Here is a 72,089-nt window from a genome sequence, read left to right as displayed (position 1 = left end):
AGTTAATTTTCCTGGGTATCACTTACCCGCATCTCCTAAGTGGGTAAATAACTTTTCCACCTAGGGGGAAAATTGTCAATACTTGAATGGGACAAAAATGCCCTTTTTGATAATGGATTTTTATGGCTAAAATGGTTATTGCCTTATTTACATGAGAAATAAAAGAACATGGATAAATGCCCTTACCTGAGTAAGTATTTCCTAGAAAAAACTTACCTAGGTAACTACATTTACCCGAATAAGTAACTTACCAAAAAACAAACAGAGCCTATAATGAACCGCTTGTGCAAAATTAAATAAAATGAAGAGAAATGATAGATCAATATATCTCCTCTCATCTACCTACTCCTTGGATAGTTCATAGGTCATAGGTCATAGGTCATAGGTGTGAGCGTGACCATTACGTATTTGTTTGTAACATAACTCAAACTGGAAAACCACTCCAGAATAAATGAAGAGTCCATACTAAAAGGTTGTGATATGAGTATTGAACACAACCATACTTTGAACGATGCATGTAATTGGACCTGACAAAAATTGCATTAAAAAAAAAAAAAACAGATTGGAATCTCCTATCTAGTGACCCAAAATAGAGCAAGGTTTGGCTGAACACGATGACTGTTTAGCAGGCTGTGGAACCGATGGTAAGATTTAGGCATTGAACCTCATCATTCCAGTCTGCTGAACAGTATTCGGGTCAGATCGGGTCACAGGATTCTGAAAGAATATTAAAATTTTAGTAGCCTGGTCATTGTTTTGTTAATCTGGAAATCCACCCCAATGCCCCATTGGGTGGGGTGTAATCACTGATCAGTACAAATGCCCAAATTACTATTGGAAATTGGAAATAGGAGAAGAAAAAGCATGACAAACGGAAATTAGCAACTTTGTACAGTAACTCTGGGCATGTTCAATCACAGAAGCGATGTCGATTGGTAATTGCAAAGCAGTAACAGTATGTTAAAAACTCTAAAAGCAAGACGATAAAGGGCCCTGCAAGAGAACTCAAGAATCATAACAAAATGTGCTGTTATGACTTTCTTCTGAATTCTATCATTATATTCATCAATTAATAGAAGCACCATGGTCAAAAAAAAAAAAATGGACTATCTGTTGTTTTAAGAGCATATACTAGCAATCTTCTTCTCAAACCCATCTTCATCTTCATCATCCTCGTCATCATCTACAAAGTCATTCTCTTCTTCATTTAACTGATTATGGTTCCCTTCATGTTCAATGTTATAATCCCTCAAACTGCTGCTAGAATAGTCATCACTCGTCAGATGAGCCCTCCTTTTGTCCTTCAGAATTTCACTCAGAGATTTAGGGCCCTGGAAGTCTACTGATGTCATCTTGCTTGGTTGCCCTGAGATTCCAAAGGCATCCTCAGTTCCCCTTGCTTTTCTCTTCTCTTCTTTGATCTGTGCAAGTGTCTTTGGTCCTGTGAATGTAGCAGAATCCTGAGTACATCTCTTTGATTCCCTCGAGATCTCTGAAGGAAGGAAGTTTGATCTAGGATGCCTTCTTTCCTTCTCATGCTGCCTGGACCTGTTAGTAGACCTAGACTGTGATTGCCTAAACCAGCCTCGTCGGTGGCTGTCCCTAGGCCCAATCTCATTCTCATTGCGCAAACCAATCATATCCTTGCCCACTTCTGATGCTAATCTCCCTTGCATCAAGCTATTCATACCATGCCTTTCAGGCCGTTCCCGTCTGCGATCATTCAGACGAGATGAGTTACGCCTTCTTGGGTTATAAGACACTTGGCGTCTGTCCATTCTCCTGTGTTTTGTCAGGTGTTCCCGTAGATCCAAACTATGCTGCCCATCCATACCCACTTCCCTAGGCAAGATCTTCCTTTTGCGGAAAAACATAGGGTCCAACATTCTCTCCTTAGAGAGATCAGAAACTCTTCGAGCATGATAGGAGGTATAATCATCCTCTAAACGATCATAGGAGTCATATATCCCCTGTTCATACAGGATTCCAGTTTCTTGATATTCACTAGGATCATACCCAGATGGATCTTCATAATCATACTGGAGTAAGTGATTATGGAGCCCCCTCGCTTCACTATCATGGGCCATTAAATACTCTGGTTCATCCTCATAGCCCATATTTTCCGATCCATCATCCACGAGTACATCAAATCCTGGGGATGATTCCCACCATTCTTCTGGTTCAATGCGATCATCTACATGCTCTTCTGAACTCTGGTCCTGCCCTAGAAGGGATCTGCTTTCAACCAGATCTTCTGCTGGAGGTGGGGAATCTGATTTAGCTGCTGCCTCATCACACTCAGGCATCGATGTCTCTGGGGAGGAGCTTGGATCCAAACTAACATTAGGAGCTGATTGTTGGAGATCCTCTTTAGGCTGAAACTGCTTAGAGACCGATTGTTGGTTAACCTGTTTAGGCGTAAACTGCTTAGGGCCTGACAGTTGGAGAACCTGTTTGGGCTGAAATTCTTTAGGGGCTGATTGTTGATCTTCTTTAGGCAGAAACTGTACATTTGCCATCGACTTTGAGGTGGTTCCTGATGGGACAGGAGGTGCTTCAATTGGTGCTTGCAATATGTCACTTCCTGTTACTGTCTTATTTTCCAAGGGATGGGCATCACTCACTACAGAAGCTGTCTTTGAGGATTTCCAAGCAGGTAACATACCATTTCGACCATGTAGGAAAGAACACCTTTCACCTTTATTGCAAAATCCATTGAAGTAAAAATAACAGGGCACATTGTTCTTGCTCAATGGTGCAGATGATTGATGTGGCAAAGTTAAACTCTCTGATGGAGCTTCAGTATGCACATCCAAAGGCTGTGAAAGTAGCAATATTTGGATCAATAAAAAATTTAAGATAACAATTAGCTAAAATGTCAAAACAAAAGAATATAGCCCCTACTCATGCAGACAATTTAGAAGCATTTAAAACAAATGGAATCAATGCATCCAGATAGACAAGGAGACTTTGGACTCAAGAAAACCGTTAGTCATAAGTGGTTCTGAGTGTACACATGCTGAAAGGGTTGGTAAGTGAAAGAAAGTGATGGATAAACTAAAATCATAATGATGCAAATTAGAAAAAGAGAAATATCTGAATTGATGGAAAGGCATTTGAAACATGACCCAAAAAAATACGCACGAATCACCTCAAGAAGCAACCTCGAGGCACAATGCATGCAATGATGCAATCAGTGAGCCTTAAATATCCAAATATCACCTCTTCCAAAACAGGGTAAAACATCATACAAGGTCCTGAGGCATAGATTGGACAATGAAGCCCAGAAGTAATGCGACATTTCCTTTTATTTTACATTTTGATCCACTTTAATGGCAAGATGATCCTTCAAAGAGAGGCACATCCTATATTTGTTCAAGAAAACCAATTTGGAACTATGAAAGATAAGCATGAAGTGAAAGAGGCAGAAACCTATGGAGCTGTACAAGAGCTGCACTGATTTGGACTATTTGCGAAGAATGGAATGTAATGTCAAACACCAACCATGAGATGCTGTTTCCACAACATTCTGACACTCCTAGAATCATCTTTGATTAATATATCACAAAGCAAGTTCCTTAGAAATCTCGATGCTTTCAAGGATCATGGTGAACACTGTGACTCTATTGGAATTGATGATACTATGAGGCCTGGCTGGTCATTCATAATATGCCCTCGTCATCTCTCCAAAACACAATGCCAAGTAGCCAATGGAGAAGTTATCAAAATTGAGGAGTCACACCCTCAAAGAAGCCCCAAAGCTCTGGGTGTAGAGTCAACAACTCATCCCTAATTATTTCAGATGCCCAATTGATGAATCCTAATTGGGATTTCTCTTTTGTCTCTTTTTTCTTAAGACAATAAATGTAATTGTGCTAGTATATCAAAAAGTGCATCTGTGTACATACCACCAGGCAGCAACCCTTGTACAAAGATAAACTACAGATAAGGATTCAAAAAGAGCCCACAAAGGTAACATACTATATATATCATTCACATACAAAAATATTTATTGAAAAATGAGAGGAAGATGGGAATTTCCTAAATTCCTTCTTGATTGATAGCTAGGAAAATGGCATGCCATTGAGTATTTCTACTCAAAAAGAGATCGCTAATATATTTTTTTTTGGAGAGAGAGAGAGAGATTGTTAATATAATTTCATTAACAATAGCAAGCAAGGACCCCAATGCCTATCCAACATGGATACTTAATCCATTTAGAAAAAGTCCATGCAACACTGCTGGGAAGGTCCAAGGACTGTGGAAAAGAACCCAGTTGTGTTACCACAAGATTTTTTTAAGGTAAATATTGTATTACTGAAAAAAATAGGGGAAATTCCCACTAAATACAAAGATTTTTTTTTTACAAGTCCCACTAAATACAAAGTCAAACCCCTCCAAGATGAGAGGGCAGCAAAAGTATACAGTATAAGACTATCTCAGTATGTGTAGTATATACAGTCATATAGTGTGACCAACAGAATCATTTCCCAAAAAATTTGGTTCCACTGATCACAAAAGCTCTGAAATGAGAAGCCAAAAAAGTCTTTCTTGAGGCAAACTTGTTGGACCAAATGCCTCTCTACTCTTCGGGTCATCCGTTCAATTCCTGGGAAGAGAAATATCCCTTGAAATATGGCTATTCTTTTCTCCTCACAGCACCCAACAGATTGCTAACGGAGCGTAACTCCTGATTACAGCTCCTCTTCTGCTGAAACCTAGCTTCTGGCGATGCTGAAAAAAGGCTGCTAACATCCCAAAGGGATCCCAGGATTTCCCAAACAGCTTGATGAAGTGAATCCATGTGAAGTGTGAGAAAGGGCAATGAATTAGGAGATGTTCAACCGACTTTCAATCATTCTCACACAAAGATCAATGATTCACCATACACACTCTAGAAACAAGGTTGTCCAATCATCAATGTTTGCATCTTGTTCAGAATAGCTGACCGGGTTAAGATCAATGTTTGTATCTTTGGAATGAAAAGATGATAAATCATCTCACCATTTTTTTTTACACAACAATACCCCAAAAAAAAGTTGTGAAGAAATTCTGTCAAGACATATGTTAACAAGATACAGCATGGATATGGACATGGTTTGAGATATGGAATTTACATTAAATTTGAAATATCCACAATATGGCACCCTTGTACAGGTATTCAGGTATCATGGCCTACCAATCAGATGATAGCCTTCAAGAAAGATAATGTACCCATTTTTTTATTGGTAACATTGAGCTTGTATTAACTGTGTTAGAAATAGGATTATGGTAAAATAAGAAAGTGCCAAGCACAAACTGGTGATCCCCTCTAGAATTGGTATTGCTAATTAAGTTACGAATTTCCCATTGATTAACCACCCCACAAAAAAGTTGGCTTCTGCTCACTCTTGTCTTGATGACTTATCAGCCAAGGCATTGGCTAATCTCTATGCCCAAATAAAAGTTGTCCCTCGTCTCCCCAGATATTCTTTTTGCTTCCCGTATTTGAATCTGCACATCCATGGCTCCTTATGATTATAAAGTGACCCAAAAATAAACTTTAGAATCTAAAGTAGAGGGGAAAATGAAAAGACTTCAAGACATTAGAAAGAGAGGTCATTTCATAAAAGTCTATGTTCCCAATATGTTTAAAAAAAAAAGAGTAAAAGCTTCAAGGATATAGAAGTAATTAAGGGAAGGGATCACAAAATCAGAAACCAAATCAACCTTTAACTGTGGAAACCTGAAAAGAAGAGGAAAGAAATGGGTATTTTCTTTCCCTCTTTCTTCTTTATTTTTTTTCAGGAGGCAAGTATGGACCATAAGTTCTCCAGAATTTAACACAACCACCGGAACAAGCATAGATAACAAAGACAACAAGGCATAACGATAAAAGATAAAATAAAATAAAATAAAATAAAATAAAACAAACACACACACACAAACACAAAGAGAGCAAGGCATGTAGAAATTAGACAAATGAGACACCAGTTCATCTCGTTGGAGATAACAGAGACGCCGAAGCATAATATCAGAGGATGGAGGCATAACTTCTCTTGGGTAACTATAAATTTCCTTTTTTGTTAATTCATATATAATCTCTACAATAAGAAAACTCACCAAACAGTTTGTATGATGCCAAGATATGAACACGGATATAGAAAGCAGGGATGTGACTCCATTTTGGCATATCCTGGACATAGATATATCCCATTTTATATGCTTCTATCATGCCTCTGTATCTAGTTTTTTGAAGCCATAAATCATTTGTCAATATGTATATATTGCCAAATTTGAGTAAACTAATAACATATACAGATTTTTCATAGTATGATTTGTTAAAATGCATATATAACAGAAGTGTTAATACTATAAAGTATACTCCAAAATTGTCCACATAGTATCCAGTGGCATATCAGGTACATATCTTACACCAGTACACTAGGCATGTGCAGGCAAAGTTAACTCATTAAAATAAGAAGTTATACAACAAGATGTTGTAGGCAGAAGCAACATGCCCAAAAACTATCCCAATAATTACAAAAACAGTCCAAAACATGGATTGCCTCTGAATTCCTTGTTTAGCTAAACCATCGGCCAAACTGTTTGCAGATCTCCTAATCCGCTTAATTTGGATAGGCATGTCTTTAGATATCTGTTTGCCTGAACTCCTTCCCCCTTTGTCAGCCAACCCACAACTGAATGGTTTTCTTTTAAGCTGAACACCTGCTTTCAAGTCTCTTTGGTTTAGCATTTCAGCACTAACTAAAACAATAAAAATGGTTATGTAATTGGTTTCAAGAAAACAAGGGATAACTACAAAAATTTGGGCTTATGGGTAAACTGTTTCTAACCCAATCTGGAGTATCAAACATGTGTTAGCAAGCACTTTATCTTGTTATATTTCATATAATCAATCTGTATATTTGTGAAGATACCTTATAAAATAACACCATTAAATTACATGCTTCAATCAGTAAAGGAAATATTTAGATAATCTTTGCAATATCCTTATGCTTGAATAGGACCCACTAAACAACTTTGGCTCATATTTGGCAGCATAAATAGGTATTTCTCAAAACAAAATTTAGTTCACAAAACATTGACCAGCTTATAATAGTATTTTATATTATAAATGTATAACTATATAAGTCAGTGTTCCTTCCAAAATCCTCACACCTACAATTTCTAAATCTTAACCATCAATCCTTCGATCAACATCAAGCTAAACCTTTCTACCTTGAACCAAATCATCATCATTTTAAGCCTTGTCCCAACTATATGGGGTCAACCACACGAATCCTTTTACTCCGTTCCGTTTTGTTCAGTGTCACATACATCATTTAATTATAGACACTAAAATCATATGTTATTACTTCCACGGTTCTACCCAAGCCTTTTTCGTTCTGTCCCTGCTCTTCTAGCCCCTTCAACTTGTAAGAGAAACTCAAACCAAATCAGGTTCATTAAATTCACAAAATTAGTATAGTCAAAGACTCAAATCATTGCCTAGGTGACCGGCTAGGAATTTTTTTCCCTTTTAAGTAAATAATATTTTAAATACCATCTTTTTTTACTCTAATAACTTAAATATGAAGTCCTTTTCGGTCTGCCCCTAGCTCTTCTAGCCCCTTCAGCTTGTAAGAGCAATTTGAACCAAATCGGGTTGATTAAGTTCATTAAATTAGTATTGTCAAAGACTCAAAGCATTGCTTAGGTAACCAGCTAGGATTTTTTTTTTCCATTCAAGTAAATAATATTTTAAATACCATCTTTTTTACTCTAATATAATAATTTATTCTCCTCACAAATTGATCAGAAAGCAAGAACTTAGCCTTCAAAATAAATAGCATATTAACTGCTATTGTTTTAATAGTTTTCTATTTCTCACCCCTTTAGATTCTGAAGCTCCACTCTTTTGCTTCACCTTGTAAGGCGGATAACCATGAGTTAGTGCATTTTCAAAGAATAGTAAAAAAGAGAGACTTATGAAACCCCACACATGAATTGCAAATTGGGATTAATTAAGGATCTCTCCAAATTTCAAATGTTGAGCATGCATGTGTTACTTTGACCCAGCCATCCAAGGAGGAGAAAGGTAAAGTAATTTTTATTGCTAAACAAATACAGACCAATACAGTACAACAAGCACCAGCCACAGGAGAAACATCCCTCAGCACCCCCCCCCCCAATGATAGAAAAACACTAAATTTCTCACAAGCCTTTTGAGTTAAGCAGCAGATAAATGTTCTGGTGCTTAAACTCTTTTACAACAAAGATCCGCAACCCAAGTTTACCCACTGAAATAGAAAAACACTAAATTTCTCACAAGCCTTTTGAGTTGAGCAGCAGATAAATGTTCTGGTGCTTAAACTCTTTTACAACAAAGATCCGCAACCCAAGTTTACCCACTGAAATTCTTATAACTCATTGATATCACTACTCTGGTCACTAAACAGCCTTCTTTCAGACCAGATAATTCCAATCACATCTGCAGGAACAGACTTCCTGATGCACTTCTCTCTCTTACTCAGCACCAGAAAGACCCAGTTCAACAGAAGATCCTTTAAGGACCCCAGCATTACCCAACTTAAGTCAGCAACCCTGAAGAAATGCCTCCATAACACTGTGGCCACCAGGCAGTGAAAATGCAACCTCAACCTCCTGCCCACATGGGCAACAGTCCAGATTCTGGATCTGCAAACCCCTCTCAGTAGGTTCTCCTTGGAGAGGCATTTCCCAAGAACAGCAGCCCAAAGCAAGCTTGAGCGAGAATTAGAATTCCAGATCAATTTACTCAGGAAAGACAGTTGTCTTGTCTTGTCCCTCTCAGATTGCTTGCAAAAGATTTAACTAAGAATTGCCCATCACTGTTCCATCTCCTTCTCCATCGATCAGTCTGGTTACTCTAATCACCTGATCCCTCAGCAGCTGCAGCAACCCCAAATCTTGGAAATTCCTTTTGAACTTGGGGGTCCAGACCACATTTCCCCCCATAAATGCATAGCACTCTGCAACTGAAGTGTCTCTATTCAACCCTTCCATAAGCTTTCCCTTTCAGTAGCTAACCTCCAAATCCACTTACCAAGGAGGGCTTTATTGAAATCTTTAATCCTTTTAGCTCCTAGCCCACCCTGTTCAGGTGATGAGCAGATTTGACTCCAGTTGACAACATGACTTTTCTACTCATCCTCGTATGCTTTCCAAAATAAATCTGCCAAGCCATTTGCAGATCTTTTGACCCAAAAAAATGTGGATTCAACCTCTCTAGCAATGCAGCCAATCTCCCTAAGATCTTGTCTGTGAGTCCAAACTCCTTGATTTCCTCTTTGCAGTCCAAAAACACCTCAAACTATATATTCGCTTACCTTGCCATGCAAAAATGCCTAGCTGATACCTGGCCACCTTAACTACACTAGTAAATATGACTCCCACAAGTAATAACCATCAATAAAAGCTATATCTCGGGATAAAGGATCCAATAACAAGTCTGGGACCTCATAACTCTCCATCTGTCCTACATAGGGCCATCAGGATCACTATTCACTGGGTTGCACCTACAAGATTGACTGGACAAATTATTAACTCAAAATCTTATCTAAATTATTTTCTTTTGAAGCAAACATTTGGATGGTGGTCAAAAGTTCTATTAAATTCTTTGAAAGATCTGAAACTGATGCATTAATCAGATGATCCATAGACATCTGATTACTCTGGTTTCTGACATAGGTCCTCTCTTAGATGGGCTGATCCATAGTCCCTGATTTTCTCAAAAAACACCCACGCAGCAACTTGTAGTCCTTGCCCATAGGCCTCAGCTAATTGCATAACCATCAAGCCACATGTCAATTTGCCAGCACAAGGTATTCATGCAATGGGACTCCCACTCAAGTCACAGAAAATACAAAAGCGCGTCAACTAAATAATTAAACCAAGCAAGGTGTAATGGAACTCCTACACAAGTCATAGAAAAAGTCCGGCTTCAAGCAAGCAAAGTAGGGGCCCTGAATGAAAATAAAGCAGAAACTATAGATTGAATAAAATGAAGAACTCACTGGATGTCGGAAAGCACAGGTTGGGTTGAGGCAATTCCCACTCAACCAATACCAGCAATCCCTCGGGTTAAGCCTTGCACTCTCACTATGGCGGTACTCGCATTCAACCCCCTGAAAGAAAAACAACAACCATATTCAGGCAACCAAATAAACAAACCAGGTAAACCTCAACTAGCAGAGTTGTTGAAAGCAGCCCAATATGTTCAATACAGCGCCAACCATTCAGGAAACCAAATGTAACAGAATCACCTCCAGAATCAGTTTCGGTTTATTCAGGGAAAGCTATATCAGAACATAAAAAACACAGAGATTTCAATGTACAAGGAAAAGTGCATTGTCTGAAAGTAACAATAGGAGGGAGGAAGAAAAACCGATTCCCAATTTAATGAAAACCAAAAAAAAAACATAATTTTATGAGATTTTAGTTCTAGGGTTTTGAAAGAAAAACCTAAAAAACAAGATGTCGAACAGATCAAAAGAGAAACCAAGCAAGAGGCGAGAACACAATTTGCACACTATTGAAGGACAGATAACGTCAAATTTCTTCATGTTCCATCCAATCTCGGTCGAGAAACGATAACTCTTAAAATCATTTGAAGATACAACCTTGCAAACCAAGATCCTTGAAATGAAGTGTTCTAAAAATACAATGAAAAAGATGAGAAACCTAACCATTGTACTAGAACCGTTACGAACATACATATCAAAACCGAGAAAAAAATGCATAAATTTCAGCACAGAAACCGAAATAAGAGCATCGGAGAAGCTATAACCCAATCTATGCATTTAATCTCCTACAAACCTTCTTGCAAGTGAGGGGGGAAGCCAAGAAATACACGCAGTCCGTGTTCCGTTTCAGTATTTCTTCCTCCATTTTCAAAGAAAAAACGGAGGGAAAATCCTCGTATATAGGGGAAAAAAAGCTCAAAACCTGCTAATTTGCAGTCATGGCGGAGAGATTCAGATCGAGAGAGAAAGAGAGAAAGAGAGAGAGAGAGAAAGAGAGAGAGGTACTTTTTGTTTCTTTGGGTTTTATATCTCTCGGGGGGTTTTGAACTTGGCTTTGTTATAGTATGTAATGGAAGCCATATAAATTCAAGCCCGTACATCAGTTTACAGTATGGTGCTTTCTAGAAAACAGGCAATATGTGCGACATAATATGATACTTAGATAATGTACGCATTGGGCTTCGGTTTGGCCCGTTTGGGTTTACACCGAAGGCATTGTTGCTAACTTACGCTTTGAGTGCTGCTATCATACCAGAGTTAAGAGAGACCGAGAGAGAGAGGGGGGAGAACTGGGCTACAGGCTAGGGCTGCAGGCGGACGGTCGTAATCCAGTCGGATGTAAGATCCAGATTTGATTCTTTTGTATTCGAATCGGATCATTTTGATAAGACAATTTAGGGCTGTCAACGGGTTGGATCGGATGAGTAGAATAGGAAGCCATCCGACAATAATTATTAAAAGGATCTAGAATCGAACCAATCTATTCTCAAGACAATCGGATCTGACTCAACAAACTCGATTATAATAAATCTATTAAAAATATTATATATAATATTAATTTATTTAATATTATACATTTAATATATATAGTTCAGATCGGGTCTGAATCAATTTGGGATTGGGTGAAACTGATTTTAACCTAATAAGAATTGGGACAATATATAATATATCAAGAATTAGAACTGATTCATCGATTTCAATTAATGGAACCAAGAGTCGACACAATCGGTTCGGATCCATTGGGTCCAACCCAACCCATTCACAATCCTATCAAATATATCAGATTCAAAGCAAATTCAGATTGGAATTGGATATTGAATATAGTAAATAAATTAATTAAAATTGAACAAAATATTATTATTGTTCGTAGAATTGAATGAAAATAATTTTTAAATTCTGTTTTTTATGATCAAAATGAATTAAAAATTAATTGAGTGATACTACCAATTTAGTAAAAACATAACATTCAAGCAAACTTTATTAATAAATACAATATAACCCTTAACTATGCATATTTGATTCAATTATAAATAGATCAAATTCAGATCATCTTTAATGGGATCGAATTAGAATTCAAACTTAGACAATCTGATATTGTTTACAGCCCTGTAGTAGGAAAGCTGGAAAGGGTTTTCATTTTTGAGCAAGAAAAAATTACAAGTAGCCTTCAATTTGATGCCTATTTATAAATGGCATAAGTGGCTAAATAAAGATTTTACCTTGGCCATTAAGTGGTTTGCACAACTTTCTTAATGACTTATTCACTAAAAGACAAAGCAATAAAACCATTAAATCGAGACATAACATGACACGTCAAATACAATAATTATATTAAGAGGTATATTGGTATTGGTGAACTTTTATTTCCTCTAAACTCTAAATGCAAAGAATATTGTTCTGAATTCTGAAAATGATCAAATATCCATTCTAATCTCATATCTGATAATTTTTTTTTGTGTTTTAGGGGTATTATTGAAAAACAAAAGTTGTAAGATTCATTTTTAAGAAATAAGAGATAAGAGAAAATGAATACCCATTTTACTTTTAAAGTGATAAAAATCCTTGTAAGAGATAAGAGTTAAGAAGAAATGAACAAGCTATAAATATTTGTACAATCATTAACATCAGATTATGTGTAAATCCCTTTCAGAGGAAAATACAGTTTTTATGTTTCTTCATTCATTCCATTAGTCTCTTATGTCATGCCTAGTAATGTTGATGCATTTAGAACTACAATAAATGATTATGCCTGGAGGCTAGAATTATATGCAAAACACTATCTAGTCTGGATTTTCAGTGATATGAATGATAAAGTACAAACATTGAGACTTCAACTCAAGACCATACCAAAATTAGGGGTCATAAAAAGAGTGCACAATTGCAACAGATGTGATCCCATGTATATGGGCCTACACAATAATGAACACACAACCTTAGATTTGTGATTCCCCCCTCCAATGATCTAAGGCTGCATTCTTTTTTTTTTGGATTTTGAGAGGGGGGATCCCCATTGACCAAAAAAACCTATGTTCTTCTTTTATATTTGTGTGGGGATTAAGGAAAGTTTATTTTCATGGGTATCTCGTAGGTGGGTAAATAAATTTGCCAAATGGGGAAAGTCACTAACACTTGAATGGGACAAAAATGCCCCTTTTAATAGTGAATTTTTATAGATAAAGTGATCATTGCACTATTTACCTGGGAAATAAAAGAACATGAATAAATACACTTACCCGAATAAGTCTTTTATGGGAAACACTTGCCCAAATAGGTAACTTATCCAAAAGCAAACAGGGCCTATATGGATCAAATTCAAACCGGTTTTGAGGATACTAATTATAATAAACAATCCATGGAGAACAAGCTGACAAAGCAAAGTAAGAGGAACAAATTGGTTCAAGTTTGCATTGGATTGGTTTGTGAACGCATAAACTGAGCCCTGCACACAAATAACCATGTTCAAGATCAAGTTGGATCAGAGTTGATGGATCAATCTCGCCTACAGTTAACAAGTTTGTAGGGATTATGGCAGCATGGATGAGCGAAGGGCCCAGGGTTTACACTACACAACATCGAGAACCTATTAGACCCAACATCTTGTATGAAAGGAAGAACAACTGACAACTGACAACTGACAACCTAAACTATGGAGCTATTTGGTAAAATGGGGTTGCGTTTTAGATTGATCAATATAAATTTGTGGAAGAGATTTTTTTTATTTGAAACATTTAAGCGTTTTGAGTTGATTCATACAGATTGCTATTTTTATTTAAAATTTGACACATTTTTAAATTAAAATAACACTAATATATGATGTGACAGTGCATATTTCTCACAAATTTGTGTTGATCAATCCAAAATGCCACAATGCCATCATACCAAACACCCCCATATTATCATTGGTGTTAGGGCTTTTGGATCGTCAGACCAGATTGCTCTATTTCCAACAAGTACTTTGCATTTATATTGTAGGTGGGGTTAAAACCATCACCCCATCACTCTAGACCTCAATCCCCTAATCACTCATTTTAGAAACCTCCAATAGTATAGTGGTCTGTTGTAGGTGAGGTACAATGACATTGTACCGCAAACACCCTGTATATGATTATTGATGTTAGCATTCATAAATCACACCCCCAAACACAGACCCAAAGGGAGTGATGATGCAATAAGGTGTGTGGTAAGATGCTGTTTAAGAAACCACCAAAGCACCCAAATCTTGGTGAAAGTGGGGTTTAATCCAAATTCCCTATATTGGTCTTTAAACTAATGACACAAAGGTTAAAGAATGAGTTGATGTAGTTTGAAATTTTGCTGCATTCATAGATTTCTAATGGGTTGTTCTTCCCTTCTATGCGTAGATTATTGTGTTCGTGCCTTGAATTTTTTGTTTGTGACCCATTCTAAATCAAGTTGAAAAAAAAAACTCAAAGGTAAAATTTCATAGTGGTTTGTTGTAAAAGAATGAGGTTTAGGCTGCTAGACCTAGACCCAAGCTTATAACCAACCATTAACCACCATTGGGGGTGTGGGAAATGGAGACCCTATGACAACATGGACCTGATTCATACTCAAACTATGGGTTTAACCCAAATACAATGTATTGTGTAGTTTGGGAGCTTTCTCTTGTATGCATCTTTGGCTTGAGATAAAAATCGAGTGAGAGTTAGGGTGTATTGAGGTTTAGAGTTCCTGTGAGAGAGGATATACACAACTCTATAATTTGATTAATTTCCATTGTTGTTTTCCATAATGGATTCCTGCTCCTTCACCTGTGGATGTTTGCTGTAAGCTAAATCACGTAAAACTGTGTGTGCTCTGTTCTTGTTTCTCTTTATCTCTATTTTATTTTAAAATAATTTTTTTTAGAGTTTGCGCAATATAAATCCTAAAAGTGGCAACAACTTTAAAATATGTTAATTTTAATTATCTGTATTGGCCCTCTCGCCAAAAGAAAAAGAAAAAAAAAACGATAAATATCGTTTGATATGGTACCACATACATATTGATACTTTGAGCTTTCTACTATTTAAACACCTCATAGATGAAATACATATTCTATATGGCATTATAATGTTTACATTCTTTCTAATCAATTGTTTTAAAAGGTTTTTGAGGTGAGGCTAGAAGAAAAGGCCTGGCCTTAGTAGCTTCAGGCCCCACTAGCGGCTTATGCCTTTGGGTTTTTTGCCCCATAATGTCCAAGGCTTAAGCCTCAAGTATTTGGTACACGTACACCATTGCTGAATATGAAGTTTTATATGGGATAAAATAGAAATTTAAGACTAATGCCTTGTTTTGTATTGGCATATTGCACGAATAAACAAATAAATATAAAAATAACAAATAAATTCATATAAATGTGTGTATAAATAACTTAGGGCCTGTGTTGGCGTATCTTTCCATGCGGTCTTTTGGATGTTTATAAGTCGCAAAGACTGATTTTGGTCTATTTTCGTTTGGCGCGTGGAAGATCTAGTCGCCAAAAGACGGAATGCCGAAAAGATGCAAGAAGTCCATTTTGGGTTGATTTCAAGAAGCTCCAAATGAAGCTTCTCGCATCTTTTGCATTTTAATTTCACGCAGAAAGACGCACTTCTGCCAAATGTGCTTCGGGCTGCTCAGATCTTCATGCAAAAGCTCAATGCATCTTTTACATGTCAGAGCTACTAGAAGATCTTCCCAAAAAGACACGCTAAATGGGCCCTTATTCTGTTGTCCATAGTTGATAACTTGTTCTTTCTATTGTACATGCATCAGACATGTCACTCTTCACTGATGCATACAAGTGCAAGAAAATAAAACAATAATGCCTTGCTCTTAAAACAATGTTGATTCATATCCATGTTCAATTGAACAGTTAGATTTATATGGTATTGTTAGCATAGTGTTTAGATTTTAGGGGGGAAACCCTACACCAATGGGATTCAAACCCATGTCTAATATATCAAGCAAGCCACATAAAATCTTAATTTTCTGTTTTCATGTCTATTACTTTTTATAGATAATATCTATTTTTTCTCAAGGCTTACACCTCAAATGCCTTGAGGCTTAATTACATCTCGCCCTTATGACACCCAATTACCTCTCCTTCGCTTTTAGCCTTTTAAAACCTTGTTCTAACCAGGTTAGGTATCACATTTAGGGGGTTTTAAAGGATGTTAATGGATTGGTTTGGTCTTTTTATTTATTTATCACAGGGTTTCTACAAACTAAACCCAATTAAGGTTGACCTGATAAAGTCAGGTCAATGTAGATTAGCCACTTATCCAATCCACAACATCTCTGGGGTGTGTTGTAATCTTAATTAGGACCTACAATGTGTGTAATTATATTGCATAGGGAAATAAGGCCCTGTTTGTTTCCCAAGAATAGGGGTTTGGAATCAGAATTGGAATGAAATATTACAATTCCAATTGTTTGGTTGACCAGAATCGAAATCCCATTTTCATTCCAGCAGAAATGACATTCTCCCATTTAAGGGAATGACCATTCCCTGCCCCTCCCTTGGGAATGAAATTCCATTCCTGATCTAATTTCAATTATGATTCCAATTCCATTTGCAAACCAAACGGGCTTAAATCTTGCAATAATTTTCCTTGTTTCTAAAGTTAAGTTTGCTGAGTCCCACATCTAGTACAAGCCCCATTTTGCAATACTCAATATATATATATATATATATATATATATATATATATTTCAACCATGGATGAAAGGAAGAACATTTCTTTACATATGCATTTTTTTATTACTTTGTTTGGAATTAATTTCTTAAAATCATAGTATTGAAAATCCAAATGGATAAAAGGGTGCAAGTCGGGTGCCCAAATTTAAGATTTTTTGGGCCAGTCTATTCAAAATTTGACAATACTCCAACGGTCCAACCGAATCCACCTAAGTTGTTTATAAAAAAAAAGAATCCACCCAAGTTGCACCCATAAATAAATGGTTAATTAAATAAACATGAAGAAAAGCTACGTGTAAAAGAAAAAATATAAAAGAAAATAAATGAGAAATCAAACATCTAAGCACCATATTATGGCTTCGACTATGATATGCAAAAGATATGATATCAGAAAAACAACTAACCAATAAATTAGAATCATAAACGTGGTAGCGAATCAGGTGTCATTTATCAAAATTCATGGGTGGGTTTTGATTGGTCAAAACTCTTTCCATATCATATGTTTCTTGTATCATAGATTTTCCCTCATATTAGAAGTAAATGGAAAAAAGGTTGAATACAAAGATGGCCTAGTGGGCAGAAGTTACCATTGAAGGAATTGTTTTTGGTTGAATATTTTGGTCTATAATTTCCTTACTATAAATGAAAATTTAAGAGCCCATATCAGTGATTTGAAAAAACAAAGAAACTATATGTGTGTAAACATGCATATGTGGGTTAGGTTGAGGAGGTCAAATGAATTTGTGTTCGATTGTACCCAGTTTAGGTATTAATGAGTGATAATGGTCGTGTTAGTCGGGAATCCTATTTTGCCATTCTACTATGTCCAGTGCTATATCCAAACTGTAAGTGTGGTGGTTAGGCTACGTACGGGGGTTTCCTTAAAAGACAAAGAAAGACTGGATGCAAGAAGTAGGTTGGAGGCTAGGGCAAATGTGGATGATAAGATGATAGAATAGAATAATGATCTCATTATGAGATGGACCCCCATTTATAGGGAGAGATCCCGATGCCCCAAAAGGAAGGAGCCAAAAGTGTTTGATTCCCACTAGGAAAGGGAATATCAGATTCGCTATCAATTATCAAGGAGCACTGCTAAGGTTTTGTCACATGTCTTATGAAATATTTTTAGGGCAAACTTTCCTTTTGTCTAAAGATTCTTATAATCTGTGTGTGTTACTTCCTTTCTTGACCCATTTAACCGACGTGGTGTGAGTGACATCATCGTTTAGTAGGTGCGCCTTTGTAAGGCCCACAAGGCATCAAGCTACGTGCGTAGATTAAAGGCGCACGTGCAACTAATATTTTTTCCCGATTTACGGTGATTCCTATATTTTTCGTAATTCTACAATGACTTCGAACTCATCGCAGATTTGCGCATGTCCAAAGTTTATCGCAAGTTTGTGCGTGTCTAAAGTTCATCATAGCTCATTTTCAGTACGAGTTTGTCGTAGTCATGCGATGAGTTATAAATTCATCGCAGATGTATGATAAGTTATAAACTCATCACCGGCGTCTGTATGGTATAAATCCAATATCCCCTGTGCTTTGATGGCTTGAGCGATCATCATGTACCTACACAAATGCCTTAGCATAAATATGAAAAGATAATAATATCTTCTTATCTATATCTATATCTATACTATGTATAAAAGTGCCAATGTAGTGTGAAAGATTTTTTGGACCAAAAATACCCTTTATTTCTTTGTGTGGTAAAGGGTATAAAGGACATTATCTTACAGCTATATTGTCAATTTGATCATCATCAATTGGATTCTTTTCTTAATGAATTTTACATTGAAATGCCAATGGTTTAAGAACCTCCGGTTCTCTTTCTTTCATCTTAAGTTCTACTATTTTTTATTTTTCTCCATGAAAAATTAAAGAAAAAACATTATTTTGTTAATTAATTTTACATTGTAAAGGCAATGGTTTAATAACCTCTTATACTCTTTCTTTGCATCTTAAATTGCACTATTTTTTACATTCCTTCATGAAAAAATAAAGAAAAAACTCATGGTTTAAGTTGATACAAATTAGAGCAAGTTTGAAATAACCCTTGTTCTCTAGGCCTTTGTTCTGTATACGTGAAGTCATTTGCCATTGTACCAATCACTAATTTTTTTTGCTGGAAATGAACCTATCTACAGAAAGCCTATGGAATCCACTAGTGACTATTTTGTTATATCACGGTTCTACTGAAAGACCAGAATTGGACGCATATCAATCGGAAGGAATGATTTTTTTTTTTGTTACAGATTCCAACTTTAATGGCTATTATTGATCAAAATGTGGCCAGCCCTATATGTTTGTTATTGTTGTTATTGTTCTTCAATGTCCAGATCATGGAGAAGAGAATGTGGTTTCCTTGCTTAAATCTTCTAGCGGTTTCTACTTTTTGAGGGTCTATAAATATGGTGGGGAGGTCACCTCTCCCTTTGTAGTACAAGTCCTTTGAGTATATCTGGAGATGGAGAAATAAAGCTCCCTTTGCAATAAGTGTTTTTTATTATTTATCTATATTATATATAAAAGTGTGGATGCAATGTGAAATTATTTTTAGACTAAAATTACCTCTATTTCTTTGTTTGAGAAAGGGTATAAAAATCATTTTATTATATCTTTAATGCCAGTTTTAATGACTATTAAAATACTTATATTTGTGTATTTAGTTCATCTCTAATTGTAAGGGTTGGAAATGTTTATTCAATTATTACTTTCCACCTCATTTAATCCTCTCTCATTAAGTCTTATACTTAAGGTGTTAAATCCCATTTTCTCTTATTAAATCTTATATTTTTAAGTTATTTTTCACTAGTAAATGCTATTAATTAAATCTATGTCAATATTTTTAACAATATAAACCCATATATTTTAAAATTGACTAAAAAAGAAAACCATTTTTTATCCAATTAGTGGCTAAGAAATTCAACTATTTGAATTAAATTGATCAACCTATGAAGTCATAGTTAGGTAATAAAATTTTTAAAATATAAATAAATATATAAAATCGTAAAAAATATAGAAAAATAGACACATTTATGATTTTTTATTAATCAAATTAAAAAATAAGTTTAATAAACAATAATTATTTTTATTGATAATGAAAATGAAATACATAATTTAGAACTAACCAAAAATGAAATATACAAATTAATAATAAATAGTTCAACTTTTGGGTTAAATGTGTTAACCTTTAATGTCATAAATAGATAATAAAAATTAATAAAATATAAAAGTACAAAAATAAAAAAATACATAAAATTTGTCAAAAAAAGCACTCAAGCACATGTGTAATATCAAATATTTATCATATTAAACAAAAAGTAAGTGTGATATATCATAATTATTTTTACATACAAAAATAGAAAGAATTATAAAAAAAATTGAGCACATGTATAACTTTGTAATACACTAATATTAAAATATGAATAACGTTGTGAAGCTTTCTTTTGACTAAAATACTCATTTTTGAATTTAGTCTCTATTTAATTATAAGGTTTAAATTATAAATTAAACTACTGCTTTTCACCTCATTCAATTCCCTCTATTTAAATTTTATATTTTTTTGATAAATGAACAAAAGAAAAAAGATACACCAAAAGGATAAAACACTACAAAAAGACGAATCTAGCCAAGCAGGTGGACATGTCAATGATACTTGAGACTTCATAACTTTATCCGATTAACACATATTTGGATGAGGTGTTTATGTAATTAGATTTGGGTTTTGCAATATGCATCTGATTAATAATAAAAAACAAAAAAAATATATATAAAACAAAAAACAAAAATAAAAAATACATAAAATTTATAGAAAAATTTGGATATATTATTACCCTCATTGTTACATCTAGAATTATTACATGCAAACTTACTAGTACTTCAAAAATTCTACAAATACAAAACAAAATCCATGCAAATCAAGCCCATAAATTTCACTTTGTTGTTAAAATGGCCTAATGTTTTAAGGGCCCATTTGGTTCACAGTTGGAATCGAAATCATGATTGAAATCAAAATCCGTCGGAATTAGAATCGAGAAGGTCTATTCCCATAATATGTTAGGTTCATATAAGAATTGGAGTAAGTTGAAATGGAATTTTATTTTTAAGAGGGGGAGGAAATGGTCATCTCTCAAAAGGGGAATGCCATTTCACCAAAAATGGAAATGAGATTCCAATTCTGCTCAACCAAACAGTTGGTCTTTCCAATTTCGATTCCAAACCCCTATTCCCGCAAACCAAATAGGCCCTAAATGTCGTATTGGTTGTATGCATAAACATATAAGAAAACTGTTCTTTTAGGGAAAAATATTAATTTTTCACTGTTTGATCAGGAATAAATGCTATGGAAGCAAAATATTGTCTGACCTGAAACTAGAGTGAGAATGGAGTAAAATAACTCTGTTTTGAGAAGATAAGTCATTTCACTTGGTGTCTTGGACGAGATGTCAGTTATACTTTATAAGAGTCTTAACATGATAATGATCTCATTAAATCACTCACACTCAAATGAATATTTGATTTCAAAAAAGTCTCTCTCCACATGATCCTAGAATCTACCCACCCAACCCATGATCTCATTTTCCAAATGTATTTCAAAGTTGCACTCAAGCATTATAAAACTTGATAAAAATAATATTTCACAAATAACTATTTTTCTGTAACATTTTTTTTGCATGCAATTTTTAGAGATTCAAATGCCATCACCCATAGCCCCATCCCCCCTTGCAAACTTTCCGTCCATTTCAATGACGGATGTTCTCATTTTAGGAAGATACAGTTTTCCTCTTGTTGGGAGAATTTGATTTTTCATCTAAAACCAGCTAAGACAACCAGTTCTTCCTTAACCTGCAGACGATTAAAGATATGTTTCTTGAAGTTGAATCATTTACTTGGTTCTTAATTCTGCTTTTATTCCTTTTTTTTTATGTTTTTTCTTGAGCGAGTGCATCAAAATTCAGATATCTGAAGGAAAACATGGGAAGTGGGGAACTGGGGATGTTGAGCAACGAGCACATCAAGAACAGTTCGTTAACTGGGAGCCTCAGCCTCCTTCTATGTGATGGTGCGCCATGAAAATTGATAGTTCCATACTAGACAAAATGGCAGTAGTTGTCCAGATGAAGAGGGTAGTTTCAGGGCAACTTGGAGCCAACCTGCATATATACAAATTGATCATAGAATGTGATGTGATTCCCATTTTGTCGAGCATGTTTAAGGCTCTTGGATGCCGCCATGGCACCTGAAAACTCAATGACCATAAGATGCATACTGAACAGTCAAGGGTGGTGTTTTATATTTTTTATTTTTTAAACTAAGCCTCATGGTCAAATGTTTTATTCTCAACCTTCATAGACAAATGTTCTTTAATTAAGGATTGATTGTTTTTAATGTAAACTAGTGGGACCTGTGTGATACACGAGCTTTGTTAAGCGAAAGCTAAACAATAGAAAGACATAAGAGTAGACAATTGTTTTATATTTTTATTTTTTAAATATTTAATAATTAGTTATATTGTATATGTTACTTTTAGTAATTTTTTACCATACAAAAATAACAATAATTAATTTCAGTTAGGGTTGTTCATCAAACCAATGAAACCGACCAAACTGACCAACTTGACCCAACTCAACTCGAGTTGGTCGGTTTTCTAGTATTTCTAGTGGGTTTCAGTTCAGTAATTTCTCAACTTGACCTGGTTGGGTCCAAAACCAAACCGATATATATATATATATAAAGTGGGAAAATTCCCATATTTCTTAGTCTAAAATATTTTATATTATAAACTTAATTTTTTTATTTTTTAATAATACAACTATATTTTTTAAATTTGTTTTTTTAAGTTTAAATCTTTTAAACGAACTGACCAAACCAATATAGCTCGAGTTGGTTGGTTTTCACTAATGGACGGTTTGTTTTGAGTGACCAAGTCCCCAATCTGGCCAAGTCAATTTGGTTTGTCAAACAATTTACAACTAAACTGAACTAATCCGTGAACACTCCAAATTTCAACTAAACTAATAGTCTAATATTTAATAAATAGCAATAGTTTAATCTCCAATAAGTATTGACAATATATTTATCACAAAAATACAATAAAAGATTACTAAAAATACAATAAATATAAATTTTAGTATATAAATATAGATTAAGATTTTAAAATTATTATTAATAAATATCAAATTTTCTGAAAGTTATTTTCTATAATTATTAATTGATGTAATTGAGATAATATTATTATTAGTAGTAGTAAATTAATATTTGCAATTATTATTCTATTTTTTAATATCTATTAAAAACATTTTTTTTTGAAAGTTATTACCTATTTTCGTTATTTGAAAGCTTTAATACCTCTAATTTATTTAATCGATTATCATTATTTCAATAAATACTTAAAATTTTTTAAATTATTTATATTTTATATTATTATTATTATCAAATATTATTAAATCTACTATAATTATTTGTGTGTTTTAGATAATTTTTTTAATGTTATTACATAATTTTGTTATTTAATCTATTATGTTTGTTTATAAATAATATTTAAAATACCATTTAGTTATTAAACTTTTGATATTTAAAATTAGTTATTTTAAATATTATTTAATTATTTAAATAATATCATTATTTAGTTATTTAAATAATATCATTATTTAGTTATTTAAATAATATCATTATTTAGTTATTTAAACATTACTTATTTATTGAATTTCATAATCCGTAAAATTAAAAGTTATACTATTATTACATAATTTCGTTATTTTAACTATTTAAAATTTAGTTATGTTAAATATTTCATTATTTAAAATATTTAAATAATGTGTAAAATATTTAAAAAGTTTTGTTATTTAAATTTTATTTATTTTAAAGTTATTACATAATATTAAATATTTTGTCATATAATTATTTAGCTATTTTAAATATTTAATATTTATGAATTTCATAAAAATATAAAATTATTAATAATATGAATACTAATAAATCTATTATAATTATTGTTTTGTGTTTTAATAAGTATTTTAAAGTTATTATATAATTTCATTATAATATTTAGATAATTCTTAAATTTTTAGTGGGGGAGAGCATAAATAAGAATTAGAGATAATTTAGGAGAGAAGATCTCTAGTAAATTATAAATTAGAGATAATTTAGGATATAAATAGGAATTATAGATAATTTAGGAGAAAGTGATGAATAATGGTGCCACTTTGCTAGATTAGATTAGATTTTAGTAAACAGATTTTAGGAATAGTTTTGATAGGGGATATCCAAAGGGATAAATTCGCTTGGGCATGCTGGGGTGTCAATATGAGAGAGGGAGAAGGGAGTGATGAGGTGGCTTCATGAGGAACTAAGGAAGACTAAAATGAAAAGGGTCTGAGACTCCGTTGGGGTTGGGGTAAGGGAGAAAGCTGAGGTCATTTGACATGGTACTTTCTACTTTAGTATGTATATAGATTCTATTACAATGATTTTTTAACCTAGATATTCACCATCCATCTTCAAAAGCTGAATTTTGTTCTCTAGGCTTAATTTGGAAAGAGTACAAATACAAATATGTAAATGCAAATTGTGGATTTATATTGCATCTAATGGAAGAGCATAGATTCATTTCTTGTTTGGGTAGTATAAGGAAGCGTTTTTTTTTTCTTCATAGTGATTAGGTTATGAGTCCCTGATACAAAAAACGCTGGCCACAAGACCCACAGCCACACATCAGGGACATTTCTTGTGAGTTTGGATTTGTTGACCACAATACATTGCTGGCTACCTTCATCCAACGACACATCAGGAACATCGGTTTTACTTTATATTGTGATATTCCCTATGTCTGGCTGGATGCATGTGGCCAGCAATGGTTGTAGTCAGCAGATAATCTATGGGGAGATGTTCTGAATGTACACACGGTTGGCCTTGTACACAGGATGCAGCCACTGTTTTGTGGTCAACAGATTCAAACGCTTGGGCTCAGTTTGGAAGGAGTACAAATACAAATACGTAGAGTGCAAAACCTTGTATTTTGTATTATTTTGTATGTATTTATATTTGTACTCTTTCCAAACTAAGCCTTAGGTCATAACGTTCCCCTTGGCAACCACAAATTAGGTTGGTAGATTCTATTCCCCACAAGAGCAATTTCAACAAGCTTGTCTTCTGCAATGGTATTTCCCTAAAGTAGTGTTTATATTGAGAAAAAGTAAGAGACCACCAGAAAATTGAGGAAAAATTCTTTGACAAACATAACCAAGACAAAAACCGAAATATCTTAAACAAATTTCACTCAACTTTCTGTTTCTCCTACTTTCTCTCAAAACAAACATTACTATCTTTCCATGGTAGGTCTAAATTATCAAAACACAGAAACCATAGAGTTTTTCCCCGCAAAACAATGAAGAATTATTAGGGACCAAATAATAGAGTCAATTAGGGGGCGTTCTACAATATGAATACTTTTGTTTTCATTTGTTTTTGAAATTGCCACATCAGCAAAAAACAAAAACATGTTCTTGAACTCTGTTTTTATTTTCAAAAGGAAAAACAAGTTTATGTGTTTTTGAAACCAACAAAATATTGGTTTTTAAAACAAAAACAACTGTTTTAATATAGATAGGGAAAATCTATGATGCAGAAAAGACATGATATCGAAAGAGTTTTGACCAACCAAAACCCACCCATGAGTTTTGATAAATAACACCTGATTGGCTACCATGTCTATGATTCCAATTGATTTGTCAGACATTTTTCTGATATAATCTTTTCCATGTCATAGTCGAACCCATATAAATATTGTATGATTTATGGAACATGAAATTGAATAATCAGATGAAACCATGCTTTTGAATAATTAGTACATGGTTTCAGTTTTAAAAACAGAAAACAAACACACAACTAAGAACATGTTTTTTTTTTTTTGTGCTTGTGTTTTGTAAAATAATCTGTTTTCAAGGTTTTAATTTGTTTTTGGAACTGACATAAAAAAAAAATCACCTTGTAGAATGCCCCCTTAGTGGGTCGAAAGTATATAGTGGTTAGTGGGTGATAAATGTCACTTGGGTTTTTCAACGATACTCTCTTCATGACATAACATAAATGGGTTTAACTTGTATTAGTGGTTAATTTCTTAAGATGCATGCTTATAATGTTAATCAATATTATGAAGATTAGTTTTTTTTTTTTTTTGGGTAAAAGCGAAGATTAGTTTTAAGGGTAATAACTGGGTGTAACTTTTGATTGAAAGTACTTGTTTGGCATTTAAAACTTTTTGAAAGTCTACTTTACCTTTATCCAAAAAATAGTCTATTTTACTTCTAGCTTGTATATTATATAGTCAAAAATATTCCTATTTATAAAGCTTTTCTGCTAGGGAATGAAAAGTTGAAAATGGATAAAAGAAATAGAAACTTGGGACAGTAGGACTGTGTTTGCTTTGGAGGCAAAACTAATACTTTTCTTATCAAGGGCATTTTTAGAAAAAAAAAATGTCTATTTCCATCAACTAAAGCTGTGTTTGGTTTGATAAAAGAAAAAGTTGATGGAGAAGTTCATAAAGGATTTTTGTGGAAATTACTTGAGAATTTTCCTTCAACTCTTTGTTTCTTTCTTATTTTTTATCAAACCAAACATAGTCTATGCGTGCAGCTTGGGCAGGTTGGGGTGGGTTTAAGGTTAACCCAAGCCCAACCTTAAAACTTTGACTTAAGACCCAAGACCGTATTATTGGCACAATTCATTGAAAAAGGCCCTAAACCTGTCTAAATTGGGATGTAGGGAATATATATAATTGGGCTGGGCTAGAGTTTGGTTACAGTTGGCTCGGGCTTGGACCCAGGTAAAAAAAAGTCAGGGTTTAGGCCTAGGCCCAGCTTGAGGATTGAAATCCAAGTTCAACTGCGGAAAATTTTGGATGAGGTTAGTTTTTTTTTTTTTTGGCTCAAATTGAACCTGATGAAGTTGCATCCCTACCAGTTGGCTCTAATTTTTTAGGTCAGAATTGGTTTATAATAATTCAATCCATGACAAGTTTATAATATTTCAACCAGCCATTGCAGTCATACATTCGGAACATCTTCCCATGAATGACAGGGGAGATATTCCCAATGTGTGACTGCAGTGGCCTGTTAGGACAGTATTGGAAGCTTATTTTTTTATGGATGATGGGTTTGGATTAAATCCTAACCGATACCTGACAGTTTCCATCCCTAATAAAGAGATGGTAGACAAATAAGAATCTGGCAACCCGGATGTTATTCTGAAACGAAGTTGGCCAAATCACTTTTTATTAGTCTGTTCATTTTGGTTGTTGTGAACAGTTTTTATATTCGAAAGTTGAAATTGGAATTGAATTTTTCCGGCATATTCTCTTCTTACTAATTAGCAACCACAAGTGGGATTGCCAGATTGGAGGTATTTGACAAATCACGATTAATTTCTTGTCTATGTCCAACCTCTTATTCGATAAAATAATTTTGTTTTAGCCTTATTAAATTCTTGGAACTTGTAGGATTGTGCTTTATTTGGTTTTGGGATTTGAGAAAGAAAAAATCTACTTCAAGGTGGAGATATAGAGCTGGTGTAGATCTAAGCAAACCATTTGCCCAAGTGTGGAACTTGGGCGAAATTGTTACTGCGCATATCTTGTGGGAGAAAACCAGTCGAACTGAGTTGAAGATGAAACCAACATCATTGGATTTTCTCAGATGCCTGATCTGTGGTGTAACGGTGCTTATGGGACGCTAGAAGTACATCTAACACCAACAGCTGCAGAGCGACTATTTCAGTTTCAACAGCTGAAAAAAATACAGAATTACAGATACAATCACAGGACATACAGAGTGAACGACACCAATGAACAAATCTCTCCGACTCTGACAGATCAAAGAGTGTAAGAGGGAGTTAGACTGGGTTGGAGAAGCATTCCTTTAACTCGGAATTTTGGAACTTGTTCTCCCTTAATGCAACTACAACCTTCAATCCAAACCCATTCCCATCTACCCTTTTCTGGTACTTCTCTCCAAACCAACAATTCAGACTCAAGATCCCTGTACAAGTATACAGCCTCATCAATCCCCACACACTTGGTGCTAAACCAGTTTCCTTTGCCCCCAAGAAACCTCCTTCCCAATTCCGTTGGCACCATTTCCACCAATACCCATTCATCTCCAGCTCCAAGCTCCCATATGCAAGCTTGTCCCTCACAGTCTCCCCCAACAAGCGCCAGCCTTCCCTTTCGCCTCACCAGAGCTGCGAACTCCAGTCGATCTGCCTTCGGCACCTTCACCTCCTTCCACAAACCAGTGCTCACCTCGAAGCCCATCACGCTGTAGGCACGGGCAGATGTCATCCAATACAGAAACCCATCAGAGTACACACTCTCATTCGGGGTCCAAACTGTCAGCCTCACCGCAAATTCAATCGGCATCCGTCCAAGACTCTGCCATTCATCAGCTCGTGAATCATACATTTCCATCGTGGGTTCATATGTGGTACCCCCACGGGTTGCCGTCGACATGCCTCCGGCGACGTAAACTCTGAAGGAGGAGAGGGCATCATCTCCAGTCTTATCCACCCCAATCACGCTCACAGCCGGGCTGGTGCGTGGGATGTTTAAGGCGGGAAGAAGTCTGTAACGTCTGGTGAACAGGTTGCACAGCGCCAATTGGAGGGGAGATGAGATGGCGGGTCTGTAGAGAAGGAGAATGCCAATCGGAGCAATTGGGCGAATTGGGTCCGGGAGGAAGTCGAGAGGGAGAGAGTGCCACCGATCAAGAGCTGGGTTGTGAACGTAGCAGGAGAGCCCCCGGTTGCGCGAATGAACGGCGAGGAACCACGGAGGTTGGCACGGCCGGAGCTCTGCTGGGACTGTGTAGGAAGTGCAAGCCTTGGCACACGTCTGCCAGTGCTTGCAGGCTGTTGTAGCACGCGCCAAGGAGTCCGGCGAGAGGAAGGAGAAGATCCTGGCAAGAAGATCAAAGGGGAGGTGGTTCCACATATTAGAGATAGGTGGTCATTGAAGATTTTTGTTTTTTGTTTGTGAGAGGATTTCAGAGATATCTGTTGTGTATATATTGCAATTTGGTGGTGACTGGTGAGTCATTGAGTTGAATTATTGGAGGTGTACGGGATTGGGTTGTCTGACCCACATAGATGACCCACATCTGAATTGTATTCCTATTTTTAATCCCATTTGTACCCTTTCTGACGTGTAAATCTATAGAGGTTGGTTTTTGGTGGAGCCCAAAAGCCAATAACATCATAGATTCATAGTTAGTTGAATTCCCTGACCCTGCGTCTGTTACCCTCTATCTCGACGGCAACTCGACTAAATGTCTGTAAAGCGAAAAACGCCAGCAGAAATCATTACCAGACACCCTAACTGCTCGTCTAACCACAAGTTGTAAACGGATCGAATTCGAATAGGATTAGAAAAATATGATATCTGAATTCGATTTGATATCCGATGGAAATTGAAAATTAATATATGAATTCGAATCTGATTAGAAAAATATGATTTGATATCTGATTAGAAAAATATGATATCTGAATTCGATTTGATATCCGATGGATATTAAAAATTAATATTTGAATTCGAATCCGATTAAATATTCGAATATTTGATTCGATTCGAATTTGATTAATTAATTATTTTAGATAATTAATAAATATATAAAATAAATATTCTATTGATATAAAACACATAAATATATACATTATTTATATAACTTAATTATTATATATAAATTATATAAAATATTTTATATATTATATAAGAATTAAATAATCAGTTGTATTTATCGAATCTAATCAGGTTATATTCGAATTTGAATCCGATTAACTATTCAGTAAGAATAGAATATCCGAATTCGACCTATTAGATATTTGAATTATCCGAATTCGATTAGATTATGTCGAATATCGAATTCGAAATTGGGTTTTCGAATACCATTGATACCCCTACTCCCAACCTTTTACCTAACCGGCTCCCTTAACCGTCTACCCTCTCCCCGAAGTCCTGAACAGGGCTTCCATTGGGATTCAACTGCTAACACATTGGCCACGCCAAGTTTCGTCTTGTCGAGCATGTCGACAAAAGGCAAAGAAATAGTCAGCACCTCCAATATCATGCATGCAGAAGAAGAATTTGAAGCTTATTTTTCTCATGCAGTGGACATAGAGGATGACGGTCAATCACCGAGCTTTGAACCACTTGAGGAAGCACAACAACTAATAAATCTTACTCTAAAAGGCCGACTCTTCCCTCGGCAACAAATTAATGAGGAGTTATTATCGAATCATGTTAAGTCACAGTGGAAAACTTCTGGTCCTGTAACAGTTCGCTTCTTGGAAGGTGGCAGTTTAGAATTTGCATTTACTACACATGGGCCCTGGTTTTTCAGGTTGAGCTGGATACTTTTGGGAGATTGGAAAGATTCCCTCACAGGTATGGTTGAAAAAGTATGGACACAAAGAATGTGGATGCAAATACACATGATCCCAGAAGAAGGAAGAGTGAACTTCCTTGCAAGTACAACGGGCCAAATCCTGCCAAACCAAGAGATGAAAACCTAGAAAAGAGGGAAAATGTGCATGGCACTAAAGATAGACATGTCCAAGGCTTTTGATAGGGTGGGCTGGTCATATCTATTGTAAGTGCTAAAAAAAGATGGAGTTTCCTGAAAAGTGGTGCAAGCTAATGCATCAGTGCATGTCCACAACCAGCTTCTCCATAAAACTAGAAGGAGAAACTCATCAGTATTTCAAATTAAGCAGGGGAGTAAGACAAGGACACCCCATTTCTCCTTACCTCTTCATCATTGGAATGGAAGTATTAACCTAGTTGCTCAATCTAGCTGCATCATCTAAACAAATTGAAGGGATCCAGCTCAACAAAGAAGACACTCCAGTTACACATTTATTCCTTGCAGATGATTGTATCTTATTCTGTAGAGCAGATTTGGAGCAAGTCAAGGCCTTGGTAAAACTCCTCAATACCTTGGAGTCCATGTTAGGCTAGAAAATAAATTATTCTAAATCAAGCATCTTCTTCAGCAGAAATGTGCCTCGACATCATCGCAAGTTTCTCTCACATACCCTACATGTGAAGAAATCACTAGTAGGCACTAGACCTATTCATGGGCTGGGTGGCCCGACGGGCCGGCCCGGCCCGGCCCCCTTGAACACGCAAAAGAGTCCACGGGCTTAACCTCGGGCCAAAAAGCCCGGCCCGCAATAAATTCGAGCCGGGCTCGAGATTTTCCAAAATAGCCCGGCCCGGCCCAACCTATAGATTAAAGTTAAAAAACCCTAGTTGAACCCCTCTTCTCTTTCACCTCTTTCCAACCGAACCTTTCTTCTCTTCAGTCTTCACATCCTCCTTAGTCCTCAGTCCTCACACTCTCAGGCAGCCACACAATCGGCGAGGCGACGAACATTCACCATTCCTCCTCACTTTCTCTCTCTTTCTTTCTTTCTCTCTCTCTCTCTCTCTCTCTCTCTCTCTCTCTCTCAGACGCGAACTGATCACTGTTGAAATCACAGCTTACAAATCTCAGACACCGTGATTTCATCTTACAATCACCGGCGAGGCGGCAAATATAGGCACCAGCGGCGACGGTGAGTTCTCTCTCTCTCTCTCTCTCTCTCTCTCTCTCTCTCTCTCTCTCTTTTTCTCATACGCGAACTGATCACTGTTGAAATCGCAGCTTACAGTCACCGCGAACTCGGGCCCAAGTTGTAGGCCCGTTGGTCGGGCCGGGCTCGGGCTCGGGTCTAACAAATTTCCATTCATGAAGAGTAAAAGCCCGGCCCGAGCCTGGCCTGGCCCGGCCCATGAACAGGTCTAGTAGGCACCAAATATCTTGGAAGCCAAATTGGTACAAGCCCTAGGCTCTGCTCTACCCACGAGGAAGTTCTTAGTAATGTAACAGCTAGAATAAATGCATGGAGCTCAAATTTGCTGTCCCAAGCAGGCAAAACCACCTTAGTCAAATCAGTCTTGTAGTCCATCCCCACATTCTCCATGTCAACAACAATCTTTCCAAAAGCCACAAACTCAGAATTAGATAAAACTTACAAGAAAGTTCTGGTGGGGAGATACAACTGGGAGAACCACACACTATTTCTTGGAGCAAGATATGTAAGCACAAACAATAGGGAAGACTAAGCTTCAGATCTAATGAGATTATGAACAATCCCATGTTCGGGAAGCAAATCTGGCGGCTATTGAGTGATAGCAAGGGTATTTGGAGCAAACAAATAAAAGCTAAATATTTCCCACATACCTCCCTGGTGGAAACAAGCGCACTCCATACTATTATCACAGTTGAAGTCAAACCTACTATGGTCAATCAAAGATGGCCGAGACACCCAATCCATCAAGGACCCATGGATACCTACCCTGCCGGGGCACACGCAAAGTTTGAACCCATTGATATTTGAATCACAAGTCAAGAACATGAAAGTCTTTGAACTCCTCACTTCGGAAGGATCTTGGGACACTGCCAAACTAAATATGTTCTTCCAAGAATCTGTGGTCTCTCATATTCTATCAATAATCCCAGATACAAGCCAGCAAGTGGATAAAGTGATTTGGAAGAAGAACAAGTCGGGTTCATATTCGGTGAAGTCTGCCTATCAACACTTGTCCACATTTGAAAGCTCCAGTTTTGGTCCTCATTTCAACTGGAAGCTAATTTGGAAGCTCAAAATCCTGCATAGATTCTAGGTTTTCTTATGGAAACTAATATGGCACAGCGTGCCTACTAAACGGAAATGCTCACCATGGCTGCAAGGAGAGGACTGAATATGTAGCTTCTACAAGGTCAGCGAGGAGACAACCTTCCACCTATTCTTTCAATGTGTTTTTACAAGAGCAGTTTGGTGTGGAGCCCAAATCAGGCTGAACCTAGACACAATATCAGAAAATCAGCCACACACCATTATCAATGAATGGTTTACAAGCCTAAAATCATCAGTAGGTGAACAACAAACACTCTTGTACTTCAGCAGATTTAGTATCATATGTTATTTCATATGGAAAGCAAGGAACGGCAACATATTCAAAAATAGACAACCGGATCCATATCATGTCATACAGACAACATCCCAATACCCCATAACACACATCATCCAGCATAGGCAAAGTCATCGCACCTTCCCACTAACACAGTTCATGTCAACCTTACATGTCGATGGCTCATTTGATCCTGTAAATACAGGTTATGCAGGACGAGGGTTCGCCATCCAACATGCGCAACATCAACTTTGTATTGCACAAGGGAAGCCTTGCTGGGCCATCAACAGCTATGATGCCGAAACAAGAGCTCTCTTAGGAGGACTACAAGCAGCACAATCACATGGTATTACCCATCTTTTGGTTTTCTTAGATAGTGCAGCCTTAATGGAGTTTGCAACCGCAGATAAACCAATCCAATGGTCTGATCATCTTCATCGAAGCTATCTGCAGAGACTGATTTCATCTTTTGAATATATTTAGTTTGTACATATAAGTAGAAACAACAATTAAGTGGCCCATCTTTTTGCCTACATATCATGTAAGGGCCGCATATCATTGCATTACAATGGAGCTAACTCCCCCCATGTAAGACTTGTTTAATTAATCCAAGGCTGCTTCTTTTGACAAAAAAAAAAAAAGCCAAGAACATCACTCTCTGGTTTTTTATCAAATGATTTGAACTTTGTGTTAATAAAAATCGGAGAAGTAAGGACAGGGCCAATGCAGATTTCTGAATTCCACTGTAGATCTATAAACATTTAAAATATCAACAAATTTTGTCCATGGACTGAACCATCATTCTCTAGAATAAAAACACCTCACCTCACCTTAACTGATTTAAGGAATTGGGATATGCTCATCACACAGGGCGCCTCACACCGACCTCCCATGAATCATAATGTATAAGTATGGAAGATGTTCTCAATGCAAGGTGGGATGTGCCTGTAAAGTCGGTGTGTAGAGCAAATCCGGTCTCGTCTGGTTTTTTGAAATGGCATTGGGGTGTATTGGACCAAGTGGCCTCCAATTGTTCATACATCAAGTCTAATAGGTTTTCACGTGAGAGGGTGTATTAGAGAGTAAAAATCTATTTAAACACTTCGCCTAAATAAACTTAAAATTTTTAAATTGAAAAATTTCTTAGAGACTGAATTCGAAGTTGGAGTGATACGAAAATAAGCTAGTTGTTATAATTTATAGGCAAATGCTATAAAGAAGGAAGAGGATAAGAAACAATGAATAATGATGTCTAAACAATTCTTCTTTCCTTTGTTCTTATCTTTAAATACATGGTAGTGATGATGTATTTACTTTGAGATAAAGGGCCAAGGCTAATATACATCATTTAGTGAAGAAAGCTGAAGTAGTTTACTTAGAAAGCATCAGATTCTCATTTGAGTGAGTTGACACCATAGTTAAGCAGTAGAGCCAATCAGGTTACAGGGTTGATCTTTAAATAATCAGGTTGGCCCAAATGTAAACAGGTGGATAGGGTAGAGGCCGGTTCAGGAATAAACCAACTTAGTTGCTATTGAACTTATAAAGATGCCAATTTAATGCTGGCTGCCATGATAAAGACAGTTCATAGAAGATGACGATTTATCTTCTAAAAACATCTAAAATATTGAATTCCGTATGCAAACTGACAATCTCCTCTATCTTTAATGTTGACACCATTCACATTCACACGAGGCCTTGATTCTTTTTCATGAACGAGGCAGCTACCTACCATCATGCCAAACCTGACATCTCTTACTGGTATATTTATACGAAACCGGATTCGATCAGTCAGTGCAGGTCCATTCCAAAACCTTTATAGCCTTGCATCGGTATTCGGTAGTATCTTATCTCCACATCAAATAAAATCACAGAAGGACGCAGATGTTCCAGGCTGTTCGAACACCAACGGGTGTTGCACCGACTGAAGCCGATCTCATACTTATAAACGATCGATGTTTCAGTATTGCAGCCAACAGCCTTTTCAGCTCCGTGGTAATAAGTTAATGGGAAAATTTACAGTAGGTCAATTTGTTTAGCCAAGGTGGCAGTGGGTGGGCTGTCGGCTCTCGTGTTCAAGTGGGGCGGGCTGAGTCGGGTTTAAAATGAACCTAGATCCAATCCTAAGAATTGAGTATAAGGCCGTGACTGACAGCAAGTTTGATATATTGAATCCAGATGTAGGGGTGTTCATAAAAAATTAAAAAACTAAACCGAATAGAGAAAACCAAACCGGAAAGTGTAGTAATTAGTTGAATTGATTGATTCGATATTTTTGAAAAATCGAAGGATTGGTTCGATTTTTGGTTAACCTACATAAAAACCGGTAGTTAATTGAACTGATCGGTATATATATATATATATATATATATATATATATATATTATTTTTAATATATGTCCCATATATTTTATATATTATATATAAATATATACATATATTATATTTATAATAATCTATTTACAAATACATTATATATTATATATTTTTATAGTATTTATAATATATTATATATCATTTATTATTTATAACATAATATTATACATATATTTATATAATATATATTATAAATATAAAAATCAAAGAATCGAACCGGTCAAAAACCAAAACCGTCGAACTGCCGGTGTATCGGTTTAGGGAAATGAAAAAACCGGTGGTACCGGTTTAGTTTACAAAAACTGCCCATAATTCAGTTAACCGAACCATAGACACCCCTATCCAGATTCAGCTCAAATTAAAATTACTAATTGGGCTCAAGGATGGCCTGGGCTTAGATTGATCAATTGGAACGAGTTGCCTGAACCTATTTAGTGTAGATAATTCAAACCATTAAGTAAAAAATTTACATCAACGGGCCGGGTTAGCATGGGTCACCACCATAAACCCGACACCCGATTAAGCCTGACTTGATCCTAATTCCTAACCTCTTGAGTCAGTGCCGATTTTGAGCCTAGGCCCAACTTGAAATAACAAAGCCTGGAGTTTTGGGCCCAACCCTGTCCATTTAAAATTGTAGGCTGAATCGGTCTGGGCTTAGGTTGGATTGCACCCTAAGGACTATGCCTTAGTTGAGCGGCTTTTACTTTGGCAAGTGTCTGGGGTTACAAAAAGGGATACATGGGACCAATTTGGGTTGGAACAGTTAGTGAACCCGTGGTTTTGAAAATTCGACCGGACCGGATGGTCAGACTGATTGACCAAGAAACTAGGGATGTAAATGGATCGGATTAGATTTGAATAAGAGTATATTTGAATCTGAACTAACATTGTTCATATCGGATTTGACTTGTTTTCTTTAAAAATTAATAAATTATTAAAAATAAATAAAATATACTAATTTAAATAAAGTTAAAAACAAAAACACAAGTAGTGTTTTGAAGTTCCTTTTCAAATAAACAAAACAAACTTTAGTAAAATACTGAGAAATATTCCTAATTTTTTTTCCAATAAATTAATCCCAACCTCAAGTGAAAATAGACCCACAAATTGTTCATCGCAGAAATAGCCAACCAGTTGAGTCCGGATTTTCTATCCACACCTATCCACATAACATCACAGCCACACATAGAAAATAAATCTTATCCTCTTACATGTTATCATGCACGGGGAAATATTCTCAATGCACAGAAGTAGTATTTTATGGATAGGGGTGGGTAGTTCTTATGGGTGGAAGATCCGGAAACCAACCAAAATAGCCTTCAATTTGTCTCCAAAACACCATTTCTAATTTGAAACATTTTCCGTTCCCTTTAGCTGCATAAAAGGAGCTATTAATACAAGTTGAGATAAAACAATAGGACCCCAAATTATTATCGATCACAAGCCGCCTTCGACCAATTGAACCTCATTAGCATCACTACTCTGAACTTCTTCATAAAAAGCAAAGTAAATAAATAAATAAATAAATCTATATCTATCTATCTATCTATCTATCTATCTATCTATCTATCTATATATATATATATATATATATATATATATATATATATATATATATATATATATATATATATATAAAACAAAGCGGTCAATAATTTTTTTCCTTTCTTTGAATTTTTTATTGTTTTTATTCCACGTCATTTTTTAAAAGAACAAATGAGATGCTCTTTCCCAATAATTTAAATAATCTTTTCTCCTGAAATTTCTCCTAAACTACCTCCCCCATTTTCTCCAAAATTATCTTTAATTCCTATTTATTTTCTCCCCTACTTTTTATCTATATCTATATAAAGAAAGTTTGGATTAAAAAATTTAAGAACTAAAAAAATAAACAACAAAAAAATTATAATTAATTATATAATAACTTTAAAATATTTATTAAAAACACAAAAAATAATTTCATATTTTACAAAATATATCATGAAATTATGTACTAATAATTTAAATTATGTTTTTTAGATTATCGATTTAAATGTTTTTCAAATATTTAATAATATGTAATAGATTTAAATAAATAAAATTTAAATAACAAAAAATTTAAATATTTAAATAACTAAATATTAATCATAACTAGATCTTAAATAGTTAAAATAACAAAATTATGTAATAAATTTAAAAAAATTCTTCAAAGTAGAAAATTAATTATAACATAATATTGAAATTAATAATAATTTAATGTGTTACAAAGTTAATGAAATTATGTAATAATAGTATAAATTATGATTTTATGGATAATTAAATTCAATAAATAATTAATATTTTATAATTTAAATATTTTACATATTAGTTAAGTATTTAAATAACCAAATGTTTTAAATAACTAAATATTTAACATAACTAGACTTTAAATAGTTAAAATAAAGAAATTATGTAATAAATTTAAAAAAAAAATTCTGAAAAGTAGAAAAATAATTATAACATAATATTAAAATTAATAATAATTTAATATTTTTATATAATATTGTAAATAACTAATTTCACTTATATCAAGTAAAAATTCAAGAAAATAACTTTCAAAAAAATTAATATTTATTAATAGTAATTTTAAACTCTTAGGGCCCATTTGGTTTGTAGTCATAATCGGAATCAAAATCCTCTGAATTCCGAACCAGAATGGTCTATTCCCATAATATGTTTGGTTCAAACAGGAATTGGAATGGGAATTAAAATCAGTAGAATGGGATTTCATTCCCAAGGGAGGGGTAGGGAATGGCCATTCCCTCAAATGGGGGAATGTCATTTCAGTAGGAATGGGAATGGGATTCCGATTCTGCCCAACCAATTGTATTTATTGTATTTTTTGTGATTCCCTAAAATTAATAATTATATTATTCTAGTAATATTTATTATTTTTTGTGATAAATGCATTCAATGATTATGTATAAATTTATTTTGTTTTGTTATTTAACAGAAAACTTTCAATAACTATTGGAGATTAAACTACTATTATTGATTTTTTTTAAATTTAATTTATTGTACTTATTGTATTTATTGTATTTTTGTTATAACTTATTTATTATTATTTATTAGAGATTAAACTATTATTTGAGATTATACTATTTATTGACTAAGTTAATATATTTTTAGTACTTATTGTATTTTTGTAATTTTTGTATTTTTTCATTATCAATATGTTTTCAATAATCGTGTATTTTCGTTATAAATTTTCAATAATCATTGGAGATTAGACTATTGTTATTTATCAAAGATGAAACTATTAATTTAAATGAAATTATGAGTGTTCATGAGTTGGTCCAGTTCGGCCGTAAGCTATTTGGCCAACCAAATTGACCTGGTTAGGTTGGTGAGTTGGTCAGCTGAAACCGATTGACTAACCTTTTTGTGAAAGCCGACCCACTCAAGTTGTATCAGTTTGGGTTGATTTTTTGGTTTGGTCAGTCGATTCAAAAGATTTAAACTTAAAAATTAAATTTAATTTAAAAATTATAGTATAATTATTAAAAAATCAATTTAAAAATTAGACTTATGATATAAAACATTTTAGACTAAGAAATATGGGAAATTTCCCACTTTTCCATATTAAGAATCCATGGTTAGGTCGTTCGATTTTGGTCGGTTTACAAATTGCCAAAGTGAAGCTGATCCAACTTGGTCGAATTGGGAAATTTTTTAACCAAAGCCAACCGAAAATACTAGAAAACCGACCAACTCGGATCGAGTTGATCGGGTTCGTCAGTTTCATCAGTTTGATGAATAAACCCAATTGAAATTAATTATTTTTATTTTTGTATTATTAAAAGTAGTATATAAAATATGAATAATTATTAATTATTTAAAAGGTTATAAATATAAAACAATTGTATACTCTCTTATGTGTTTCTATTAGGGTCGTTTACTAGAACACACCTTATAGTTTTACATATTTACTTAAACCAACTTTGTAGTTTTCATTTTACTAAAACATCCCATATATTTTACAACTTATTTACTTAATCAGCCTTTCATTATGGAGTGTTTCTTTTGCCATTAAGCCCATGATTTTTTATTTCAAAAATGCTCTTAATACTTTTGTTGTACAGAAAACAAAATTGACCAAATATAGCCAATAGAGTGGTTGCCCGTGTCTTATTAAGGGCAAAAGTGGTATTTTTATTTTTATTTTCTTTTGATTAAATTTATTTAAATGAACATTAGGATCAACACTGTCATTTTTCATTGTCAATGAAAGATTGATTAAATCAATTGCAAATTATAAGTGGTATTTTAGTAAAATGCTAACTGTAGGGTAGATTTTAATAAATCCATGAAATTATAAGAAATATTTTTTACCCTTTCTATTATTTAGCTTTCACTTAATAAATCACAGTGCATCGCTCGGGCCCTTGCTAGTATCATAATTAAGAGGAAAAGCCAGCTCGTTTTAATTCCTAATACCTTATCATATTAATGTGTTATTCAACGATGTCCAATCTCTAGGTGAAAAAAAAAAAAAATCTTTAGGCCGAGTTTGTTTCCAATGTAACGTAAATCTGAACCAGAAAAAAATAAAAATTTGCACCTACTTTAGTTTTGCATCCGTTTGATGGTTATGATTGCAATCTTATTACCTGATGCAAATTTTATACCTTTTTCTTTTTTTTTTTTTATTTGCATCCATTAACAGTGCATTTTTTGTCTGAAAAACTGGTGCAAATTTTGCACCACTTCCGCCTACCTTAATTCTCTCATACAAAGTGAGAAACTGAGAATCACATCAATTTGCTTTCTACCTTATTCCCCCCAAATAAACAACCTTCCTCCAACCTCGAGCCACGTCATTTTATTTCTCATAAACAAACAAAACATGGTCAAATCTGAAGCAAAAGCTAACCATGTTTTACACAGCCAATTTGTATTCCAACACATTTACACTAGTGTAAATAAAATTCACACTACTACAAAATGGAGCCTTAGATTCCCTTGTGTGCAACAATTTCGTTCGCACTGTGCTAACGGATATGGATTAACTTTTGGGCGTAATTAAATGTGACTATGTTTTGGTTTAAGCATAAGGAAAATTTATAATGCCGAAAAGGCATGATATCGAAATAGTTTTGACCAATCAAAACCCATGTATGAATTTTGATAAATTCTACCTGATTGATTAACACATTTTATGATACTAGTTAATTAGTCACAAATTTTTTAGATATCATATCTTTCTGATATAGTAGTTGAACCCTTAAGCATAATAAGGTTATAATGGGTTAGTGTTCATCACAATTTACACTTAGATGGTGTTTGGTATCAATGTAGCTTTTGAAAAAAAACAGTAGCAACTCAGCATTGGAGATGAGTTTAACAAAAAATGTCTAAAAAATTATTTGGTTGAGCCGTTTATCTGATAAACAGTTCTCTCAAAAATCATGTGAACCGTTTATTAGAAAAACATCAATTTTGACGTTTTTCATTTTCAAGACCAATTTTTCATTGTTTGGCCTATATGGCGCCTAATGGCATTGAGGCGTAAAAAAATCGTACAAAACGTTTAAAGCAGATTTTGTCTCATTTTTCAAGACAAAATCGTACAAAACGTTTATCTTATAAATGCCATCGATGCCAAACAACCTCTTAGGGTCCATTTAGCGTCTGTTTGGCATCGATGCCATTGCTCCAGAAAATGGTGGCACATTAGCGCCACGTCGAAAAAAACGGTGCTCCAGGAAACGCTTGTTTGTTTGGAAAAACGGTTCTCCAAGACACGCCTTGGAAATCGAGGTGTGGTTTGCAGCAACGCCAAATTTGGCATTTCTCATATTACAGCTCGTTGCTACCAATGAGGACGTGATGTGGACTTCCTATAATGGGTACCAGTGCTGAAAACAAATACAGAGCACTAGTACCAAACAGAATGTATTGTTGTTGCTCTAGGAAATGTCCTATCTGGCAGCAACGTTTCCAAAAAAAAAAATTTGTTTTCTTTGAAAACGATACTTCCAACCCACACATCAGTAGCATCGTTTTCTAAGAAAATAGTGCTATATTTGCAGCATTGATGCCAAACATATACTTGGTTCACGGGAATTGAGATCTAGAATTAGAACCAGAATAGTCCCATTCCTAATGGAATTAGGGGTGTCAACGGTATTCGAAAATCCGATTCCGAATTCGACAATTGACATAATCAAATTGAATTCGGATAATTCGAATATCTAATCGGTCAAATTCGGATATCTTATTCATACTGAATAGTTAATCGGAATCGAAGTCGGATATGACCTGATTCGATTCGATAATATCCGAACTCGACTGATTATTTAATTCTTATATATAATATATAAAATATTTTATATAATTCATATATATAATAATTAAATTATATAAATAATTTATGCATTTATATAATTAATATCAACAAAATATTTATTTTATATATTTATTAATTATCTAAAATAATTAATTAATCGAATTTAAATCAAATCAAATATTTGAATATTTAATCAGATTCGAATTAGGTTATTGATTTTCAATATCCGTTGGATATCGAACCGAATTCGAATATCAAAATTTCTAATCGAATTCAAATTTGGATATTACCACATATCCGATTCGAATTTGATCCATTTACACCGCTAAATGGAATGGCATTATGCCATTTGAAGGAATGGTTATTCCCTCCCCCTAGTGTTGGAATGAAAATCCATCATAACCAATTCCGGTTTCAATTCGAATCTAAACCCAATAGGTAGGAGGAATAGACCTTTCTGATTTTGATTTTGAGAGATTTTAATACCGATTCAAATTTTGTACTCAGTTCAGTTTTGTATGTTTGTTTGGAATAATGATTTGCATGATACAAGATTTATACTTTGTCTTATTTACATTCATTGACAGTGCAAACTTTGCTTCTCAAAAAATTAATGCATAATTTGTACCACCTTTCCATTATGTCAAATTTTTATGCATTTATACCATTGCAAACGAAGTTTGCTCCATTTGGGACAATGTTGGAATTTTGCGCTAATGTAATTTTTAGTTTACTTTTAGATTCATGGAGGGTTATTTGGTTGGAGTGCGGTAGGAAGCAAGGAGGAATAGACCTTTCTGATTTTGATTTTGAGAGATTTTAATACCGATTCAAATTTTGCACTCAGTTCAGTTTTGTATGTTTGTTTGGAATAATGATTTGCATGATACAAGATTTATACCGTCTTATTTACATTCATTGACAGTGCAAACTTTGCTTCTCAAAAAATTAATGCAAAATTTGTACCACCTTTCCATTATGTCAATTTTTTCTCATATAAAATGCAGACGGTCTTGCTTCCTTCCTCACTCCAACCAAATAACCCTCCATGAATCTAAAAGTAAACTAGAACTTACATTAGCGCAAAATTCCAACATTGTCCCAAATGGAGCAAACTTCGTTTGCAATGGTATAAATGCATAAAAAATAGTAAAAATAATCAGATATACGTGAATTGGCCCATGCAGGTCTCGAACCTGCGACCTTCGCGTTATTAGCACGACGCTCTAACCAACTGAGCTAATAGGCCATTTGTTTAATTCTAGTTTCAAAGAAATTTTGTACTGAACGTTTCCTTTGTGCCCATGAACACGCCTTCGTTTTCTGTTTGTTACTTGTAAAATGCTGTGAAGTTCAACCCCCATCTCCAATCTAACCAATTACCAGAAAAAACCTCCAATATGATTCTAACCATACAAATAAGACAAATCAGTCAAATCCTATGTGTGCCTGGGAAGAGCATTTAGCATTCTACAAAGTAACGTGACAAACTGAAACATAATACGTACACCTTCAACCCTCTGGATTTCATTTTCTCACGCTTGTCGCTTGAGAAGCAAAACAACCTCTCTCTCTCTCTGTCTCACAATGGCTTCTTCCAGGCAAAGGGCGACCAACATCTCCACAATCGCTTCTCGCGCCTTTTTCCTCCTCATCATCCTTCAGATCCCTCTCTTCAGGTGAGTCTTACTGCTAATCCACTAAAAATCATATAACCTTCGTTGCCTTAACGATGGATGAGCTTCATCTACGAGATCAAACCAAACCAGACTATGAAACTCAGCCTGTTCCAAGATCTGGGTCTCTCTTTTTCCTGAAATATTTCACACAGTATCTTATGAAAAATGAAACCTGTGGTTTTGAAACTTTGGACGTCTTAAATGTTCTATAATCTGGAACCCTCCTTGATTGTATCAGTGAAGCACCAATGGAAGCATTCCAATTATGGAATAAAACCAAACAAAATGGTTCAAACCATTTTTCAGGATCTGGGTTTAAAACCTTCTTCTCCTTAATTTGCAATGTTCACCTCTACTGGTCTTATGCTTGCTTGTCCATGGCTTGCAATCCGGTAAGTAATAAAGTAAAGCTTCTTCATGAATCTCTTATGCTGTGCTTCATCTGTATATATGTTGGGTTTGCATTATCTTAGAAAATTCCACCTACATTGGTCTCAGATTGATCCTAGAAGAGGCCAAATTCCGCCTGCATGAAAGATGAAGCTAGATTTTGTATCTTTTCTCTCCATGTAATAAATGCATCTCCTTTGACCTTGAAATGTCAATTTATAGTTGTCTTTAACTACGTCGAACAAATGGGCGAGACAATAGATTTGTTTTTCCATGTTTTCCATATCTTGAAGTTTAACTCAATGGGATTTCATGATTTTCCTTGTAGATAAGGTTGTTCTTCTTAAGCTTAAAAGCACAGACTAGATGACATTAGCTTCTAGGGCCTCCTTTCGCCTGGCTTACTCGATTGAAATGGAACAAATTTCTCTTTTTGTTACATGCAAAAGTTTGAAGGGGAAATCAAACAGCTGGGTTCTGCTTGTTTGGAATATTAATGGAATCCAGTTTCTTTTCGTTTCACAGGGTCCCATGTTTATCTGGGATGTGTACAACACCAATAGAGGTCACATGTTCTCAACTGATAGCAAGTGAGATTTTTCCTCTGGTGATGGTGAAGGCCCTTCTCTACCCTGGAGCAGTTGCAAATGGTCTCACCAAGAATATGACCATACCCAGCTGGGATGACCTATTAAACATCTATAACTTAACCAATGTCAAGGAAGCATCTGCAGCGACTGATCTCCAGCGCCTAGAGGTAATTGCTTCTCAACTGCTCTGTTCGCTTTTCTTAATTTCTTGAGCAACTACATGTGCTGCTCTATTTCTGATGAAGAGACTTGATCTATCAAAACAGACTGCCAAGGAATACCAGAAGATTATAGCTTTGATCGCTGATTAAGAATCCGACTCAGAAAACCTTCTCCCATTTGAAACTTACCGTCATTTTAATAGCAGCCAACATAGAGTTTTTACTAGCTAGCTGTCCAAAATAGTTGTTGCTTGCAATAATTCAAGCCAATCAAGTTGCTGTTTTCCTTGCACAGGAGATTTTACACATCCATGCACATGCATCATATGTGCAGTTTGTCATTAAGACGGCCTTTACCTTAGAGTTCATATTTCTGATCCTGTTTCTGGTTATTTAATCTTTATTTTGGTTTCCTTCCAGGTTCTTGCAGGGAGCTACTTTTCTGTGGCAGGAGCACTTATGGGACTCCTGAAACCGGGAAGGATGAGCTTGTTTGGGACGCTTCTGGTCATTTGGGGTCTTATCAAGGAAGGGATACTTGGAAAACCTTTAAACACAGATCCTGCAACAGCCATTTATGCCTACCCAACCATATTAGTTGCATTGATCTGTGGCTTCTCATCTATTAAGTATGATGTAAAGAAGATGATGAGGAGTAGCTCAGCACGACCCATTGCAAAACCCCTGCAAAGCTCTTCAAAGTCAAAGCTGAAATGAAATGTGGAAGTTAAAAAATTTAAATGTTTTTTTTTTCAATGTTCAACCAAATTCATTCATTACAAAAGAAGCCAGTTAGGAGTAGCACAGGATGACAACGACAACCCATTGCAAAACCTATGCAAAGATTCTTAAAATCAAAACTGATGAGATGAGGGTATTACAAGATGTAATGGATTCATCCAAAAAAAATTCTTTTATTTAAATCTTCAGCTGTTTGGATATCAAACTTCTATCCTATTAAGATAATTCAGTTTGACATTTTTTCCCATATTCTTGGGCGGGAACAGAATTTCAGAATTGAAGACAAGCAAGATGTTTTCTTCTACCAAGTCTCTCAAAATTTGTATACCATTTCCTCCAAATATCCAAGCTCCTTGAGTAGGCCTGTGAGCTGTACATAAAACAGATGAAAATGCACAATAAGAAAAATCTTTAAAATGTTTTATAAATTGAAAGGTAGATGTGGAAGTTGCTCTATCATACCTCGCCTTGTGAACGGTCCTTGGCCTTGTCTCCTGAGATGTGTTTCATCATTCCAGGGGGTCCACATACCTGGACAAGAACAAGGTTAACCATATAACTAGGATTTAATTCTCAACAAGGTAAGGAGTCAGGACTCAGGATCAACACTTCTCTTTTTCCAAATATTATGGCAATATTTGATGCAAGTGGTTAAGCCTTAAAAGAACTAGTGCAAAAAAAGGGGTTTCCCATTTCCCATACAATGGTAGAACTAGAAGGGTTCAAACCACTAAGGTAGCATGCCGCATTTTCTTTTTTCTTTTTTTGGGGTAAAAGATGCTACAATTAGTTCAGGAGATTTTAGAATGACAGCTACTAAACGTTTTTTTTTTTTGGTAAAGAGTGTAGTGTGTACTGAGATAAGCCTCTTGATAGCACCGATACCAATGTTCAAAGTATCAGTAGAATAGAAAACACAATTTTAAGATGCATATTGGGATACACTTGAGAAATGCATGGATTAAGTGGAATGGTTAGGACAGACAGGAAGAACCTTAAGAAACTCATAAATCCACAGATGCATCAATGCCACTAGATCTGAGGTTCAAATGACTATAAATAAGGTATGAACACATAACAACTATACGTATTAATAGTTTATGTAAAGTTTGAACTATCAGCATATAGTTGGTAAACATTTGAAATGGTGGAAGAATTAAGATATGCATAGATACCTTTAAATTTCACTAATACTTGGAATATATTGTTTATAATTTTAATATATTTTTTTTGTTTTTCTTTTTTCAATTATTATGTGAAGTTTGAACTATCAGCATATAGTTGGTAAACATTTGGAAATGGTTAATTTTTTTTTGTTTTTCTTTTCTCAATTATTATCTGGTTAATATGAAACGAGTATTGGTCACTCAGATACTGTTAGGTACACCCCGATACAGGTGAAATGGCACTGGAACTGGGCCATTCCACCCACGCTATGTGCCATTAACCTCAAAATCCAATATGTATCAGCCTATATTGGTTGTATCATATTGATACTCTAAAATTTGAGCAATACCATTAATTTGAAAATTTTGGATAAAGTCTTCATGTTTTGATGGGACAGAAAAGGAACACAGGATGGAAATGGTAATATAGATTCCACATTTCCACAACTTAAAATTTTTGCAGTCCAGCTGTAGAAACATGCTGAATACAGAAAGAATTCTTATGTATGCTTATCTTTGTTTTTGTGGAAACCAGTATCCTTTTTCCAAATACAACCTTGGCACTGACTATATAAGCTGGTGAAAGGACGAATATCTTTAACTGATAGTGAATCACAGTTGGAATATAAATAAGTGCTTGAGTTCCTTGCATCTTTGTAGTAGGATATAAAAAATGGAGATTATTGGTAAAAAAATTTTGGAGATTGCACTAAAAGGAAAACTTGACAGGGGATTGGGTGCTATAAACCTTCATTGTATTTGATTATCTTGATTACTTTCAGTAGGGGTTTGGCCAGTGCTACGTTACCACTGAAAAGTGAAAAATTAATCATGGGTACCACCAAGAAAATCTTCAGTGCTAGGGGAAGATCCAATTATGTTGAAATAAAATGGTGATTGGTCCAGGACAGATACTGAAACACATGCATACGCATGCAGGAAAAATAAATAGCATCGTTTATTGTTGAATTAGTGATTGGTTTTTGGACAAGGCAGACAATCTTCATTCCACACAGGTATGAATTTATAATAGAGATGATGAATTAGTGAAAACAGCAAGACTTGAAAAAATCCATAGTTAGCAAAGAACTTACAAGGATAAGTGTGTCATCACCAGGGCCAGGCAAGCCTTTCAGGATCATGTCTTTTGAAATGTACCCTTTACCTCCTCTCCAGTTCTCAGATGGTTTATCTACAGTGTAAAATACCTGGTATGTTGACACAAGGTAAGCTTTGTTTTTTTTTTCTTTGTTCAGCAGTAGTAATTAGGGGGAAAACAAACAAACAAGCAAAGCTTTCAGGACTTTGCCCTGCAAATAATATCATCCAGAAACTTAAAAGTACCTTGAAATTTGGATGGCTTGTAGCAAGTATGTCAAGCTTCTTTTTGAGTAGTATGTCTTCTGGAGAGATGTTGGCATAAAGGAGTGATACCTGCAATAACAAAAGAAAACAACATCTAGAAGGCTGCAACTTGCACATCATACCAGATATTTTGAGTGCAAAAACTTGTAGAATGTTTGGAGGTCATATGAAATAAAATAATTTCATTGTGGTATTCTTTGGATCCATTTTAATATTCAGTAGGATATTGGAATCAGGTCATTTCAGATTTTATTGAAAACGAATCTGTACAGTTTCTTTAACCATCTGATGAATATATTTCAGGTGGTGGAAATGATGGTTCAAATTCCATGAAAAATCAGAATCAAGTGTTTCCATTCCACATGGTGCTCATGAGGAGTATCGATGAACAATTGGTATATAAATTTCTGAAAGAATATAATAGATTATAAAGGTGAAATTAACAAAGTGGAAGGACTTTTTGATAATTAGATGTTACCTACAAATGCAAGGAAAATATCCAGCACAAGTCCTGATACTCCAATAAAAAAAATGAGATCTGTCCAGAAGACACATATGCACATGGATTTTTTCTTGAAAATGACATAGGTAACTAACAGATCTTAAGACGAATAGAATTAAGATTTAACTCAAAAAATGGAATATGGTTTTCTTTCTTTTTTTCTAAAGCTAGACAAGATAATTATTATATCAGAATGTGGTAAGCATATAGGACTGCTAACAATATGGCTGATACACTAGCGAAGCAAGGGGTGGGGAGACAACTACTCTTTTGGGCACAATTGTAATAAAAAGAAGGAAATTAGGGGAGAGATAAGAGGTTTTAACTCTCTCTATATAAATTTCTTTAACCTGGTTGTACTTGTATATTTTTATCTCATTAATAAAATTCATGGTTATATTGATAAAAAATGTGGTAAGCTTATAAAACTAGGAAAGAGAATTCACTTTGTACGTTCATTTTTCATTTGGACCTTCCTTGGAAGGTTAACCCAAGTCATTTGCCCCTTCCAAGGTAAGACAAAAATTGTTGCCCATCCCCTCCAGCAAACATTAAAGCAGAGCAGAGAAAACAGCCTTACCTGAGTGTTGTCCTCAGGATTTTTCAGAATAGCCTCGACTACTTGCAGCATTGGTGTTAGGCCAGTGCCACCTGCAATCTGGGAAAAGAAGAGTTCTTACTACTCCATTATATTTAACACTCTTCAATTCAGTGCAGATAATCTATCATTTGTAAGTTTTTGTTTTATATCAATGTTTAATTTACATGCATACTTTGATGATAGCACTGAAAATGTTAGAATTAAATTTAATCAATTTCAAGGAACAAAAGCAAACATGTTGCAGCAAAGACATGGAGGAACATATCGCACAAAAATTGAGTCATAGCCCCTTTGCTTGTAGTTTGCAGAAAAGAGGAAAGAAAACAAGACTAGATGAGAGAAAAAGAGAGGTCAGTAGCTATTCCTTTGTTTATTTATTTATTTTATTTTTTTTTTTTTTGGGGGGGGGGATCTAACTAGCTTAAGCAACTTTGAAAGAAGTTTCACAGAAAAAATAAATTAATACAAAAAACAAGGAAAATATTTAGTGGACTAATGCTAAATCTCTACTAGATGAAAGAGAGAGGGACCAGTAACTAATCTTTTTTTTTCTGTGGTGGGGGGGGGGGGGGGGGATCTAACTAGTTTAAGCAACTTTGAAAGAAGTTTCACACAAAAAAATAAATTAATATAAAAAACAAGGAATATATTTAGTGGATTAATGCTAGCTGTCTTTAATTTATTAATCTTTCAGCAGCTGGGTGGATCTTGTTTCAAGGCTCAATGCAAGAATGCATAGGCCTCAATCTGGGAGAAATAGCTAAAATTAAGGATGGTCCATGCCAAAACAATGAACTTAAAGGCCTTTAATTGAGCATGTAGATATCCTTCTTGTGCTCCACTAAAAACTAACAGATTCTGGGACTGGATGTATGTGCTGATACTATGGTCGGTGATGAAATGTTGAGGGGTATCGGAGAATCGAAAGAGATTTGCACAATTTACAACTTCAGCATCTTGAGGATCGGAGAATCGAACGAAGATGGGAAAGAGATTTGCAGTTGTTGGGTCAAAATTCTTTGAAATTGAACGAAGAAGTCTACACTGAGAAGACGAACTTGCAGTAACGGAAAGAGGCAAGGGAGCTTGGACACAAATTGTCCTGTCTCAAGAGGACATTCTTTGGATGAAAACTTTCATTCAGGAGGCAGTGGAAAACAGGCGAAGGCTGTTAGCAGACTGTAAGAGAGTTAACAAAGGACGAATCCTTTACCTACAACTTAAAAAATTGTTAGAGTCGGCTGTACAAGGGTAGTATAGTCCTTTTATGTTTAGTTATATATGAGTTGTTCAGCTGATGTGGCTCTCACTTAAGTGAGGGCACAATGGTAATTCTTGTATACCTTAGAAGAGTATAAATAAAAGAAGGGCCGAATAGAGGGATTAGAAAAATTTTCTCTCTAGTTTGGCCGTGACCTTTTCTCCTTCTTCTTCTCCTTCTTCTCTCTCTTCTTCTTCTTCTCCTTCTTCTCTTTCTTCTGATCTGAACTTATACGAACATCTAATCTGAGTTTTATCAAAAATAAATGGAGGAGATTCATTTGTCTCAGTAGATGGGAAAAAGTAGACAAGGTAAGGAACATCTGTATCCCAGAAGAGCCAACAACTGGAGGTTGGAAATCTTTCATCTGGTTATTTGACTGCTTTTGTCCTTCCAAAGTGAACCCCCGTCTTGAAAATCTCTCGCCGGACCTCTTTCCCTCGCTTGAAGCCAAAAGCAAGATAATCAAGACTGGGGGTTCTGCATTCCTGTCTATTGTCCATCAAGACAAACCTTTCGGAAACTGGAAACGGGCTTTTGTGTGTTCAAAGCCTCCCTCGCTAACTGGAAAGAAGTTAAGCTAGGGTTGTCTGCGAACCCACACTCAAAAATCTGCTGAAACTGCTCCCCTTTGAAAAAAAAAAAAACAGAGCACTGGGTTTTGCCCCCACAGAAGATCTGGCGCTGTCCTGGACTAAGCTAAAATCAATCTTTGTCTTTGGCGATTGGGTTCAGATAGAACGGCGGTGGCCAAAGATAAAACGCAATCCCAGAACAATTGAGTTTTAAAGGATGGTTGAAGCTACAATGCCTCCCCTTCCACCTATGGACGGAGAAAACCTTCTCCCTAATCGGAGATCTTTGCGGAGGCCTTGAAGAGATAGACCCCAGATTGTTGAACCTTTCTGAGTTAAGCTTTGCTAGAATCAAGGTGAAAAATCATGGCATCCATGCAATCCCTCGATCGATTCCCATTCTTGACAGAGAGGTTTGGTTCTACCTCTCAGTGGAGGTCAAGAAGACGAACGAGCCACCTCCCTTTCCCACCGAGCTGACTCGCTCTAATGGCACTCATCCACATGGCAAATCCCCCTTAGCAGCTCCAAAGTCTGATCGAACATAGACTTGCGTAATGTTGAAGAAAAGCCAGTGGCGGGAGTCCGAGCAGCAACACAGGAGCTCTATTTCCCCATTAAGACTAAAGCTCTCAAAGAGTCTAAAAGAAGGAAGGAAGTCGGACAGTCCTGCCCCCCCCCCCCCCCCTAAAGAAACTTACACCCACTATCCGGTACAAGGGAAACGCATTCAGGGCTCCTACTCCTTCAGAGAGCTCTGGTTCTTCTTCCGCCAACGAAGAAGATGATTCAGAGGAAGACCTTAGCTCGTATGCAACAGATGCAGAACCAGATCCTCGAGAAACAGCCTTCAAAAGGGCAAAGGGACTGTTCGCAAGGAAAGATCCTTGGGGAAGTGTGGAGATACTCGAGCAGACACAACTAATCAATCCAGAATATGGATCGACTTCAGACTCAGACACCCATGTTTGTAGACAAGGAAGACTTTCGCCAACCCCCTTTCATAGTCAGTGCCAAAATCCTCAGAAACACTTAGGGAGATCATCTGCCCCTCATTTTTCTGATTCTCCTAATCCTCATACTCATTTTCTCCCCATTGTCTCTCATTGTCTTTCTTCTCCATCTTGTTTTTCAGGTTCAAATGGAATGTCATCCCACCCAAAGCAGAATGATCCGCTTCAGACAGATGCGCCATCTAGCATTGGTAGGAAGGTGGTGGAGAATACAGGAGATATTAACATTGCTGGAGCTTTGGGAATTGAAAGAAGAGAGAAAGGAGAAGAGAAACAGAAAATAACTAAGAAAGAACAGATCAAATCGGGAAAGCATAAGGAGGAAAGCAGAAAAAAGGGTCCCAAAAGAGAACTAAAAAGGCTCTAGTGGGGATTAATGGACAATTAAAGGGATTTCAGTAAGAGTGACTCAATGAAGGTCTTAAGCTGGAACTTCAGAGGTTTGGGAGGTCAGCTCAAAAGAAGTATAGTGAAAAAACTCTGAAAAGAGAAAACCCAGACATAATTATACTCCAAGAATCAAAAAAGGAAATAATTGATAGAAAACTTATGAAAGCCATTTGGGGAATAAGGGGAAGAAAATGGACTGCTGTTCCAGCGGTGGGTTCTGTAGGTGGAACCATCCTAGCTTGGAAGGAAGAAGAAATATCGGATCTGGAGATTGATAAAGGGGAATTCTTGACCTCGGTTTTGTTCACTAACATCAAAGATGGTTTTAGTTGGATTCTAACTGGAGTGTACGGCCCCAACTCCCCATCTGATAGAGAAAGATTTTGGGACGAACTGAACTCTCTGCATGAGGAGGAAGATATCCCATGGTGTGTAGCAGGAGACTTCAACATCATCAGATTTAGTCAAGAACACTCCAATGGTAGAGTCCCGACCAGAAGTATGAGGAATTTTTCTAACTTCGTATCTAGACACAATCTGTGTGACTTCCCCCTTAATAATGGACTCTTCACTTGGTCAAACATGCAAGAAAATGTCATAAGCTGTAGACTGCACAGATTTCTACTCTCTCAGGAGTCAGGACTGGATGGAGAAATTCCCCAACCTGTTCCAAGAACTTCGCCCATGGTGCACTTCAGATCACTGGCCTATCCTGCTGAACACTGAAAGGATCATCAAAGGAAAGGCCCCATTCAGATTGGAAAAATTCTGGTTATCTCATAAAGACTTCAACAAGAAGGTTGCTGCTTGCTGGGAAGAGTGCAAAGTAGAGGGCTGGACTGGATTCAGGTTGTTACAAAAATTAAAAGTCCTAAAGAGAAATCTCAAAGCTTGGAGAAGAGAGGAATTTAAAGCATCTGAAGAAGAGAAGAAAAAAATTCTCACGGAGTTAGAGGAGTTAGATAGCAGAGAACAAAATGGCACCCTAGATGAGCTAAGCAAAGGTAGAAGAGCTGATTTGAGGAAGGTTTGGGAGCAGCTGATCAGAAGAGAAGAAATCTATCGGAGACAGAGATCGAGAGTGAGGTGGCTGAAAGAAGGAGACAACAACTCCAGATTTTTCCACATTTATGCTTCGGGAAGGCGCAGAAAAACTTCATCTCTAAGCTGAAAGTGAACCAAAGGGAAGTGGAGAATCCAATGCTCTTTGGCAGCTGTCATTTCAAGCAAATACAGGTCAAACACAAGTGGGTGGGATAGAAATCTCCATTTGAACAGGATAAAGTCACCAAATCCTTGGAAAGGTATAATCTCCACTCACTCTTTTTTCTTTCCCTTTATAAGATATAAAGTGGGTAATGGATCTAAAATAAAATTCTGGAAAGACCTCTGGTGGGGAGAAACTACCCTTGCAGCCTCATTCCCCAGACTTTTTAACCTCACCCTTTACCAAGAAGCCACTGTCTCTTCTTGACTTCCAGACCAAACTGCTGAGAACACCCTAAACCATTGCCTTATAAGACCAAGAAGGGACCTGGAGATTTCTGAACTAATTGCCTTACTTCAGACCATGAAAGAAGCCTACATCTCCCCCTCCCCTAATACCCAAACCTGGACACCCCATCCTACTGGTGAATTTTCTTCCAAGTCTATGTTCAAGGTTCTGATAGCTGGCGAACAACTCCTTCCCCTTCAAGAAGATCTGGTGCAGCCATATCCCTTCAAGAGTCTGCTTCTTTGTATGGGAAGCTTGTCTTCAGAGACTAAACACTTGTGATCTCTTACAGAAGAAGTATTTTGGGAAGACTGTCTATCTCTCCTTGTGTATGCATTTTATGTTTTAGTGATGGTGAATCAACAGATCACATCCTCCGCCACTGTAAATTCACCCAAAACATTTGGTTTCGTTTTTGGAGAATGGCAGGAGGACATTCTGGACTTCTTGCATCAGTGGCAAGGCATAGGCTCAAGTAAAAGGGGTAAAGTTTATTGGCAATCCGTGCTACATGCAGAAATGTGGGGAGTTTAGGACGAAAGAAATAAACGCCTCTTTGACAATAAATTCAGGCCCCTTGAAGAGTTAATTTCAGACATTTCTTACCTTTGCAACCTCTGGACTGTCAATTCAGATCTGTTCGAAGGACTCAGTCAATGACCTCAATAGAGATGTTCACCTCTTTCTGTTTCTCCCTCACCCTCATCAAATAACCTTGAGACAACCAGATTTTCTCAGTGATGGAGAGGTGACCCTAAACTTCGATGGAAGTGCTTTGGGAAATCCTGGCTTAGCTGGAATTGGAGGCATAGTAAGGGACGAAAGGGGTAACATATGCTGGACCTTCAGTGGTCCAATCGGACTGGCTGATTCCACAAAGGCTGAAGTGATGGCAGCTCTCACAGGAATCAGAATAATAAAAAATTTGGGAATCCAGAACTTAATCATTGCAGGTGACTCAGCAAATACCATAAAATGGTTAAGGGATAAGGAAAGGGGACCTTGGAGACTGAACCACTACTTGGCAGAGGCTTGGGACTCCTTGGACTTTGAATGCAAAATTAGCTTGGATTCCTAGGGAAATAAATCATATAGCAGATGACTTAGCAAAATGTGGCGTGTTTTTGGATCATTTGTATAGTGACAAGCTTCCTCCTCTGTAATCTTTTGGGGTTCTTCCCCTGTTTTGTACACCTTCTCATGTACCCTTTATTCCCTCAATGAAATCTGGTTAAATTCCTCTCAAAAAAATATCCTGCTTGATGATACTTCTGATAAAAATCAATTTAACATTCTAGTGTAATGCATGATACTCTACTCAATGAATTTAAGCTCTATTCAGTGTAAGCCATGTTGCTATGATTGGAAACCATGATTTTACAAAGACTATTTGGAAATTAGAACCAGTTATGCTTCTATGAGACCCCATGTTTCTTGCAATGTAGTCAATGCACGATGTGATGCTTCGACTATTTGGCCTGCCCTGGTGATGCACAGGCAACAGAAAATAATGTTCAATAAATTCAGATAGTAATATAAAATCAAACATCAATGAAAAATGGAAAAAATTGCATGAAGTAGAAAGCTAGAATAATATAATGTGTGGGTTAACTGATGAACGCTAGAAAACATTTTACTTGAAGCATAGAGTAAATTAAATACCAAAGCAATAGCAGAGAAACCTAATGTTCTAAGCCTAGGCAGTACAAGTAGTGCATATTTCCTAGTTTTTCATAATCACTTGCCTAATTAGAAATGCCACACAAAATTAAATACCAGATCTACCAAAGATAAACCTGACTTCAACCTCTGGCCTCTTTACCCCAATAAGATGATATGTGGGTTTAGGGTATTCGATTTCAATATGATGACAAATGAATTCATTTCAAGCTATTACATAACAACACAATACTTGAAAGAAAAGCTAAAACAAATGAATTTAGTTCTGGATCTCCAGATGCCTTTTCCTTACCATGCCAATTTTTTTCTTCATATTTGGAGTGTATCTAAGCTTTTCAATTGGCCTGCAAGACAGAAAATCCAAATGATGATAAGGTAAAAGGCTGCAGCAGTTTAGAAACAATTAAACAGAAGGTATAAAGATGCAACCCTTTGACTTCCAGTACATCCCCTGCTTTTAAGCTTGCAAAATGCTGACTCATTTTTCCTTCAGGATAAACCTGCACCATTGCATAGAATAAGTTCAAGATTCTCATGAAAGGAATTGCTCTTTAAAGAAAGAAATCTATAACAGTTGTCGGTAAAACTTTGAAAAATAATTTTTTTATCAGTAACAAGATCAAATAGGATTTATTAATCAAAAGCAAAAAATACAAGCTGGAACACATAATGGAAATATCGCTACATTGGAAACGCCCAATAAAAAGTAAAAGCAGTAATTGGAAATGGTATACCTTGATCAGTAAATCAAAATATCCCTTAGAATCTGGATCTGATATTGGAGTATATCTAAACATGGATCATAAACAAGAAAATATCAGCAGTCTTTTATGTTTATGAAGACAAGTAAAGAAAGTTAACAAGGAATCACATCAATAATGTAAGTGCATCATTTAACATCTTGAAACCAAGTCCATGCCAGAATTTATTTGTTGATGTTTAGTTCTTTCAGTTATGATCTTAAAAGGGGATATCTACAATAGGCTTTAATAGTGATGTTTGCCCTTCTTGACATATACAGTAAGTGCATCCAGGATCCTACTCTTCCTTCAATATTACTTTTTATGGAGTAACTGAATTAATGTTTGGATAGACTTAGATAGGTGTAAATTGCATAATTGTCCTTTGGCTATTCTTCAAGCACATTTAGAATATTGTAGTCAATTTTACTTTTGCTAGAGGTGGGTCTAATGAAAAAAAAGGTGCATCTTTTACCATCTTTAGCTTGTTGAGATTGGCTCAACAATAGTGTGAACATAATGCATTACAAATCTCTAAATAAGAAAGTGGAGAAATTTTAGATTAAATCACCTGCTCACTGAACATGTATAAAAAATAAAGAATAAAAGAGCATATGCAAATATCGAAACAATAGGTGTTGGGCCACAAAAGTAAAATTTAACTCAAATTGTTGACCTAAAATAGAGAGATTAAGGTTGGATGATGTCTTGATTGCAAATTTTGGTGTTGGGCCAACCACTCAAAAGGAGAAACCCTTAAAATACTCACGATGAACTTTGAAGATGTCACCTTGGAGGTAATGTGTGATACAAAGGTGATTGGTGTTAGACAGTTTATGCCCTTAGCTCCAATCAGACTGATGTACATAAAGATTTATTTGTACATGAATAAAGTACATTATTGTTTCATGTTGATATTAGTATGTTTTCTGTGTATTACCCCTTAAACTGGACACTAATGAGACTCGTGTTAGTTTAGAATGTTCTCAGCCGTTAGATAGACTTGGGGAGTTTATCCTGACAAGGCTGACACTAGTGTGCTGCCAAACAGTTGAAGCAGTTTGTCTCAGCTATTAGGTTAGACCCCAAGCACAAGCAGTGTGTGTTTGAAAGAAACACTGAACCCGAACCGATTTCTAATTATGCCTTGGACCTTGGAAATAGATGGACAAAAGTGGAACGTTTTACATAACCCTAGACTTGATTATGGTACTGCACTAGGTGTTGGACTAGGGTGTTTTTGATGTGACAATCAGTGAGATCCATCAGGGGTCAAATACCTGGGCATGTTGGAGCAGTTTGAGAAATCACTTGAGCAGGTGATCATAGTTATAGGATCGGCCCCTTTGTCGGACAAGGTGAATATCAGGGTTTACACTCTCTCTGATGGAAACCTAAACTGCCAGCAATGGATTTCAAATGTATTTGAAATCTGGTTTTGCAAAATGTATTTATACATTATAATACTATTTTATGAAAAATATTTGCAAAAGGTTTTAATCCCAGGATCCATCTGAGCAGAGAGTGTGGCACTGCACCTTGCAGCCAGAGGATAGGTCCTTCCCTGTCGAGCAGTGTTCTGATCATTATGGGCCGAGAGGTTAAGTGTAAGAGACCATTACAGGGCTGATTACCTGATGGGCTTCATAGGGTGGCTGAATCCAAGGATCATTTAGGTGTAAATGTTGGGCCCAGATTGAGTCTATGTTGATTGGCTCAAGGGTTCACTGCTCTGAATAGTGAATTCGGCATAGCCTCTTTTAGAAGTGGGGTCGGACCCTTATGGACTTGAGTGAGACCTTTGTGGGGTCCCATGGCCCACACCATACAATATCAGGCCTAAAGTGGCCATGCAACACCTAGGGTCATGAGCCTTTGAAGAAAATGGGCCAAAGGCCTAATATTAATAAGATTAATTTAAGCTATCACATTGGATCAAATCTGGGTTTGGTATTAGGTATGGAGCACTTATCCTCTCAAGAGGATAATATTTAATTGTTAAAAGAGTCCAAATCCAATTCAGGTCTGGATAATCTCCTAATTAGATTAGGAGTGTGCTCCATTAAGAGATAAAAGGAGAAGATGGCAAACAAGACTAAACTACCTCTCTCTCTTGTTCTCTCTTCTTTTCTTTTGTCTCCCAAGAAACCCTAGAATGACCTAGGCTTTCAAGAACTGATTTAGATCAGTTTTCTTCTTTGTTTTTGCAAGAAAAACACAAAAGAATAGCAGGCTCAATTACCCTACTCGATCCAAGCAAGTTGCATAGCAGATTTGCTGAAATCAAGTGTTGCTGAATCAGTTCTCTGTACACTGCACCATCTTCAGTTGGAGGCCGGTTTTAGGACTAATATTGGGTGTGAACTACCACCTTGGGAGCTGTGATTTGTGGTCTCTATATCATATATAATCTCCCTTCTCCTTGGTTTCAAATATGGTCCAGTTCAATGCAAGAGCGATCCCAAAATTTTAAATTTCAAATTTACTGGGAAATCGGTTCGGGAAAAGGTTAGAAAATTTTTTTGAAATTTCAGCCAGCCATCCATCTGATGGATTCTAACTCTACTCCAACAATTGGTTCTGATCCAAGTGGGATTACAGATTCAACAAATGGAAACAAAGCTATCTAAGAAGAAATTTACCCCTCCAGTTGTAGAAGAAAATTGTCTTGAATGATTGGTCAAACTTCCTTGGTGTTCAGGCCCAAAAGGCTTGCTTGCCTCATTGGCAACACTAGAAAAAAATTGAAAATCTTAATTTCCCATTTGACCACATGCCAAAGCAGAACAACTGTGGTCATTAGACCTGTTCATGGGCTGGTTAGCCCAACGGCCCGGCCCGTTATAAGTTGGGCTTGGTCATAATTTTAGGTCCACAGGCTCGGGCTCGGGCCTAAAGCACTGGGCCCGACCTTTTTCGGGCCAGGCTCAGGATTTCTCAAAAAAACCCGGCTTGAGCCCGAGCCCGAGCCCGACATGATACTATATATTAAATAATAAAAAACATATTTTATTTAATAAAAATATATATGCAATATTTTTTCTTTGTTCTTCTTCTCTTTTTTTCAAGTAATAGTGAGATGTTTATTATTTTTGAGTTTTGAAAGTTTTTAATATAAATAAAACATTTTTTATTGAATAAAAAAAGAAAAAAATCTGTTTTCAAATTTCTGGCCGGGCTTGAGCTTGGGCTCAAGACCTAGGCCCGATGGTCGGGCCAGGCTCGAGCTTGGGGCTGAATGTATTCTGTTGATACATAGACAAAGCCCGACCTGAACCCACCCCGGCCTGACCCATGAATAGGTCTAGTGGTCATCTGTTATCCTACTAGACTGTTCAGACAGTTGTTATATTGGAACTACTTGTCTAGCTTGTCATGTGTACCCTTATTTTTTGTTAAGTTTATGTTAATGTGAAAATTATGCAATTATCTTATCAAGATGGCATTTCAAAACTAAACTCATGAAATGCTCCATGTATTCTATGATCTCTCAATCAAATCTATCAACAATATAAAAAAAAATTTCATATTTCTCACTAATTATATTTGCCACTTAATTCTGGCTACTTTTTTCCGGCTTGAGCCCGAGCCCGAGCCCGACATGATACTATATATTAAATAATAAAAAACATATTTTATTTAATAAAAATATATATGCAATATTTTTTCTTTGTTCTTCTTCTCTTTTTTTCAAGTAATAGTGAGATGTTTATTATTTTTGAGTTTTGAAAGTTTTTAATATAAATAAAACATTTTTTATTGAATAAAAAAAGAAAAAAATCTGTTTTCAAATTTCTGGCCGGGCTTGAGCTTGGGCTCAAGACCTAGGCCCGATGGTCGGGCCAGGCTCGAGCTTGGGGCTGAATGTATTCTGTTGATACATAGACAAAGCCCGACCTGAACCCACCCCAGCCTGACCCATGAATAGGTCTAGTGGTCATCTGTTATCCTACTAGACTGTTCAGACAGTTGTTATATTGGAACTACTTGTCTAGCTTGTCATGTGTACCCTTATTTTTTGTTAAGTTTATGTTAATGTGAAAATTATGCAATTATCTTATCAAGATGGCATTTCAAAACTAAACTCATGAAATGCTCCATGTATTCTATGATCTCTCAATCAAATCTATCAACAATATAAAAAAAAATTTCATATTTCTCACTAATTATATTTGCCACTTAATTCTGGCTACTTTTTTTTCTCTGTGTTAGGTTTTAGTTATAATTTCATTTGATGTTTTTTGGGCAAGAATTTCATTTAATATTTGATAATAAAAGAAATGATGTCTTCATTAATTATATTTGCCACTTAATTCTGGCTACTTTTTTTTCTCTGTGTTAGGTTTTAGTTATAATTTCATTTGATGTTTTTTGGGCAAGAATTTCATTTAATATTTGATAATAAAAAGAAATGATGTCTTCATTTTTATTTGCAACAAGTCATTTAGAGGTCTTTTGGGTGATAATTTTCTTCCTTGATAGGGAAAATGCTTGTAAAAGTTAGCATCTCCACTATCAATTGTTAAAAACTCACTAGTAATTCCAAACACTGACTCTATGGTTCTGGGCACATGCTATCAAATTTTCAGTTTAGGCATAATGTGGAAAATGAAAAACAAAGTCTCAAACTAATGAATTAGCAATTCCTAACTTCCAAGATATCATCTGAAGGTGAGAGACATTTGTTTGCAAGGATTGCTTATGTCCAGATATCATGTTTTAGTTTTAACAAATGTTAACATCTTTGGATTCTCATGGGGAAAAGAAAAACCGAGTAAAACTCATTTTAGATTAATAGACAGACACAACCCATCAAGTTTCTAAAGTTAATACATACAATTAAGCTCATCATAATTTTCATAACAAGGATAACCCCAATTGGTAAGTAGAAGGCATCAAAACTAACAAAATTAAAGAGCATTACCCAATCTTGGTCCCAGCTATATGGGCTCTTGGGAGGGGGTAGACTGGATACAAACATAACCTTCAGCATTTTTTGGCACAAAGTGGCCATTCTATCAAAATTAACCCAACAGATAACCATAATGCAATAATGACCAAAAAGACCTAAAAAATTAGACAAAAGCAAATGATTTTGTCTGCACAACAAGGTGAAGTAATAAATTAGACAAAAGCGAAACCAAATCTGCACAACAAGATCAACTAAAATGAATACCTTGTATGCATAGATACACAAAGAGCTCCAGCATTACATATAAGATCTATTCCTGAAACGATGGGTTCTTCATTTATTTAAATATAATCTTTTTTTTATTGGTAATACCTAAATACAATCTTAGACATGCGCTATTGGCAATATGAATCAGTAGAAGAAAGTAATCAAAATTTTACATCACCATAATAGATGAAGAAATATTTAAATCATCGTAAAGCAGGACAGCTAGGAAGTAGCAATTCTTCATTTATTAGGTGTGGCTAGTGTTTATCATGATAATGACAAAGATGGGTTCTGAAAACAATGTGGTGTCAATAAAGTACATTATGATTGGAACAGAAAGACTTACGGGCGAATCACATATTTTGTTTTGCCTTCGGAATCTTTTCCAAGTGGGGCCCTGCAAATCACACGAATATTTAAAATTGATAACTATAACCAAAATCATTATAATAAATCCCATCACACAGACTCTTGCTTCAGAAGATAAAAAACTTTTGAATGAATAAACTACAGGACGCATTAAACTCCTTCAAATAGAAGGGGGAAATATGATATGATGTAAATAATACCTTGTAATAATGCATGATGCAACATCTAGACCCAACTTGGCAGTGGGATCAAATGAAAACCTGCAATATTAAAAGAACAGTAATTATCAAAAAAAAAAAAGAAAGAACAATAACACCCAGCTAAATGCAACAGAGAAGATTAAGAGGAAGTCATCCAAGCATTGACATATTAAATTAGACTAAATTTGACGATAAATAAGTTCTGCAATTCATGCAAACAAGTTTCCTAACATCATTGTACCAAAAAAGATGAAAAAACTTTCTTCAATAGAAATTGCAAAGAAAAAGAAAGGGCAACAAATAAAACCTGAATAACTTTGTATTGTGGCTGACTGTTGCAGTGTCTTGCAGCTTAAATTCAATCCATTTATCTGGATTGAGTGCTGAAGAATGAAATAAATGCATCAGTTAGGAGTCTATTACCAAGGGTGACAAAGCATATATAACAGCACAGGCAAGACTTTCAGCTTCATGTAACTAATCACTATAAAATACAACTCCTGGCCTAGCAATGAAAGAAGGGTCAGGATTTGTTCTTTTTTTTTTCCATGAGAAGCTGATGTCCTCTTTTAGTCTTTTGTTAAAGAAAGAAGATTTCAACTCATCTAAATTGTTTATTACATTATCTTGTAAGAATATTTATATATTAGAAAGGAGACATATTTGCAATAGAAAAGGTTAGGCTTGAGAGAAAAGAAATCTGACCTACTTTAGGACCAACTGCTTCATTGATATGATCTAGCTGAACCTGTAATTAAAAGAATACTACATCATTCAATATCTTATCAAATGCAAAATGCAATACAAGTACATTTCCTTTTTTTCCCTTTTGATAGATAAAAGCACAAGATTGCTTTTATCTCATGGTAGAGAAATGGGAGAGTCTCATTGATCAATAAGTACTACACTACTACTACTGTATTAGTTCAGTTTAGCCAAAGATTCTCTATTTGAATGGACAAACCAAACCTGAATCTAAATAATGATGAAAACTGGAAGATTAAGAAAAAGAAACCAAAATACCAAATAGTTATTGGGAAAATCAAGCTGCTACTCCTGGAAAGACAAATTTCACTAAAACTGTCCTAAGAAATTGGGAAGAAACTAGCATCACAAACTGCCCATACAGAAAATTAAACTAGAAGGGAAATCTAAGAATTAGATTTAAATTGATTACTTCTTAGATGTTTGTCCATTTTATAACTGTTACACTTGTACAAAGAAGAAGAAAACAACACAAGAAAAAGAAAATGCCTCAGTAAAAATATATACAATAATAATGAATGTATGAAGGAGAATTACAACCAAAGAGCCATACAGCAATGAAATGAAGTCAGCTATTACTCCTGATTCAACATTCCACTCTATCCATGAAATCGTTTCAAAATTCAATTTTCTTTTGACAGACAACATGAATTTTATTAAGTGGTAGAATAGAATGAGTTAGGTACATAATACAGGATCTGTAATAGCACCCCCATCGGGCAAGTCTCCCTTTCCTTACACTACAATCCCCTATTACAATGTGCCTAATACAGCTGTTCCCTATTTACCCTTTGCCTGGCCATGGTAACAGCCAAGGCATTTTCTGACCCATAAGTCCACTGGAAGCTTGCTCCCAATTCTGTTTCTAGAACTCTTAATTCTTTCAAGTAGTCCCAATATCTCCAAGATCCTTGTTTGTTGTATTTCAGCTGAGTAATCACCACCTTTGAATCTCCCTCCACAATAAATTTCCTTACATTTAGAGATCTTGCCAATCTTAGGCCTTGTAAGATGGCTACCAGTTCAGCCCTAGTAGAGTTCTCATATCCTATGGGAACTAAGTACATTGCCAAAATTCAAATTAACAGCCTAAACGATATAAAAACTAATTTTAAAAGACTGTAGAGGGATACAACTCAATACTTGTTGAGCAACAAGGATGCTATCGGTTGGAAATAGCAATTAAAAACAGAAGATCAACAAAGATCAACCTTATTCTTTGATAACATGTGGAAGAACATATAGCCAGAAGAGTTCATTTAACAACTGGGATTTTTTCCATTGGTTGTCTAAATCAATATAGTGATAATAATTTTGGAAAGAATACTCACCTATATTCCTCATCCTAAACAATATCGAAAGAAAAATCTTATAAGCTACAACTTTGATCCTAATTGAGTATTGAAACAAACCTAACAAAATCAATATTCTTTGATTGCACTCAATGTCTAATACTCTAATTTATTTCTTATTATCTTTTGTTTCCTTATCAGAAATTTCTGTTAATCCATGTACCTACCAAACCACAGCATGTGGAACTAGAATAAAGAGAAAGACATATATAATAAACTATAATTAATCCATCAATCCTAATAAACATTTTTGGTCTTTTTCTCTTTATAGAATACATGAACCTGGGGTTGCAAAAAGGAAAAAAAAAAAAAAAAAAGAGCCAGAAAGAACCAATGGAAAGGAAACAGGAACTGACATGGTTTGGTAATATGCCTACATTTAGGGGTGCTCACGGTTTGGTTAACCCAGCTGTGGGGCTTTTTTTTGGAACCAAACCGGTACCACTTGTTTTTGGAAAACCAAAAACCTGAACCAATTGGTTAACTGATTGATTGGTTCAGTTTTTGACCGGTTTGGTTCTTTGGTTTTTCTTTTTTTTGGAGTTTTTAATATATGTTATAAATAATATATAATTATATAATATAAGTACTAAAGTATATGTAATATATCAATATTATAAATAATACATTATATATTATATATTATATATATTATAAATATATATAATGCATATATATTTATATTACTGGTTGGTTCGGCTAACTGCCAGTTTTTCATATTGGTTAACCAAACCAGTAGCTTTGATTTTTCCAAAACCGAACAGATCAGTTTGGTAACCAGATTTTTTGGTTCGGTTTCGTCAGTTCATTTTGGTTTTTGATGATCACCCCTACCTACATTCATGAGCAAGTATGACCAGAATTCCACATTAAGATTTTATGAAAGCAAATTAAAGAACCTCCCAAAGATGTGCTTTTGACCAAAAAATCATATAGATGATCCAAATCTCAGTCCTAAATTTACCAAGTAAGCTAGTTTCCAGCCAAGGTCCAGGATAAAATTTGAAAGTTGAAACACATGAATAGCATCTTTTGAGGGAAGATGTTATCCTACCGAAATGAAGATAGCAATCCAAAGTCTAAACTAACCAATTCCTCTACCTCATCTGTCATCATTTCCAATAAAACTCAAAGAGAATTAGCAATTTGGCAACGCAGACCAATTTAACTAACAGTACATGGACAAATATAACTAGAATGCTAAACCAGTTCTATTCAAGATTTTGTATTCACAAAAAAAAAAAAAAAAAAAAACAAGAGAAGAAAAATAAATGTATAAAAGCTCTAAGAGAAAAGGGGTAACTATTGCTCCTGATCCTGAAGCCCAAATACCACTTCTCAATAACCAATTCCAAAACAAATAACATAAGAATCTAGACTATGTAGATCACAGCAGCTTTTATGTTCAGGCTGCCTTAGCAACTGTTTCTTAGAAAATCCAAGTAAGCTTAACCCCAGAAACCTTTTCCATTGTATTCAAAGATTATAAGACAGACACTTAAATAAAACTAGCATCATCTAGCAAAACAAACAAGTATATATAAAACTAGCATTACGAACAATCCAGATGACTGTCTGCGAATAGAAATGAGGCTCCCAGAAAATTCCACTTTACGATCAAATCTTATCAAATCCATTGATCCAAATTTCATTTTATTCACAAGTTGCGGCAAGTTCCCATAGAATCCAAATGCAACAAAAAACATCCAGTAATCGCATACTTGTCAAACTAAAACGAACAGGTGCAGTAGTCCTTTGAAGAATCATATTACTTGATTCTCAAACTTCGACCAACCAATATCCCCAACATCTATAATTACATTTTCATTTCCTCGAGATGGGTGATCTTCACCTACTCATCTCCAATTCAAGCGAGCATATTACCCTAGTATTCCCAAACCCAGATTAAAAATACCAACTTCTGAAGTACCCAAATAACATGATTCCAGTCAAATTTAAGTGCAGCCCATAGTTGGAACAGATTCAAGTAAGCCAAAAGAAAACAAACAGCAGGAAAATTACCACATTCGGCGAAGAAAAGTAGTAGTAATAAGAAATTCCACCAGAAACAGCAGCGATTGCTCCATAGGGAATCCGAAAACCACCAAAATTGGATTTAGGTTGATCTTTGAAGGCATTGGCGAATGCCAGAGGAGCAGCTTTCGCAAGTCTCCTGAAAAACTGAGCCATTTAGAACGAAAACAAGATCAATAGAACAAGGGAGAGCAGGGCTTTTGAGTTTTGATTCCTGAATTTCTCCAGTTGGTTGAGTCGTTTTAGTGGGAACCGGGATGACTTGAGAGTGAGAGATTCTTGGACTCGATATCGAACTGAAGCTGAAATGATCAACGCGTGATGCACGTGATGTAGAAGATAACAAAAGTAGTCTCGATATCGAACTGAAGCTGCGGAAGAACCGTTGATTTCGAATTTTTTGTTCTCGGATTTAGAAACGCGTGTATGAAAAAAAATATATATAGAGGAAGTGATGTTATGGGTGCTCACGGTCGAACCGAAACAATCGGTTAACTGGTTTGGTTGATCGGTTTTCGGTTTTTTGGTCGGTTTAGTTAGTTGGAGGTTTTTTCCTAATTTCACCGAGTCCGGATTTGCACCTCACAGAGCGCATCTCACAGTCCCATCCAACCGTTTACTAATAACATCTTCTGTACTTTGTATTGTTATTTGTGGGAAGATATTTTCAATGCACGGTGAGATGGGCTGTGAGGTCGGTGTGAGGTGCGCTCTGTGAAGAGCATATCCTAATTCAATTGAACTGAAACTGAACCGATCAATTTGATAACTTTGGTTCAGATTTACATGAGCCCTTTGGCTGGAAAAAACTTGGGCTGTTCAGAAAAATTATAAAAAAAAAAAAATCCAAGCTCTTTGAGAGGAATTGGGATTTGCTCCTCATAGAGCGCGTCTCACACTGACCTCAAAGTTACAGCCCACCCTATATTGGAAACATCTCCCCATGAATCAATCTAAGTTCAGGAGATGTTTCCGATGTGTGGCCAATACATGCTGTGAGGTTAGTGAAATTTGCACTCTATGAGGAGCAGATCCAGACTCGTTTGAGAGCTTCTCAAAGATGACACATTAACAACAATCAACATCAAAATATAGGACCAACAAGCCAACCAAAAGGAGATCAGATTGGTGCCCCACATGGAATCCAGATCTCCTACCCACAGTACACTACAAATGTACATTGGGAATATCTCCCCATGAATGGTAACATGTAAATACAAAAGATATTCCCAATATATAGCTATAATGTCCAGTGGGTAGGTGATCTGAGCTCCCCCACATGAAATGTATATGTGGGGCGTTTGTGGGGAGATCACATTGGTGCTGTGTGAGATGTGCATGTAGGGCGTTTATGAGGGAGATCACATTGGCACCCACAGCACATCTAAACTGTGCATTAGGAATATCTCCAAATGACAAGTATGGGACATGTTCCCAATGCACGCTCAGATGTGCATGTGGGGCGTAGATGTGAATTCTTTGTCAGGCACCCTCTGTGGGGCGCCAATTTGATCTCGACACTAGAACACATGTGGGATCCATGATTTGTAGTCTGAATAATTGGACTGTGACTTGTGAGAAGTCCAAGATAATGTGATACAATAAGTGTTTTCAACCCGCCATTGACCCAATTGATTTTAAGGTATTAAATCAATTTTCTCTTATTAAATCCTATATTTTAAGTTATTTTTCACTAATTAATGCTACTAGTTAGATCCGTGTTAATATTTTTAACAACATAAACCCATATATTTTAAAATTGACAAAAAAACAAAACCATTATTTATCCAATTGGTGGCTAAGCAATTCAACCATCTGAACCAATTTGATCAACCTATGAAGTCATAGTTAGGTAATAAAAATTTTAAAATACAAAAATTTAGAAATTTACAAAAACAAATGTAGAAAATTAGACACATTTATGATATTTTTATTAATCAAATTAAAAAAAGTAAGTATAATAAATAAGAATTATTTTTATTGATAATGAAAATGAAATACATAATTTAGAACTAACAAAAAATGAAATATAAAAATTAATAATAAATAGTTCAATTTTTGGGTTAAATGTGTTAACCTTTAATGTCATAAATAAATAATAAAAATTAATAAACTATAAAAATCAAAAATGAAAAAAATACATAAATTTTGCAAAAAAAAAGCATTTAGGCACATGTATAATATCATGAACTTATCATATTAAACAAAAAGTAAGTATGACATATGAAAATTATTTTTACACACAAAAAGACAAAAAATTAATAAATCTATAATTATATATTTACACTACTATTAAAAATACGAATAAGATTGTGAAACTTTCTTTTGATTAAAATCAATGTTTTAAAAACTGACCCAAAAATAGAACCGCTTTGGCTTCCGATTTCTAGGCCAGTGGTTCAACCGTCTAGTTTAAGCGGGTCAAACCGGTAAAATGTAAAGTATAATGTAACTTTTTATTTTGACTGTTAAATTAGGATTAAGTTAAAGTCCACCACATATGTACATTATTATGAGAGGGGAGTGTGAGACTTTGAGAAGGAGGTGGTTGGTTAAAGCTGAGAAGAAGAAGAAGAGAATGAAGCGTTATTGGAGGTGGTTGTCACCATGTTCATCGGTTGTTTTTGCATAACCATTTTGCCCCGAGGAAAAGAAGAAGAAGTCCACGTTCATCATCACCGCCACTACAACACTGTTTGTCTTCTTCTTCCATCTCTCTCATTGCTCTAAATCTCTCTCAAATCCCAGATCGTTTGCTCCATTGGTGTATCTCAACTTAATATAAGATTGATGTTTAATCTCTCACCACTTGCATCGATTTTTTTTATTTCTTCATCGGAATTATAATTTTGTTGCTATTACAACTTAAAAAGAATCATAGAAATAAGAAAACTCAAAATAAAAATGAAAAAACTAAAAACCCTAACTAATTTTGGCCATTGGGAATAATTGAACAAGATTATGACATATGAAAGTATTTTTTATTTTCTAATTTCTATTTTAAAATAAATAAAAAATTTAGAATTAGTTTAAAAGCAACTCGAGAACCGTTAACTAGACGTTGAACATTTTAATGATTAAACTAAGCTAGCGGTTCTCTGACAACTTCAACATTTTTTTTTTGTAAAATAGCAATTCATGGCCAAATGGAACCAGTGACTTGATCGGTTTCCAGGCCAAACGATTTGACCATCTAAATTTAGTCTATATTTAATTGTAAGGTTCAAATTATATAGTGAACTACTACTTTTTACCTCATTCAATTCCCTCAATTTAAATTTTACATTTTTTTAATAAATGAACAAAAGAAAAAAGATATAAGAAAAAGATAAAACACTACAAAAGGAAGAATCTAGCAAAGCAGAATGACTGTCAATGATACTTGAAACTTTACAATTCAGTTTGATTATCACATATTTGGATGATGTGTTTATGTAATCAGATTTGGATTTTGCAATATGCATATGATTAATGATAAAAAATAAAAGATATAAAATAAATAAAGTTTATAGAAAATTTTGGATATATTATTACTATAATTATTATCATCTAGAATTGCCACGTACAAAGCACATGCACACTTACTAGTATACACACACATATGTATGTATATATATAAATATATACCTTAAGTACATGTGGGACGGTCTGACCTATTCGACCTGGACAGTGGAACTGGTGTCCTGCAACCTGGATGCAATAACAGTTCGGCCTCCGGGTCAATTTTTAAAACATTGGATACAATTACACATACAAAGGCCCCGACTTAACTTTGAACCATTCTCGTTTTCCCCCGCAAAAAATAACTGTTCTACTGGATAAGGCCCAGGCCCAGCTCAGTTATGATAGCCCGGCCCAGTCCTACCAAATCTTGGCCAAGTACTTAAGTTGTGCTTCCACCCCACCCCAGATCCCCCAAGGGCCCATTTAGGAGGTCTGAGCTGAAGATTGTGCTGCTTTGAAATACTCTGAATAAGCTATCCAAACAAGCTAAAGTGGATAGCACTTCTAAATGACTGACTGACAGCCAATTTGGGCTCTCCAGATTTTTCACCAAAGATATAGGCTGTCTGTGTGAGGCCCACCTCGGAAAGTCAGAAGCTGCTGCACTTCCATCCTCCCAAATAGGCACCAAGTGCGGCCATATTTAGCTCCCAAACAAGTTTTCAATGGGGAAAATTCTTGATCATTCGGCCTTCATTACAAAACAACCAGACTAGCAGAGACCCACCCCCTTTGTTTACTAAATGTCTCAAAGTTTGGGTTAGGCTGGTCTTATAACAAGCCCAAAACTAATTAGGATCAGGTCCAGGCCCAGGTCCAACCTCTAGCCATAAAACCCTTGCTCAACTCATGCAAAAAGCCCATATGGCACAGATGAGTTCAGGTTGGACCCGCCCCATTTGCATCCCTACATGCTTAATGCATTTGTGGCTTTGAAACTCTATAAATCAATATAATAGCTAGGAGGGCTCCTTTGCTAAGCTAGCTAAGTTGTCCCAGACCCTAGTTTGCCATTTGAGTTTTTCCTCAATGGCCTGGGAATCTTCCACATGGAAAATTAGCTCTGAGTTCCCCTCCTTGACCCAAGAAAGAGAATTCATGCCTCATTTTGTCATTGAATTTCAGCAGAATTTATGTGAAACTCTTCTTAACTTTTGAATTTTCAGCCACTGACCTTGAGTACTTGACCCATTAATATGTACCTAGGGGTGTCAATGGACTGGTTTTGGGTTGGACCCCATCCAAATCAAAATTAATTTAATGGTTCAAAGTATTTATTAGATTTGATTGAACCTTCTCCATCTGTAATGGATTTATATTGGGCGGATCATATTGAACCAATATCCAATCCATTGATAGAAGATAAGAACATAGGTGTCAGTGGACCATATTTGAATTGGAGTAAATCTAAATTAAAACCAATTTGAACAAATTGGATAGTCCAGGCATTAAATTAGACCAGTCCAAAATGGTCCAAAGTATTCATTGGATTGGATTGGATCTGGTCCATTTGTGGTGGACTCATATTGGACCAAATCTAGTCCAATTGACACCCCTAAATTGTACCAACCCTCCTGTTAGAAGAAGTACAGTAAGGGTGTGTTTGTATTGTTTCAATTGGAATTCACATGGAAATTCAATTGCATGTGAAATGGAACATCTCTGCACCAGAGCTCTCTAAAGTACAAATTGGGTGACACATGGGAATTGATTCTCTTGGTCTATATTAGTTCAGAATGTCTCTCTAAATCACTCTAACTAAATAACTGGTTATTGATATTTTAATAAGTATAATTTAATTTATGTTTTGAATTTCACTACTATTTATTTTTGTTAGTTATAAGTTAAACTATTATAATTACTTTAATTCATAGACACATCCAAACACCTAAAATTAGAAGTTTAACCTATAATTTCCCATTCCTGATACTCCATCCATTCTTGCAATCCAAGCACACCCTAAAAGGATAAAAGAAAAACGGATGTATGTGTGTCCTACATTCCATCATTAAGAGAGAGATGCACATGTTGGTCCTTGGAAAGGCTTGCCAATTCATCCATCACACTGATGCTAGTTGTTCCATCATTTGAGACATGCCCTTTATAATTTATATAGATGGCTTTCATGATTTACCCTAGATATATGTTATGCATTTAAATCATAAAAGTGGGGTACTGCTAGTGAATAAATATACTTAGAACAAAATTACAATCACTTACAAGAAGTCACTTCAAAGAATTATTAACCTTGAAATGAAACAACTTTCAGTCAGTAAGGTTTTGTTTGTTTGATAGAAAAATAAGAGAGAAACAGAAAGTTGTTAGGGCTGCATTTTGTTGCAGTGCAAATTTTATTTGCATTGGTGTCAATGCATGGGAGTGCAAAACTGCAAATAGGCAGAGTGTAAATTCTGGTTTACTTTTGCTTCAGATTAGATCTTGTCTTATCTGTTTGTAAAAAGTAGAATGGTGTAGTCCCACCTTATATGCAAGAGAGTGGAGGTAGGAAGAGGGTTATTTATTTGAGGGTGAGGTAGGAAGAAAGATGATATGGCCCTCATTTTATATGAGAGAAAATTGAGGTATGCATGAGAAAGGTGATGCAGATTTTACATCTGTTTTTGGTATGCAAAACTTATATTGCTTGATGAGTGCAAATGAGACAAAGTACAAATTTTGTGTCAAGTAAAAGTGCAAATCCTAGTTACAAATGAACAAATGCAAAATGCCTAAGAAATTTCACCCTTCTGTTTCTATCTTGTTTTCTATCAAACCAAACACAGCATAAAGACATCAAACTAATGACCTAGTATTGGTATTTCAATTATCATAATGAGCATTCTTTACTAGCTAATTAAATTAATTGGATGCTGTAGATTAAAGACAGGTTGAAGAGTAAAAAATTAAG

General features: G+C 35.4%; 4 protein-coding genes and 1 non-coding gene across 6 annotated transcripts; 1 reads left to right on the top strand and 4 right to left on the bottom strand.

The window, feature by feature from the left end:
- Window positions 1-1,030: 1,030 nt before the first annotated feature.
- Window positions 1,031-11,152, bottom strand: LOC104592383 (zinc finger CCCH domain-containing protein 32-like). 2 transcript variants are annotated; one of them, XM_010251728.3, is made up of 3 exons: window positions 10,840-11,152; window positions 10,038-10,148; window positions 1,031-2,819 (listed from the first exon to the last, which is right to left on the bottom strand). In XM_010251728.3, exons 1-3 carry the CDS (start codon window positions 10,909-10,911, stop codon window positions 1,119-1,121), a joined length of 1,884 nt encoding a protein of 627 aa, XP_010250030.1. In that variant the 5' UTR covers window positions 10,912-11,152; the 3' UTR covers window positions 1,031-1,118. The 2 variants fall into 2 exon arrangements, with proteins under 2 accessions (XP_010250030.1, XP_088750078.1); XM_088893952.1 differs by lacking the exon at window positions 10,840-11,152 and adding an exon at window positions 6,103-6,224 and having other exon boundaries at window positions 10,038-10,133.
- Window positions 11,153-27,396: 16,244 nt separating this feature from the next.
- LOC104592382 (protein UNUSUAL FLORAL ORGANS-like) lies at window positions 27,397-28,848 on the bottom strand. The gene has a single exon (XM_010251727.3). It carries the CDS (start codon window positions 28,721-28,723, stop codon window positions 27,608-27,610), a length of 1,116 nt encoding a protein of 371 aa, XP_010250029.1. The 5' UTR covers window positions 28,724-28,848; the 3' UTR covers window positions 27,397-27,607.
- Window positions 28,849-42,604: 13,756 nt separating this feature from the next.
- On the bottom strand, window positions 42,605-42,678 carry TRNAI-AAU (transfer RNA isoleucine (anticodon AAU)). The gene has a single exon. It is a non-coding gene; the product is annotated as a tRNA-Ile (tRNA).
- Window positions 42,679-42,830: 152 nt separating this feature from the next.
- On the top strand, window positions 42,831-45,389 carry LOC104592381 (uncharacterized). Its single transcript, XM_010251725.3, has 3 exons — window positions 42,831-43,108; window positions 44,024-44,255; window positions 44,670-45,389. The coding sequence occupies exons 1-3, from the start codon at window positions 43,017-43,019 to the stop codon at window positions 44,964-44,966; spliced, it is 621 nt and encodes a 206-aa protein (XP_010250027.1). The 5' UTR covers window positions 42,831-43,016; the 3' UTR covers window positions 44,967-45,389.
- Window positions 45,132-66,002, bottom strand: LOC104592380 (FAD/NAD(P)-binding oxidoreductase). Its single transcript, XM_010251724.3, has 13 exons — window positions 65,666-66,002; window positions 62,232-62,274; window positions 61,834-61,909; window positions 61,527-61,586; window positions 61,304-61,354; window positions 55,773-55,827; window positions 55,468-55,538; window positions 55,331-55,382; window positions 48,604-48,681; window positions 47,501-47,590; window positions 47,251-47,364; window positions 45,453-45,521; window positions 45,132-45,360 (listed from the first exon to the last, which is right to left on the bottom strand). The coding sequence occupies exons 1-13, from the start codon at window positions 65,831-65,833 to the stop codon at window positions 45,304-45,306; spliced, it is 984 nt and encodes a 327-aa protein (XP_010250026.1). The 5' UTR covers window positions 65,834-66,002; the 3' UTR covers window positions 45,132-45,303.
- Between the last annotated feature and the right edge of the window lie 6,087 nt (window positions 66,003-72,089).

Source organism: Nelumbo nucifera, chromosome 8 (genome assembly GCF_055504915.1).
Source record: "Nelumbo nucifera cultivar China Antique chromosome 8, China Antique-T2T, whole genome shotgun sequence".
NCBI lineage: Eukaryota > Viridiplantae > Streptophyta > Magnoliopsida > Proteales > Nelumbonaceae > Nelumbo > Nelumbo nucifera.
The sequence above is the reverse complement of the archived record's forward strand: the minus strand, read 5'-3'. Positions and strand labels throughout refer to the sequence as shown.

Excerpts from the sequence above, each read along its gene's own strand:
- LOC104592383 (XM_010251728.3), bottom strand. The coding sequence starts at position 10,911 with ATGGAGGAAGAAATACTGAAACGGAACACGGACTGCGTGTATTTCTTG. Across the intron at positions 10,149-10,839 it reads CCCCCCTCACTTGCAAGAAG|GGGGTTGAATGCGAGTACCG; the intron begins GTTTGTAGGAGA and ends TTTTTCTTTCAG. Across the intron at positions 2,820-10,037 it reads CCTGTGCTTTCCGACATCCA|CCTTTGGATGTGCATACTGA; the intron begins GTGAGTTCTTCA and ends CTACTTTCACAG.
- LOC104592382 (XM_010251727.3), bottom strand. The coding sequence starts at position 28,723 with ATGTGGAACCACCTCCCCTTTGATCTTCTTGCCAGGATCTTCTCCTTC.
- LOC104592381 (XM_010251725.3), top strand. The coding sequence starts at position 43,017 with ATGGCTTCTTCCAGGCAAAGGGCGACCAACATCTCCACAATCGCTTCT. Across the intron at positions 43,109-44,023 it reads CTTCAGATCCCTCTCTTCAG|GGTCCCATGTTTATCTGGGA; the intron begins GTGAGTCTTACT and ends TTCGTTTCACAG. Across the intron at positions 44,256-44,669 it reads CTGATCTCCAGCGCCTAGAG|GTTCTTGCAGGGAGCTACTT; the intron begins GTAATTGCTTCT and ends GTTTCCTTCCAG.
- LOC104592380 (XM_010251724.3), bottom strand. The coding sequence starts at position 65,833 with ATGGCTCAGTTTTTCAGGAGACTTGCGAAAGCTGCTCCTCTGGCATTC. Across the intron at positions 61,910-62,231 it reads AGCAGTTGGTCCTAAAGTAG|CACTCAATCCAGATAAATGG; the intron begins GTCAGATTTCTT and ends TTCATTCTTCAG. Across the intron at positions 47,365-47,500 it reads CAAGCCATCCAAATTTCAAG|GTATTTTACACTGTAGATAA; the intron begins GTACTTTTAAGT and ends TCAACATACCAG.